This window comes from Cyprinodon tularosa, unplaced genomic scaffold, assembly GCF_016077235.1.
Source record: "Cyprinodon tularosa strain WSP-4 unplaced genomic scaffold, ASM1607723v1 ctg968, whole genome shotgun sequence".
Taxonomy (NCBI): domain Eukaryota; kingdom Metazoa; phylum Chordata; class Actinopteri; order Cyprinodontiformes; family Cyprinodontidae; genus Cyprinodon; species Cyprinodon tularosa.
In genome coordinates this window covers 115,877-187,965 of record NW_024039749.1, presented here as the reverse complement: position 1 = coordinate 187,965, position 72,089 = coordinate 115,877, and the positions used below count along the sequence as shown (strand labels likewise).

General features: G+C 36.2%; 2 protein-coding genes and 2 long non-coding RNA genes across 4 annotated transcripts in view; 2 read left to right on the top strand and 2 right to left on the bottom strand.

Moving 5' to 3' along the window:
• LOC119776924 overlaps positions 1-115 on the top strand; it is a 1,580-nt gene extending 1,465 nt beyond the window's left edge. Inside the window, exon 4 of the long non-coding RNA XR_005279848.1 lies at positions 22-115. This is a non-coding gene — a long non-coding RNA (uncharacterized LOC119776924). The remainder of the gene's footprint in view (positions 1-21) is intronic.
• An 18,316-nt stretch (positions 116-18,431) lies between these two features.
• On the top strand, positions 18,432-25,357 carry LOC119776925 (FAST kinase domain-containing protein 5, mitochondrial). The gene is made up of 2 exons (XM_038275584.1): positions 18,432-18,536; positions 22,422-25,357. The coding sequence occupies exon 2, from the start codon at positions 22,434-22,436 to the stop codon at positions 24,852-24,854; it is 2,421 nt and encodes an 806-aa protein (XP_038131512.1). The 5' UTR covers positions 18,432-18,536; positions 22,422-22,433; the 3' UTR covers positions 24,855-25,357.
• Positions 25,358-63,971: 38,614 nt separating this feature from the next.
• LOC119776921 lies at positions 63,972-67,132 on the bottom strand. Its single transcript, XR_005279846.1, has 2 exons — positions 66,400-67,132; positions 63,972-66,362 (listed from the first exon to the last, which is right to left on the bottom strand). It is a non-coding gene; the product is annotated as an uncharacterized LOC119776921 (long non-coding RNA).
• Positions 67,133-68,498: 1,366 nt separating this feature from the next.
• LOC119776919 (SLIT and NTRK-like protein 5) overlaps positions 68,499-72,089 on the bottom strand; it is a 4,129-nt gene continuing 538 nt past the window's right edge. The window contains exon 2 of the mRNA XM_038275581.1: positions 68,499-71,965. Within this exon, the coding sequence (XP_038131509.1) occupies positions 69,310-71,910 (2,601 nt within the window). The 5' untranslated portion in view covers positions 71,911-71,965 and the 3' untranslated portion in view covers positions 68,499-69,309. The remainder of the gene's footprint in view (positions 71,966-72,089) is intronic.

Below are 72,089 nucleotides of genomic sequence, written 5' to 3'. Positions count from 1 at the left end.
ATCTCTCTGTTTGGTTAACAGACGCTGTTCTTCTGGAGTTTCCGTAGACAAGTGTCTCTGATGTGCGCACGGCCATCAGACGAAAATGTAACAATGAGCAGTTCAGCCAAAAAAAGGAAAATAATGTGTGGTGGGCGTGTTTTTGTATGGTGCGAGGGTTTAGGGGTGCAATAATAAGGAATGTTGTTTTTCATTGTTCAGTATTCCTCTGCGTTCTTTAAAGTTTATTTGTAATGTTTAGGTCTGCTGCCTGAAATTGACATATTTCTACAAAGTGTACTAAAGTACCAATATTTGAAAATGTGTTGTAAGTTTTATAATGAAAATGGTTAACGTCGATATGTAAATGTTTATACATTCTGAGATAGTACAAGTTATATTATTTGTAATGTACTATAATTTGGACATGTTTCAAATACATTAAAGTATATTTTTTCATCTGCACGGAAGTATATCCACAAGTCTTTCAGCATTTAGTATACTGTTAATACATTTGCAAGAATGTGCAAGGTAGAAAGTAGTATAGCAATGTAATGATAAAGTATATTTACTATTAACTGCAAAGTATGCTTTTTTAGTAATTGGAATAAGCCAACAGTATAATTAAGCATATTATTACCACAGTAAGAGTATATTAAAAGTATAAAGCTTATATATTTTTAAGACACTAACAAATCATTTTTAATGTAGTTATAATACAACCATAGTGCACTTTAATTTGACTAATTAAGCATATATTAGTACATATAAACTCATATACTTAAAGTATACAAAATATACTTTAAGTTGTTCCACTTTAGCACATCAAAGTACACTAAATACACTTCAAGTTGAGCTTGTCCACAATTTAATTACAATTAAAATATATTTAGTACAAAATTAGTTGTTCCAAAATAGCATCCTTCAAGTTAACTAATCATAAACACACTTAAAGTATAGTAATGATTAGTGTGCCTTCAAGTACACAAAAGTATGCTAAATTTTAGTACACTTAGCACATTTATTTTTCAGCAGGGCATCTTTAACATCTTCTGTTATATCCTTTATTTAAACAGATGAGAATTTCAGGATAAAAAATAAAATACAGTGGCTTACAAATCATATCAGTATTTTCTTTTATTAACCCTTTTAGAAACCAAAGATATTTATTTTTATCTGATGCCTTCAATGCTAATTTTGAATTTATTTTTAGCTGGATGCTACAAGTATCGTTGGTGTCTGTAGAAAAATCTTTGCATTGCAGTTTACAGGAAAACTGCTATTAAGATAAAGTATGATGCATAAAGTAGTTATGTTTATTGATACCTGCATCACACTCATATTTTATGATTAGGCCTATGACTCAGGGCAAGGACACCATTTTACTGGTAACTGGTCCAATGGTGTTTGAAGTCACTAATTTCAAGCTTACTAAAGAGATAAAATGCAGACGTAATTTCAGTTCTGACTTTTAACTCAGTCTCATAAATATTAACCACACGTCAGCACCAGAAAAAAAAAAGTCACTAGATCAACAAAGTCATAAGGATTCATCCTCGGGGAACTTTTAATGTCTGAAACTCTGTGATAATCCTTGAAGTATTTTCTAGGTAATACCTATATTTGAGTTCTTTAGACTGATACCCACATGTATGAGTACAATCTTCTAAAAGGACTGTAACTCAGAATGTTCATCTTAAGTGTTTTGTTTTAAATAGACTGTATTTGAGTTGGAAAAATGAAGCACAAGTGGATTTCTGAAAGAGTCAGGTCACATTAAACGCAACAACTTTAAGTCACCAGGTGCCCTCATCCTGACAACCCACAATCATGCTGCAATCTATGTCTCATAAAGACATGGGATACCTCAGACATCAGTGTAAATAGAGGTTGTTAGAGCACGAAGGCATGGACTGAAAAGCAGAAATGCATCTGTGAGTTCAGGTCTTCTCTGGATGTTTCCCCATTTATCTTGTCTGTCAAGTAAAGAGGACGTGTAATGAAAGGTGATCACTCCAGTGAACAGCTCTCCATGCCAGCCTACCACACAATGCTAAATAATGGAGTCTGTTCAATGACCACAGGTCTGCAGGAAATTTATTGGATCTTTACATTAAGCTTATGTGTGGCATTGGTAGATCATGTAAGTAACTCATGATGCTAAATTGTCAATATTACAAAAAAAAAATCTACTTTGATCATTTTGCAAGACCAGAAGTGACTTGATTTAATAAAAAGGGAAGAAAATTCTACAGGATAGCTAAATGTTATCTTCCTTAGTTATACATAAATATATAAACATTCCTCAGGTTGTTTAATGTATGTTGAAATTATGCCAATGCCATGTGCTCACAGGGTGCTGGTTAGGATGCCTAATTTTTTTGTTGCCAGCTACCGCCCTCTGCTGGAGGACCATATGACTGCAATCCAATTACTTCGTTCAGATAAAATTCCCAAAAAATTCTACTAACAACTTCCAGAATTATTGATCAGAAATTGTTCTAAAAATATTTCTCAAACATAAATTTAAAAAATGGCTTGAATTGGTATTGGAGCCAATGCCTTCTGTTACACCAAAATAAAATGCAGTACAACCAAGATCATTTAGGGAAAATTTGTAAATAGTTTCCTCCTGTTTGTGCTTAATTTTGCTTGTCAGATGGTGAAAAAACAGCAAAAGAGTGATCGAGGAAAACTGCAAACAGAAAAGATAAGGATTGTAACTTTAGAGTAACAGGTAATAGTTTAGGTGGGAAAACCTGTTGATGGAACCAATGTAGTTAGTCATCAAATCAACTAAATTGACAAACCGTAAATTCAATATGAGGCAACACCTAGTTTTGTAAAAGCCTTGCAGGAAGCACAGGTTTGAAAGATAGCTCTGCTCACGAGATCGACTTGACTTTTTAAGCATGCAAAACACTGGGCATAAAAAAATTAACCACCTTAAACATGAAATATGGCAGGAGGAAACAGTTGTATGGGATAAATTTTATTCAGCAAGAAAACAGAACCTTGATGTAGTTAGATCAAGCTAAATCATACTAAGCTTGTAAGAAATCTTTTGATATTCCAGTAGATAAATGATTTTAAGGTTTCTTTCTTCTCGCATGTAGACAGCTGGAGAAGGCACCACCACCCCTCGCAACCCCACTTTGGGTTGTGTCAGAAAATAGATGGATGTATGTTACCTTCTTCTAAATGCCCAGTCGGTATACAACAGGATCCAAATATTGCTCTTTTAACACTCCAACACAAACTAAGCTTCATTATTATTATTTTAATATTTGTAACTGTAATTCCATCAAAACATGTATTGGTGTCGACTCAGGCGGACAAAACCTGAAGTGCAGTGTTGGATTGAGTGTGAAATACTAAATAAAAAAATCAGTCTGAAGTTATTTAGGAAATCTTATATTAAACATTATTGCAGATTTTAACAGAATGTCTTTACTTTCTTCCAAAGTGTTACGCAATATACATCTTAACCATTTAATAGCAAGTAAAAACATTTTAAATAAGAGTTTTTCCATAGAAACAAAATGGTTTTCAAAACATTTTTATTAATTTAAGAGGATGCTGTTAAACTATCAGTGGTTAGATTTGGTAAGACCTAATATGACATTTAGCAACAACTTAGTCTGGCACAGCTTTCAGCTTAACTCAATTGTTAGTATGATTTGAATTCATACATCTACAACGGAAAGAAAAAAGAAATCAGAAAAGTCAGACGAGCAAATTTAAAACAGAAGCTTTAATGTAAAATCTGGACAAACCTGGTACAATGAGGCCTAAAAGTTACCTGTATTCAAGCTTTGAGCAAAGAGGACAAAAAAAAAAAAAAAAAGACTGCTACATAAAAACATTGAACTTTTTCAAAATGAGATACTACGGCAAAAATATCAAACATTTGAATAAAAACAATTTCTACAATGCATAGTCCATTTTAGGGAAAGAATTCAAATAGCATTTTATAGTTCCTAAGCTAAAAAAAAATATATATATAATAAAATTAGGATTTAAATCTTAATGTATAAAGGAAGTTGGTCGATGATAAATCCTGAACAGACGCAGAACTGTTCCCGTGTCCTCAACAGGCCGGGACAAGTGCAATACCAGTCAAAAACAGAGCACTGCCACCTCTCCCAACCTGCACAGAAAGGGATCCTTTCTCACAAGAATCATTTCAGTTCTATGATCAGTTTTGCATGGATTTGCACAGCATTGTCTTCAAAAGCTGACAGCAAACCAGCAAAACTAACCAGAGACCCACGTGTGTGCAAGTTACCCCTGCAGTCCCCGATCAATGAAGACCAAGTCTAGAAGTACTTTAAGTGCTCACACTGCAGTAGAATTTCATATAACTACCTGCACTATAAGCACTTTAATACTACTGAAACCAGTTTTCATCTTCTAAATAGTGTATTGGAGACTTAGGATCCAGATGAAAACACAGAACACCATCAGTTTTGCATAGATTTGCACAACTCATTTCTTCTTGCAGTGCAACAATGCAAAACTAACAGAGAACTGACAATATAGTGTAGATGAATATATGATAGGTAGATGAGAGTCCCAGCTCCTTATGCATGAAGGAGCACTTAGGGCAGTAGGTGCTAGTCTATTTCACTATCTGCACTAGATGCACCTTAGCATAAGCACTAGAAAAGAACATGAAAGTAAATAGTTTTGCTACCAAGAAAAAAAGGAAAAGTTTTCAATATAGCTCACACAGGATACAACGCCTCACAAATCCTCCATGTTTGCTTAAAATATTGATTCTTGACTCTGAAAAGCAAATGGCAGGCTTTTGCAGCAGGAAAATGAGATCCTGCCAGATGTTCATCGACGAAAGCAGTCGCAGTCCATCCTTTGAAGCCTCAACCCACCTGAGTTTTGGTAAATAAGCCTGCTCCTTTCATTCCCATTATCAGCACAGTGCTGAAAGTGCCTTCACTGCAGTAGATTTCTAGAAAACTACCTGCACTGTAAGCACTTTGACACTACACTGACTTTAAAATGCTCGTATACCGTTTCCTTTGAGGCCAGGCAACAGCTTCTTTAAAAAAAAGATGGGTGCTGGTCAGCAGGTGCAGATCTGTGCAGGGGCCTGCAAAGGTAAACAATAAATATTAAAAGCAGGTCAGCAACTTTTATATTCAGAAGTGAATTCATTGTTCCAGCCAATCTATTTTGCATTGTGCAAGATACAAAAAGCAGAGATGTGCAAAAGGACTTCAATTATCAAAACATAGAGGCTATGTGGTGATGGTACACAAATCCAATTTAAATTTGTCAACAGCAGCAACACATCTGGGTGTTAAATGAGCCAGAAATAAATGTTTCAGCGTGATCATCTGCACAGAGGTGAGGTGGCAGTTCACATTCAACAACATCATCATTTTCCTCTTTAGAAGGACAATTAGAAAAGCTACCAAGCTGTTGCACAGAAACGGGTGGAGAGATACACAGGCGGCCAATTAACACTGGCGTAAATTAGTCCTTTTTTAAAACCGTTCTAAACCATTTATTAACCTGCAGAGCTCATTCTTGGAAAAGCCACACAGGCAACCTTCCAAGGATTATATGTTTAAGCCATTATGAATTAAGAGGCATATTTAGCTGGGAAAACAAATGTATTAATATTGTTAAAATATTTGACAAGAGGAAAACCGATCTGGATGTTTTTCATTGGATAAACCACCAGTGCATGTTGGATGCATGAGCCATGAGCAACTGCAATACGATCATCTGAGCAATAATATTAAACCAGTAAAAGATAAAGAAAATAAGGTTGAATGGAATCATCTAAAAGGTTTTTTTCTCTTGACAGTCTGATGCAAAAGTAATTAGATGCTGTCATCTTAAGAGCTCCAACCTTTAGGGATTAACTATGATTATAGAGCAAAACAAGAAAGTCCCATCCAGATGAGCACTGATTCTTTCCGAATTACTAGTGACGTTATGAGATGAGCAGAGACTTTGAAACACGTTTTGAGTAACGAAGGGAGCGTTTTCGCAAAGCTTCGTTTAGGGGAGGAGGCAAAACCAATGACGTCTGAAGCCTCGCTATGTGACCATACCACATGACCCCTTCGGGTAGTGGTTCAGCTCGCCCTGAATATTCGGCAGGCATATTTAAGCTGCTTCACTACTCAGTCAACATGTGGGAGTTTGTAGGAGATTTGCCGCCAGTTGTTTATATTTGAAGAGTACATTTCCAACCAATCTAGTTGGTTAAAACTATCTTGGTTAGATTAAACAATATAATGATCAAAATCTGAGCATGCCATTTCTTACAGTTTTAACATTACGGATAAGTAGTATAACTTTCTGGCCTGTAGTCTATCGCCAGTGGCTTCAGCTGGGTTATATTGACTTTCAATCTCAAGGCCAAGGATTCAAAACCCACCTTGAACTTATGACAGTTGCTGTAATATATAATAAGTTTTTTGGTTAATATGACCAATTTGTAAACAGTAAAAACATGGCCAAATTAGATTGGTTGGTTTGGCCAAAAGATTGGTTAAACAACTTCCAACCAAATTAACACCAAACACTGTGGAAAAACTTATTTTTGATTAAAAACGACTAAGACCTGTCATTTTGCTCTTCATTGCCCAATTTGCACAAACACTTTCACTGTCTGCTTCAGCTTATTTAACTAAAATGGCAGAAAAAAGTTAACCCTAACTGATTTTGTACACACAAAAAAAATGTTTATACACACCAATCATACACACACAAAAAAACAAAAAACAGATTCCATTCCTAAACGTAGTCATGTACTACACCAGTAGGTGGTGACATGTTTACATGAGGCTTCATGAACTATGGGGATTGCTGAAGCAATTATCCCAGACAGTTCAATGCCTCATGAGGCTTTATCTCACAATCACTACAAATTACATATCAATCCAACCATACAACTTCACAACTGAAGGTTTTAAAAAGAAAAGCTGTTGATATCAATATAGAATGGACATCTGGAAGTAAGGATACAGAGGTGCATTCACACTGAAAACTATGGTTGATTGCAGAGCTGTAACAATGATTATTTTGCTAATTGATTAAGCTTTTGATTATTCTTTCAATTCACAATCCAAGAGCAAAGGGTTTATCAAAGATCTTTTTACAGAATTAAAACAGGTAAAACTAAAACTTTTCTACTTGATAGAGCATATTGACAGTTTTTCTTAAATGCAAATGTATTATTATTTTTTTTTTTTTACAATTTTGGTATAACTGGTCTGAGTGGCTGTCAGCTAAAGGCATGTTTTAGAGTCTATACACCAGTTAAAGATTAACCAATTACTAAATTAGTTGATTATTTCAATAATCAATGTTTCAGCCCTAGGTGATTGGTGGCAACTGATTATCCCTGTATAAAGCAATGTTCTGGAGTACAAAGGACGCATTTCAAATGCATATCTGGCAATGTGAGTAATTCTGCACTTCAGGCGCTAGATGTATCAACAGAGTAATGCGAATCTTTGCAACACTTGGAAAATTTGAACTTCTGTTAATTTGCATCAACCAATTAAAGCCTGGATGTGGTTGAAGTAACTCAGCAGAGACTCTAATACAGCTGGAAGGAATCATCCAAACAAATTAAGTGGCTGGTGTTACTAGCTTAACTATTAGCCGATCTGGTATACCAGGTGAAGCCAGTGCTGATGGAATTTAGCTTTCCACATTAAATAGAGGAGTGGTCTTAAAACTGTACTCACTTTCCTCCATGTTTTAGGTATGTCCCTGCCTCCATACACCTGAAATTAGACATGTGTAATCTGGAAAGGTAAATTAAGATTAAATGTTAGTATAATAACAATGCCTGTAATAATCCTCCCTGTGCTCCTCTGAGATGAAATGTCAACGAAGGTACCCAAGTCCAACCAAAGCTTTTTTTTGTGCTAGAAACTATTATGATGGATTAGACTCGTTCATGCCCTGAAATGCACATGCACCAGTTTGAGGCTGAAAAGGTCAATGGATGCAACACAAGTATACGTCATAGTAATGAAAACAGGTTTTGCAGTTCTTTTGACAGCATTTTTTAGCCTAGTGCGACATTAGCAATGTTCCAGTGTCTTTTGCTGTTAACACCAGAGGTTACTGCCACCTACGGGAGCAAGACGGTCTTTATAACAATTTTGATTGGCATCCTATAGACAGCATTTTCTTCTAATGCAAGGGGATTAACAAAAAAAAAGGTTTCCGACATGTTAAATCTTACATTTTTGTACTATTTTGAAGAGGAACTGCATTTAAAACACCTCAATAGAGCAAAATCCACTAAAGTCTTTAGTGCAAACTATATAACTAATGAGGTTGCAGGTTCTTCAAGTTATGTCAAAGGTTTAATAACTAAATTTATTACAACAAAATCAATTTATGAAGAAATTCAGCTGTTTGAGAATGTTGGTGACTTTAAAAAATGTTTTTCATTTGGTACCAAATGAAAAACAAAACAAATCAGATTATTTAATTGGTAATAATTTAACACATCACAATTCAAAGGAGTTACAGTAGCCCAATATATTCATGCATTAAACATGTCACTAGATTTCCAATAATCTGTTTTATTATTAAAAAATGCAGTCTAATGAAGATTTTCAGACTTAGGCAAACTTTCTCCAACTCTAGAAAATCAGCAGACTGCATTTTTTATTTTAATTTAAAGATTTCAAATACTAATAAAGTCAGGAACAGCAGCACATTGAGAAAGCTGCAAGATTCCTGGTTTGAATTTCAGACTACCAATCTGGTCCCTGACCCCAGAAGGTTCCCTTGGTGGTGCGCTTTGGAACCAAATGCATTCTCTACTCAGCTGCTATTTAATACTACAGAGACCTCTTAATCGCCCCTATATTCAAAACATTAGTCTGTAGGAAGGAGAAATACTTAGACTCCTGCCCAGTGGATGCCAGGATAACATTAATTAGAATATTGAATGTTTTAATGACAAATTGTGTTGATTATTAAATCCAGCCTTCAAAAACTCTTGGGCGCATCCCTTCTCCAACACTCCTAAATCAAACAAACTGCTCATTACAAAAGTCCTGAAGAGCTGATAGGATAACTTTATTTGACCCGGGCAGGTTGGAAGCAATATATTTAAAAGTTACTAAATATTAGCTATTGAAAACTGGACTTAGACACAACAGAACTAAATAGGAGAAAAATATTTTCAGCACCTGTCCTGTTGATCACCAAATAAAGATGGAAAACGAAAATCTGGCTCACAGCTCTATCAAAGTGATGGACACATTACTAATCAACAGATACTCTAACAACCATTTCTGTTTAACTGACAAGTTGTCATTTTAAAGGTCTGACAAATGGAGATATCTTAGGAACTTTTATGGATGGGAACTCTTGAGTTGTTTCAACAACCAAGACATGCATGTTATCTCTCTCTTTGTTACTCCCTCCCCCTCACCTGTTTCCATTTGTCCAGTCTCCCTTTCCTTTTTTAAACATCAAAGACAGGAGGAAGTTTCTGTTAGGAAAGAATAAAGTGTGTCAAAGATAGAGGTGCACTAATCCAATACCTGGATTGTTTAGCAAATATCCAATCCACTGTGTTTTACATGGAACTGTTCTTTTTGCTACTTATTTGTTAATATAAATTAAATGTATATCCATATTCACTTGATACCTTTGTAAAACAATCTTTTAAGTCACCAACTGCATTGCAGTTCCAATTTAACACACTTACAGGTGAAGCAGGCGCTAATAGTTCAAAGAAATTGGAATTAGTGTAGTGGAGGCCTAAGGTTTTATAATTGTATTAAAACGGTGCTGAGAACAAGAAAACAAACTCTGGTATTTGCTGGTTGAATATGGGACCCCAACGTGAACCTGGATTGATGGAGCCTCTCCAACATTCGCGCTCCAGACACATTTCTGTCCCCTCCCCCACGCGCTAACATGGCGCCTACAAGTCCCTACTTTAAGTGTTAAATATATATACCCCCTCTTGAACATTTTGGAAAAACAGAAATAAAACCGCGACGCTAAACGTGTTAGCACAGAAGCTAACCCGGAGAGTGGAAAGTGTTGTAAAGCACAAAACGGCTCGGCGCACAGTATCAGCCCCAACACACAACAAGCTAGTTGTTTCCTACAAGCTTCTTTTAAAAACACCGAGTAAAACTGTTATTCAAAACTAACTGCCATGTTTGATTATACGCAACAACTGGGGGTAAAGAATTACTTCTACTTAAAAGTATTTCAGAAGTGCACACAGCAATTCTTGCTCGCAAATTTGGTAGTTATTTTGTGTTAGCTTAGCTTCCTGCTAAACCGTTTAAATATAGTCTAACGGCGCAGTTAAACAACTAAATGTGACTACGTGTGCTTTAAGTCACAGACTCAGCTAATAGCTGAAAACAGGAATTTTCAAAGTTTAAAGTTTGTATGTGTGACACAGTTTGGTTTAGCAGCTAACAGCATAGCCGCGGCCTGCTGTGGTTCCATGTGCTACTGCTTTGTTCTGCGGGCACTTTTAAATACACAGCACCCCTCAGAAACTACACAATAACACAAAAACTCTGCCATGTATGGGTCTGTAGCCCCAGTACAAGAGTTTAAAATGAGAATATTCAGCTAAATATTTAGTTTTGTCAATACACGCTTGAGAGAGTCGGTTATCCAAGCTATCAAGCTGAAGTAAAGCAGCAGCGACACATGCTTTTCAAATCTCCCTCATTCTACAATCATGGTGGAGAGCTTGGCATGCGCCTCTACATTTACACATGCGATAAATACCGATTTTAAACCACGCTATACTTTACGCGCTCACGAGGCCGGGTCCTATTAAGTATTTCACTTTCTTCATGCATTTCTGGGGGGAAACGATAACAACAGGTTTCCTTCAATAACTCGCGTGGTATTAGAGATCAGCTTCTTTAAAAAAAAAAAAAAAGAAAAAAATCCACCATCTTCACTCACTTATTCTGACTTACCGTGTTATCAGTTTCTTGCAAAGCTGTGAAACTGAGAAGAAATCTAGTCTTCAGCGAAGAGTTAAAAAGAAGCAAAAGTGCAAAGCCATGTGCTACTATTTTGATTTGCTGAGAGTTTGAGAGTCGTAGTAGGATTGCGAAAGTGGCGCGAGTAGAGTCTGGGTTTAACCATGTGGTGAATGAAGGGCGGCTCCCAGTGAGCACAGTCCGGACCCCAACTCACTTCATTAACATAAATCGGCTACTTCCTTTGGCAAATTTTACCGCTTGGGGCTGGGATATTTTTTACATTCATATTTAACAGGTTAAAAAACTAGGAAGAGGATTAGGGCCACTAAAAAAAAGTTAGCTGTTTTTTAAAATGTTTTTTCAGTTTAATATGAGAAAAAATAATTCTGACTTTTTTCTCCAGAATTCCGATTTTTGTTCTCAGAATTCTGACTTTAATCTCAGAATTCTGACTTTAATCTAAGAATTCTGACTTTTAATCTCAGAATTCTGACTGCAATCTCGGACTTCTGACTTTAATCTCAGAATTCTGACTTTAATTTCATAATTCTGACTTTAATCTCAGAATTCTGTCTTTTTTTCTCAGAATTCTGACTTTAATCTAAGAATTCTGGCTTTAATCTCAGAATTCTGACTTTAATCTCAGAATTCTGACTTTAATCTAAGAATTCTGGCTTTAATCTCAGAATTCTGACTTTATTCTCAGAATTCTGGCTTTAATCTAAGAATTCTGGCTTTTTTTCTCAGAATTCTGACTTTAATCTAAGAATTCTGGCTTTAAAGCTACAGTGTGTAATTTTCAGCGACATCTAGCGGTCAGACTACAGACCGCAGCAACATGAACATCTCCCCCCCACCGCTTCTCCCCCCCAACAGTACGGCGAGCGTTACGGGACAAAATTTCTTCTACGACGTCCACATCACCTACCCTCTCAAGTGATGAGGTTTGTTTACATAGATAATTTTACAGATAGTATTTCATTAGTCTGAGTAGGGTATAGATTTCATGTAGACTTAAGATAATAAATATACCCGTTATTTTTTCTACATCGTTGTGACGTCTTGGTGAGCTGCTTTGCATGGTGATATAAACAGACGAAGTAATTGTAGTCATTAGTTTAACAGCGAGATTGTGTTCGCTGGAAGAATATATATCCCCCGTTTACAGAGTCCAAGTCATTTTGGTGGCACGGGGGTTACAACGCGAGGGAGAGGACGAGGGCGAAGGCAGGGAGGCCGTGCAGCTAGGGCCAGGCGAGAGAGGGGAGCCAGCGGGGTGAGAGCAGAGGAGGAAAGGCTTGAAGATCTCCAAAGGAGCCGGAGAGAAGTAACCGAGGTATATATCCAGAAAATTATTTTACAGAAAATTACTGAATCATTACCTGTGAAACGTCAGGGACGTTGCTGAATAAGTATACTGGAGAGTAACAGCATCATCACGCAGCATGTTATTGTTTTAGACAGGTCTGAGCATCCTGTACTCCAAAAACTGCAGTGATATTAGACAATTGTGTGTGTAGGATTAATTACCTGTCCAAGAGAAAACTGGCAACTTGAGCGTCACTTTGAAAACCTTTTTCCTCCATCAGTGACTTCCATCGTGTAAATGCCGTGCCAATGTTGATCCGTGTTTTTTGCCGTTTCTTGTCACGCTTGCGTTTATTCTCGTCGTGTTTCCGCTTCTTAGATGACGGGGGTTCGGTGTCCGCCGCTTTTCGTTGTGATACAGAGTAGGCATGATCCTCCATTCGTCTGATGTTTGGCCACACAGTGCCAAACAGTTTGCAAAGTCACTCACGCCTGCCGCCTTGTTCACCTTTCTTGTTACTGAGGCGCAGTATACCTGCTTCTTCTTCTTCTTTGGTTTCAGGCAGACTAAACGCTTCTCAGGCATAATACTGCCATCTACTGTTCAGTACCGTCTCAGTTAATCTCTCTCAACTTGCCGTAGTTATTTTTGAGCGTCATGGGAGATCTCGCAATCGCTAGTTTGTTGCCTCTGCGCTTGCCGTAGCGCAAAGATGTCAGCCTCCATGGCTGCGAGACCCGCTCCTATGTAATTATAAATAACGAATTCTAAGGCAACGCAAATATTATGGTTAAAAGGCTGAGCTCATAGGTGATGATAAATAACATAGTTATGTATAATATATTAAATTTCTGACTTTATATGCCTGTAATTATTACACACTGTAGCTTTAATCTCAGAATTCTGTCTTTTTTTCTCAGAATTCTGACTTTAATCTAAGAATTCTGGCTTTTAATCTCAGAATTCTGACTTTAATCTCAGAATTCTGACTTTAATCTAAGAATTCTGGCTTTAATCTCAGAATTCTGACTTTATTCTCAGAATTCTGGCTTTTTTTCCCAAGAATTCTGACTTTAATCCCAGAATTCTTTTTTTTTTTTTTTTCAGAATTCTGACTTTTTTTTTTAAGTCTGAATTTAATCTCAGAATTCCGACTTTAATCTTAGAATTCTGGCTTTTAATCTTAGAATTCTGACTTTAATCTTAGAATTCTGACTTCTTTTTTTTCCGATGTCTGACTTTAATCTCAGAATTCTGACATTTCCTCAGAATTGTGACTTTAATCTCAGAATTCTGGCTTTTAATCTCAGAATTCTGGATCTTAATGTAGATGGGCACCACGAAGGAAGAGATGTGGGAGCACTCAGCTTCACTGACAAATATGTTAGTTTTTTGAGAGGGCCAGTGACACATTGGTGGAAAATGACGGAATTAGGCGACTTTTTACGTGCCTGGGGGGTCCCCGGTGATGCCATTTCATTAATGGAAGAGCAGAAGGTGATTAAAACAAGAGAGCTAGTTTAGTCTCTTAAACAGACATGGCTACAGCTTGATACTAACATGTTTGTTAGCTGTCAGAAAACAGTCAAAATTCTGAGATTAAAGTTAGAATTCTGACATTTTTCTCATATACTGAAATTAAATTTAAAAATCAGTTAACTTTTTAAATTTTTTCATTGGCCCTTATCCTCTTCCGTAAAATACATACAAACACACAAATCCATTTTTTTTTTACATCAAAAACAACAAATGGAATACTATATTTAAGAAAAAAGAAGTTGCATTAAAGTTTGCAGATACAGTTTAATGATTACAATTCACCTTTGTCTAACTTAGACAACTTTTATTTTTTAGAACAGCTTTTCAGACATTAAATGGACATTTACAATCCATGGAGTGCAGCAGTGATCAAACTGAAACAGTGTGGGAGAAAAAAACATGGTGCAAAAACACATTTATATGGAAGTTCAGAGCATTAATTCATATGACTTAGACCAGGCATCCCCAAACTCGGTCCTCAAGGCCCACTGTCCTGCAGGTTTTAGAGGTTTCCTTGCTCCAGCACAGCTGATTTTAATTGAAAGCTGATTAACAGGCTTTTGGTCTACTGCAATCATTACAACCAGCTGGGCTGAAGCAGAGAAACCTCTAAAACCTGCAGGACAGGGGGCCTTGAGGACCGAGTTTGGGGATGCGGTTCTGCAAGCAGCCAGAACAGAGAATCAGAGTTTTGCTTTCAGCACATTTAAAAAGTGCCCAAGACTTAAAAACACTTTGATAAAATGGATGCACCCGGTTAAATGTCTTCCCTCAATAAAAGACATTTCATCCCAGCGCTGTGTGTCCCAAGCTGGTAACATCATCAATGTCCCCGAAAAACCCCCACCATGGACTATTCTCCCTGCCGCCCTATGGGAGGAGGCTTCGCAGCATTCAATGCAGGTCATGAAGATTCAGTAACATTTTCTTCCTCACTGCCATCAGACTGCTGACCTGTTGAGAAAACTCTAAATCATGTCACAGACTCTGCATCAAACTGATCATATCAATGTGGGTTTTTTTGGACCATGTCTTTTCTCCCACAATGTTTACATTTGATCACTGCTGCACTTTAAGAAAAGCAAAACAAATGTTGTTTTGTATACACTCTGTGTAAAGAAAAATTACAATAAATGTCTAGTCCATGGAGTCAGGATGGACGTCTCTAGTGAAGCCACACCTAGGTTTGTGCCGGTACTCTGTCATAAGAGAATGCCGGTGCTCCAGGTGGACGTCGCTGAGCCGGAGCTGACAAACTCTAGAACATTGGGCTCTTGGAGTTCAGTTGCCCCAGGCTGGTGGAGAGGACACTGGAGCTCTGGAATCAAAGGCTGACAGCAAAAGAGAAAAGTCTCCTGAAGGACTACACTCAGCGTGTGGAACCTGACAAAAACAACCCCTTCCCAGAAATGTGGTTTAATCATCAGTTTGAGAAGTTCAGCAGACCCCTTCTTAAACCTACTGAAAAGATGAGTCTGAAACAGCTCAAAAGAAAAAAAACTGTATCAGAATTGTGTCAAAGTTTTAACAAGAAAGGGACTTTGTGACAGAGCTCACACTATGTGCACTCAAAGGCTTAGAGGAGACGGTGTGAGTCCAGAATGGAGGGATCTGTAAAGCCCCCCCTGAAGAAGAGAACTGTCAATCTCCAGTTGAGAATAATACACAGTGCCATCGCCTTTTTTCTGTTTTAAATTCAGCTATGTGAAGTCAGTACCCTTTCTGTCCCATCCATGAAACTGTTTCATTTTTTTTGTGAATGTAAGAGATTGAATGTTTGTTTTTTGTATTTTTCTCTTAACAAACATTTTAAAACTTTTGAATGTGTCATTTGGTCTAAGGGAGTTTATTTATGGCGTGGGGTACAAAAAAACAAGTCAAGAGAAATGGAAACTCCTTAATTTTATTTCAGGTGATGCAAAATTGCTCTTCATATTTCAAGAAAAAAGCAATATATAAATCAAAGCAGGTGATGATGCAGTCTCACTCTGGCGCTGAAACATCAGATGCAGACTGCGACTAGAATTCAAATTTCCAAATGCATGAAAGATTTGCAGACCTTGAAAGACTCTTGGTGCTACAAAAATATGAGTTGCAATTGGTGGATGACGAACTGGTTTTTGCACAATTTCTTGTAGATTAAGTCTCTTTGGTTGATTTTAGTTTTTATTAATTGAGGATTTGTGGTCGTTATAAAAAATTGTAAACAAAGTATTTTTGTAAAATCAAACTCTTCTTCTTATTATTATTATTATTATTATTCTTTGAATCTGCTTGTGAGTACCATCAATAAAAAAAATCCCAGGAAGCACTGAAAAAAGAGGACAGTTTGGTTCATCCAGAGCAGCGTATACTATACTATACTATAAAATTACTATCAAAATCTAACTCACCAGGGCCAATATCTAACATTGAATGATGAAAATGTTTGCACTTATTAAATTGTATTATTTACATTCTGTTGGTCAATTAAAATGAATGAAAATGTGATTTTAAGGCACTGATAATCTTAAATTCAATTTAGTTTATTTATATAGCGCCAATTCACAACACATGTCATCTCAAGGCACTTTACAGTTCACCAGATCATACAGTCAAATAGATTTAAAGTTTTCAATTTAGGGAAAACCAGTTGATTGCCTCGACGGCAATCCCTCAGACTAAGCATGCTTGTAGCGACAGGGGAGAGGAAAAACTCCCTTTTAACAGGAAGAAACCCCCAGCAGAACCAGGCTCAGTGTGAGCGGCCATCTGCCGAGGCCGACTTGGGGTCCAAGTAGACAGAAGCAGAGATACAAAAAGGCAACTGTAAAAAGTGGCCCAGTCCAGGAAACACGCAGCCTATGGCAGAGGATGAAGAGAGCACATCCAGCCAGTAACAGCCAGAGAAACAGGACTACACTTAAAAACAGGCAGATCTCCAACATCTATAAACAAAGGTGTTGATAGCAGCAGCACAGCTGATATTTCTCTCCAGGATGGTGTCACAGCCAAACAGGAACAGACGAGGCAACGCTACTATGAGAAAAAGAGAGAGTATAACGTTAGACATTGAAGTAACAGATTCTGCTGAGTGGGAGAATAGAGATAGAATCAAGCAGAATGATTAAATAGGGGTCCCCATGTCCTCCAGAAGTCTAAGCCTTTAGCAGCCTAGCTCACGATAAACTAAGCCACTATAAGCTTTATCAAAAAGAAAAGTATTAAGTCTACCCTTACAAGTGGACACGGTGTCTGCCTCACGGACTAAAACTAGTAGTTGGTTCCACAGGATAGGAGCCTGATAACTAAAAGATCTGCCTCCCATTCTACTTTTAGAAACTCTAGGAACCACTAGTAAACCTGCAGATTTGAAGTCCTCTGTTCAATATATTTGAATTTATTAGTCTTTAAAAAAAAATCTGAGATTGCAAATGAGTTTAAACTTTCAGTAAGGTTAAGACAGCTGAGAACATTCAACTGAACCTTGACTTATAAAAAATACACAAAACCTCCTTAGAATCAGTTAACCTCAAAAGCATATACATTAGTCAAATGGTATTTTTCTGTGATTTAAAATAGAGTACATGTTAAATCATTTAAAAACTTTTTTCTTTTACATTTCACAGTGATCGTCTTAGCCAACTGAAAAGCTAATTAATTTGATGTAAAAAAAATAGAGAAGTGAAATAACTTGTTTGCATATACACACAACATATACTTTGAATTTTGCACCCAAGTCGTTTAAAATCATTGTTTTGTCTTAACTAATAGAATATGTAACACAATCTGATAACATCAAATTACCATAAATCTGATCGGTGTGTTGAGCTCATTATCAATATACCAAATCATAATAATATCAACCGCACATTGAAACATAGCAGCAGTAGCATCATGATTTAAGGTATATTATTTTAAAAATATGTATTGTAAGTGTCAACAAAATAACAAACTGCTCTAAATACCAGTCAGTATTTAAAAAACCTTCATGTTTTTTGTTTTTTTTTAACCTTTCAGTGAATCAGAATAAATAAATATATGCAGTTTACCTTAAAGAAAGAAAGGTTTTAAAATTAAATCAGAAAGTTTTTGAAGAGGGCTGAGGACAACAGTCTAACACATATAGCGCAGCTTTTTGGTTGGCAAGAGGGGGAAGGTGTTCCCTAGTTAAGATTTATTTGCAACTATCAAAGAAGACGGAATACATGATGATTTTTATAATAAACAAGGCAATTTAGACACTGTTAAATTAATCATAAGTAACGTAAATAATAAATATTTAATGATTTATCATATATTTAAAATAATTACGTTTAAACAAAGTTTTCATAATTTACAATTTCTGTAGGAGTATTTTAAGCGATCTCCCCAAAACTTGATTTGGTTTGAGCCTAACCGGTTGCCATAGGTCAAACACTGTTCAGTAGAAGAAGCTTTTCCCCGTATTTTCCTTTCACAATAAAATAAGATAACACAAAAATGAGCTCATTACGATCTTACACCTTTTATCTTTACATGTAATGGGTTGTATTTTGATAACATGAAAAACTATTGACTAAATTCATTAAAGAAAATCATAGACGCTCACAATTTTAGTTGTAGAAGTTTGTTATCTTTTATTTTGAAAGTTAAATGCTTTGATTTCCGGTGTTAGTGGACTCTTCATAAACGGTGTGTCCTCCATGCAATTCTCCACGATGCTTTATCGTGTCTGTCTAACAGACATGGATTAAAGAGTACAAGTTGAGGTAATATAACTTTATCTGAAAATGTATTTTTTCAAATAATGCAAAAGTTTATCGTGTCATGTTCATAGCAGATCAGATAACAGTGTAGTAACAGTCTTCGGTCTATTAAAATGTCCCACTTCAATGTAGAGATATGTTAGTTTAATGATCAACAGAGCAGCTCACCCTAAAAGCAAAAATAAAAATATATATCCAAGCACGATGCTTTTCATACAGGAGTAAACAGACAGTTCTAATTATGTCACTCTCGTTTATTTCTGTTTCAAATTAGGTGGTTAGTTAATCATAGATTGAATACGTTAACAAGTCTGATTACAACTTTGATATTTTTGAAGTAATATCAAGGGATTTTTTTATGGTATTGTCTTGGTTTGATTTTTTTCTTTTCGTTTTATCAATTCTGTCTGCACTACTATACTTCAAATTAAAACCTCACCAAAATGATCGTTCTAATATATCTCTCAAACAAAGATTGTGGTTCTCAGACTGGATGCTTGTTTCAATTAGATCTTGTTTTGTATTGAGGCGATATATGCACTTTCCTACAGTAACACTGCTCCCATTTTTTACATGTTGAAAACTTGAAACATACAAAATTCAAAGTTTTGTTGAAAGTATTCCTTGATTTGGGATTGAATGAAAAACAATTTGCAGGAAACCTTTTGAATAGAAATCCAATTGACATAAACTAACCAATTGTATGGCTGACTGTATTTTGGCTTGTAATCCTGCTGCAAGATAAAACTTCTCCCCAGTCTCAAGTTTTTTCAGTTTTTTAAAGATTATCTTTCAGTATTTCCCATTTTCTTGCTCCATCTATTTTACCATCGATTCTGAACTGCTTCACAGTCCCTACTGAAAGAAAGCATTCCCACAGTTGAATGCTGCCACCACCATGTTTCACTGTGACGTTTACACACAAATCCCTGCTCCATATACAGGTGCTGGTCATAAAATTAGAATATCATGAAAAAGTAGATTGATTTCAGTAATTCCATTTAAAAAGTGAAACTTGTATATTATATTCATACATTACATACAAACTCATATATTTCAGATGTTTATTTTGTTTAATTTTGATGATTACAAATGACAACAAATGAAAATCTCAAATTCATCATATCAGAAAATTAGAATATTACTGAAGACCAATAAAAACAAAGGATTTATAGAAATGTTGGCCAACTGAAAAGTATGAACATGAAAAGTATGAGCATGTACAGCACTCAGTATTTAGTTGGGCCTCCTTTGGCCTGTATTACTGCAGCAATGCGGCGTGGCATGGAGTCGATCAGTCTGTGGCACTGCTCAGGTGTTATGATAGCCCAGGTTGCTCGAATAGTGGCTTTCAGCTCTTCTGAATTGTTGGGTCTGGTGTATTGCATCTTCTTCTTCACAATACCCCATAGATTTTCTATGGGGTTAAGGTCAGGAGAGTTTGCTGGCCAATTAAGGACAGGGATACCATGGTCCTTCAACCAGGTACTGGTAGCTTTGGCACTGTGTGCAGGTGCCAAGTCCTGTTGGAAAATGAAATCTGCATCTCCAAAAAGTTGGTCAGCTGCAGGAAGCATGAAGTGCTCTAAAACTTCCTGGTATGCGGCTGCGTTGACCCTGGACCTCAGAAAACACAATGGACCAACACCAGCAGATGACATGGCACCCCAAACCATCACTGACTGTGGAAACATTACACTGGACTTCAAGCAACGTGGATGAAGTGCCTCTCTTCTTTTCCTCCAGACTCTGGGACCTTGATTTCCAAAGGAAATGCAAAATTTACTTTCATCAGAGAACATGACTTTGGACCACTCACCAGCAGTCCAGTCCTGTTTCTCTTTAGCCCAGGCAAGACGCTTCTGACGCTGTCTGTGGTTCAAGAGTGGCTTGACACAAGGAATGCGACAGCAGAAACCCATGTCTTTCATACGTCTGTGTGTGGTGGTTCTTGAAGCACTCACTCCAGCTGCAGTCCACTCTTTGTGAATCTCCCCCACATTTTTGAAGGGGTTTTGTTTCACAATCCTCTCCAGGGTGCGGTTATCTCTCTTGCTTGTACACTTTTTTCGACCACATCTTTTCCTTCCCTTCGCCTCTCTATTAATGTGCTTGGACACTGAGCTCTGTGAACAGCCAGCCTCTTTAGCGATGACCTTTTGTGTCTTGCCCTCCTTGTGCAAGGTGCCGATGGTCGTCTTTTGGACAACTGTCAAGTCAGCAGTCTTCCCCATGATTGTGTAGCCTATAGAACTAGACTGAAAGACCATTTAAAGGCTTTTGCAGGTGGTTTGAGTTAATTAGCTGATTAGAGTGTGGCACCAGGGGCCATCAATTTTGAACCTTTTCACAATATTCTAATTTTCTGATATGATGAATTTGAGATTTTCATTTGTTGTCATTTGTAATCATCAAAATTAAACAAAATAAACATCTGAAATATATGAGTTTGTATGTAATGTATGAATATAATATACAAGTTTCACTTTTTAAATGGAATTACTGAAATCAATCTACTTTTTCATGATATTCTAATTTTATGACCAGCACCTGTAGTCTAAAAAGGTAATTTTGATCTAATATAATATAATCATCCTACTACAAGTTTGCTGTAAACCAGACTGTTTATTTCTTTCTCTCAACAACTTTGTTTTTGCCAGACTTACTTTATATTGTAATACTATTTATATTTTCCTGACTTATCTCTTATTTTTCAGCAACATCTCAACTTTCTTTGTAAGCCTTAACCTTTTAGCTAGGAAATTAGAGGTTATTATGGACTCAAAAATATATTTATCAGGCCAAAACCATGTTTAGAATATATATATATATATATATATATATATATATATATATATATATATATATATATATATATATGGATCAGAAAGAAATTCTTATATACAACTAAATATTCTATCCAAGCACTTATTTTCATTTTTTCATTGGCGATATATTTTTAATTTTACTCTATAATCCTTTAAGGCTGCAGCTTACGATTATTTTGCTAATTGACTAATCTGTTACTTATTTTTTTTTATATATATTAATTAATATAGCCAAAGGCTCCTTAAAGAAGATTTTTTGCAAAATTAAACCCGGTGACACAGAAACGATTCCTCTTGAGAGGTTCTGAATAGAGCAGATTGATAGACCAAAACCTTTTTTTTTTTGTCTTAAATGTAAAATGTTTAAAATGTAAAAATGTTTTTTACAATTTTGATATTATTCCTGCTCTAAGTTGGTTGCTCTGTTAGCTAAAGGCATATTTTAGAGTCTCTGTTCTCCAGTTAACGATTAATCTATGACTAAATTAGTTAACGATTATTTCAATAATCGATTAATCACAATTAATCTGATTAAATGCCCTGTAATTGTTAGTTAACAGTGTTATCCCTCACCTGTCTGGTCTATTTCTTGGTCTTTATTCTGCTGTTTATTCATCAGTATTATCAAACAAACCTTTGTGGCCTTAACAGAATATATTTGAATGGATATAGGTTGACAAGATGCCGCCAATAATGTCACTCATAAAGATAATTGGTCGCACATAACTTTAATTAGGAGTATCAGACTACAGATGCATTTCACAAATTTAGACAAAAATAGTTAAAGAAAGCATATAACATTTCTCTTTCATTTCACAATCAGCTCTTTATTGTGTTGGTCTCTTATAGGAAATCCTCCAAGAATGTATCGAACATTGCAAAATTTGGCATAGTTCAAAAGACACAGATATTTTTGCAAGGCATTTAATCTGTTTTTGTCTTAAATGCACTAAGTTGCTCGTATCATGCTTAGAAAAAGATGTGCAGCCCATTTCTTGGCTTTTGTTGTTGTGCTCCCAAGTTAATTTCATTCAATTTTGATTTGTTTGTATTGTTTCAGCGTGGCACACAGATGGCAACCCGTGTACTTTGTCGGAAGGTCCGCTCCATCCCCAGCTGGAAAAAAGGCTTCACCCAAGCTCAGGTTATTCATACCAAACCAAAGGAAGAGATAGGTGATCAAGAGGAAAACAAAGTGCCCAAACATCAGGACACTTTTTTCCGAGACGGATACAGACTGCATTACAATCCTTCATCATATCATCAGTTTACTAGCAATTCCTCCAATGCTGGCTCTCAGATTGATAATTATGAAGAGGATCAGTTTTTCAGTGCTCAAGCACCTTCCTTTTGGCAACGTAAAAACCACTACAGTGTGAGTTGCTCACGGCACCTCTCAAGCTCCAAAACCACAATACTTGATTTAGCTTTTAACAAAGCCTCTGAAACCAAGGAGAAGTCTGGAATCTACAACAGGAAGCCGGTGCAGCCAGATGTTAAAGTGGACACACGAGCTTTCCTTAAATGCAGTCATGAGTACTCTTCCCTGTCCCTCGACCTCACTCAGCGACCTCACCCAGTAGAATGGGTTGACGTGCTGCCAGTACTTCAAAAAGTGTCTGTTTTAAAGGGCAGGATGAAGCCGTCTGATGTTTCCCATTTTCTTGTACAGCTCAGCAATTTGCACCCAGACAAGATGCCTTTGTTGAAAAGTGACCAGAGGTTTGTCATGCTTCTCAGATATTCTGTGGAGCATATCCGCTCCTTCTCTGAGCTACAGCTGTTGGAGATATTGCAGTCATTTGTGTGGTTGGAGATACCCTCATCCCACACCATGTTAGAGGTGTATGAAGCTGAATTTTGCCGCCGGACCAAACAGCTGACTTTACATCAATTATTGTTTGCCGCTGACTTGTGGCGCTGCATTGGGAGGCAAGTGCCACTGTTCTTGAAGCGCCTCTATGTCTCTATTCACCTTTATATTGGGCAAGTAGGAGTCCCTGAGCTGGTGCAACTGCTTTATATAATTGGAGAAGGTAGGCACTGTCCAAAAGATTTGGTCCGTCCAATAGAGCAACTTGTCTTGTGTCATTTAGCAAACCTGCATCCTGAAGAGATTGGCACTGTATGCCTTGGACTCTTTAAATCTCAAACCTCTCTTCCAGAGAGTACAGTTACTAGTATTGTTGATAGGGCACTCTCTTTTGTGGCAGAGATGAGTGATTTTGCAATGGTTAATGTGCTGAAATATCTGCGATTCAGTTATCTCTATCACAGGGCCTGGCTAGAAGCTATGGCACAGGAAGTTCCTCGACGAGCCCACAGGATGGGAGTCCAGGGCCTGATGCATGTGACTTTGACCTGTTCAGCTCTTCATTACCGTGATATCAGCATCCTCACTTCTGTTGCTGAAAGAGTTCCTTCTCTAGTGCCATATTGCAGGAGTAAAGACTCAAGTAAACTCCTGTGGGCCTTTGGCACCTTAGGATTTCTTCCAGCTGAGAGTCCAGGTTTTTATCCGAGCCTGACAGATGGGTTGAGGCAGAGGAAAACAGAATTCCATCGATACCCTGAACACCTGCTGACTGGCCTTCTAGGTCTGGCTTTTGTCTCTCAGTTCCCAGAGGACCTTGTTTCATTAGCTCTAAGCCCCGAGTTTATCCACTTAGCACTGAAAAACTCCCAACTAGAGCTCAAAAAAGACTTGTTCACCTTGGATGCAGCTGTGGCTCTGGAGATTCCTCAGTGGAATGGCCCACGGTTGAGTGCCGAACTCAGGGAAGAGGTGGTGGAAATGCTTTGGAAATTTGCACAGTCAGATGTTTGCCTGAAACCAGAAGTTTTGGAAGCAGAATTGTCTCTTCAGGATCTTCTTGGAGGAGAAAAATTTGTACGCAAGAGAATGATCCTGCCCCACACTCGCTCCATAGACCTTGAAGTACATCTGGACTCTAATGGACAGCCAATACCAGTGGATTTACTTTGTCCAAAAATGAGTCTCACAGTGATTCCTTCTCCACAAAGCTGGGAGAAAAGTAACTCTGGAGTACATATCACTGACAAACTTTTAGCGCAGTTGATAAGAGGCAAAAACACCACGGATTCCTTAGCTGCGTCTGTTAAAGTTGCATCCAAACCATGCCAAAGGTTACCACCTGATGAGGGTGGAAGACTGTTTGACTCTGTTCTAGATCTGACCAGTGACATGATAGAAACACTCACCAAGCCCAGCCGTAAAAGATCCAATCAGCAGGATTCAGCTGGTCAAGGGTTCAAAGGCTCTATCAAACTCGCTGTACAAATCTCTAGCAGGAACCACTATTGTATACAGTCGCAGCAGCTGCTTGGTCTTCATGCCATGAAGAGACGACACCTGAAGATGGCAGGATACCGGGTGGTAGAGCTGAGTCATTGGGAGTGGTCTTCAGTGATGAGGAAAAGCAGGGCGGAGAAGCTGGCGTATCTTCACTGCAAAATCTATGACAGTCTGTAACGATTCTAAGACCTCGAGAAGAATCAATTGAACAGTATTGCAAAAATGTTCAAGGCCTCTCTGCATCCTGTAGTATTGAGTATGTGTAAAGCACTGAAAACATTTATTTGGCAAATATTTTACTTCCTGTTTGGAAATATATGGATTTCCAAACAGGATGCAGCACTCATAGAATGCAATGAAATACAATAACACAATTCAAAAAATTCAAACTTGTTTTTCACCTTTAATGTGATATGATAATGTGACAGGAATGAAGTGTAATTGATATTTTATTTGTGAAACAGTATTTAGTCATTTTTGGTTGCAGCTCATTGCAGATTGTCTTGAAATCAATCTTTTTTGAGGGTTTATTGACGGATTTAGTTGGACTCATTGTAAGCCATTCCAAATAATTATTTATTTATTTTTGATATTCCTCTGTTGATTTAAATTTTTGTTTAGGCTTGTTGTTATGCTGAAAAAAAATCTTTATCTTGATCTTTCTATCAAATGGCGAACTGTTTGATCTGTAAAAAACAAAACTGGAACCTTGGTCTATCTCCTGGTTGAAGGTTGCTTTCACTGCTTTATGTATCATATAGATTCGTGTCCCAAAAGTGCACGTTTATTCTCTCAGGATCATATTCCCCAAGAAAAACAAAAAAGAAATTTAAAAATTTTTTTTTTTTATATATATATAAAAAAATCTGTTTTAAAACCCTGCTTCTCAGTCCAGACAGCCTAAACACATGGCCTTTTGTTGTAGCCACTAGTATTACTGCAAGATATGTTATTCCACATTTTTCCAAGTAATGATGATAAATGTTATGGATTTATTTAGTATCCTTCCGCTAACTTCTCTGTGTGTGGGTTTTTTATGATTTACATGCTTTTTTATTTCCATTATTAGCTTAGTTTTGCCAGCTTTGTTATATACCAGCCAAATTGAAATGTTAATCCTCATGGTGACAATATCTAGACTACAAACACACAACATTTAGACATTAAAAATGGCAGAGGTAACGCAATGACTAGTGTATGTGTAACTAAAGGGGCTGGTTTACGTTTTTAAGTTGATGTTCATAATTTGCTGTTGTTTTATAGATGGAACACGGGAGGCGCCTGGTTACATTTCATGAAAATCTATTAGGACATCTGTGTTTTTATGTTAGATTTGAAATCATGAAACAAGTTTTTTTTTTTTTCAGTTGTGCTGTTCAGAATTAATGTCACATTAAAGATGAAAAATATTTTCGAAGGATGTCTTCATCTATAATAGATATTATTTTTCACCACCTAAACCTGTCGGTTGTTGAGGTGTTTATTGCTTTGTATACTCAAAAAAACATTTTGTGATTTCTAATGTGCATTCCAGCTTTGTAGAAAGATCAAAATAAAATATTATTGAATTCCTCAATCTTCCTGTCTGCATGTTGGTCTTAAACAACACTTTGTTTTTTTGTTTTGTTGTACATCTAAACTCAAATGATGATAAATATTGCTGGGAAAATGTTCAGGTTTATATTATTTACAATTTTATTTTAATTGGATGTTTATGATGATTCAAGTATGTGGGGAAAAGTCTTTGATTTGCTTCTAAAGCAATATAAAATGCAAATGAATTTTTAGCTATCTGGTGTACCTGGGTATAATGTGAAAAGTATCATGTGTTGGACAACTCAAGAAAAAATAAAGTACAAAAAGAAAAGGCACATATTGGAAAAAAAAAAGCTATTGCATGCTTATATCTGTAAGATTTAGCTCTGTGCTTTGTTCATATGTAGCCCTACATTCTATAAACTTCTAATGCACACTAACCATTCCCTGAATTGTTTTTTTAACTGTCTTGGCATATTAAGTGACAGATTGGTCACAATTCCATTGACCCTGGAAATACTCCCTTTTTACGCTGCAAAGAACCGATCCTTTCAGATGCAGCTCTCTTGACCTCCCTAAGCTATTCTAAGATGACTTTGATCTTAAGGTTTTGTGCCCATCTATCATTTCTCACCCTATCACATGGAAATATGGTACTATTAAGAAAGTCTTTTGTCGTGCATTATTTTTCAAGATGGTCAAGATGGAAAAAATAATATAAGCACAGATTTCCTGTTGAACTTTAGGAAGATACAACTTTTTTGCCTTTTGAGGTCGTGTAATGCTGCAACTATAGCTGAAAATAGCAGCTGGTATTGATCATTTAATTTTTTTTTTTATCCAGTTTCCCTAACTCATTTTTTGTTATTGTATGAGATCAACACTTTGATGCGATAACCTACAAGTCTGATCGTGCTTTGATCAAAATATGAGAGTTATGATTCACTTGTAGCTTTCAGAGTGAATATTGCTGCTGAAATTATCTGCAGGTGCTAAAACAGATGCTAATTTGTTTTGTTCTCATCTGAAAGCTGTGATAAATCTCAGTTATGGGCACATTTATTTATTTCTTTTAATGTAGACCCTCTCCATTTTTCTTTATGTCACTGTCAGCTTTGCCTTCGGTAATCTTTTATGGCTGCCATTATACTTTGGGAAAGCAAAAGTAGCTTCAAGGTTTTTCTGTCAGGCACAGCGTCTCAAAAAACTAAAAAGAATACATTTTTTAGTCTCTTACTCTTAGGTACAATAGACTACTTTAAAATCGTAAATCACCTGAACTTTCCCACTTAAGAAGCTGAATAGATAACCCCTACTTTTCGCTGTTGACACTTAAATAGTAATATGGAAGGAAAATTGAATGAATAATAAAATAACATTATAGTGAATAAATGAATGATGAATCATTACAAAAAAAGCTTATTTATTTTGAGGAATGAGTCACACACAATGCACCAAAATCAAGAACACACAAGGTCATCAACATCTATTGGCATGTTAATAAAAGTGATTTATTCAGTGAATCATAGCCAGATCCATAAATAAAGAAACATGAAATAGGGGTATACCATCCTAAGTGTAGTCTAGCCTGCCAAAATAACTTTAAGAGTATGCAGAGACTCAACAAGGTCACTAAAGATCTAAACCCTCATCTAAAGTATGAAATATAATCTGCTTCAGTTATGGTTAGTGTTCATGATTCAGTTATAAGATAATTTCTTTGTTTCCTGAAAAAAAAAGTCTTGATGGTCCCCAAGACATCTGGGAAATTATTGCATGAGCTGTGGCAACACAAAAGTGGGACAGTCCTGAAAGAAAAAGACCAGAATAAAGGTAACATGTTAATAACAGTGCAAAGATCTTGGTGGCTTTGTTGCAAATGTCATTATTTATAGAATCATAATTTATTAATCAAATTCTGCTCTCGAGCAATAAATCTGGCTTTCATTTTTTTTTCCCTTTGAGGCTGTTATGTAAAAAATGGATGGATATTAAGAGATTATTATTAAATCTAAACAAAACAAAAGTAATGAATTTTGTCAATCACAAAAGCATCCCTGCATTACAAATTATCATTGACGATGTACAACTTAAAATTGTATTTGAGGATAAGTTCTTTGGTGGTATTATGGATAATACATTTTGAAACCCCAACTTAGGTATACAAAAACAAAAATAGCAAAGAGCCTCTCAGTTATAAAAAAGCTAAGCTGGCTCTTAATCATAACATTCTTCATATATATATATATATATATATATATATATATATATATATATATATATATATATATATATATATATATATATATATATATATATATATATATATATATATATATATATATATATACTCTTTAGTTTTCCCCTATTGCATATACTTTGTTGAAGTGGTAATAACTTCAAATAATACATTTTTGTTTGCGGCAAAAAAGGACATTGTGGATAATTTAAACGGTTGGCTTTTTAGAACATACTCATGCTCTCTTTCCCCAGTCCAATAATTAAAGTTGTAAGACCTTGTAAAATCTTATACACAAACTATGGTATTTAAAGCATTTGATAAACAGCTTCCAAACAATTTGCAAAATTGTTTTAATCTTTAAGATAACATTTATAATTTGAGGGGTTATGGAAATTCCATACTACCTAATGTTTAAACCAATTGTTAAAGTTGTATGACAGCATGTGGGCTGAAATTGTGGAAATGCTAAAGACTTGCTGCAAAAGCCATGGAAAAATACTCACAAATTGAAGGCCTTGTTGTTCTTGGTACCTTGCATTCCTTACCATTGTTCTCATGCGCTATGCTTTACCTGAGGTTTTATTACCATTGTATGTGCTTTCCTTCACTATTGTTGTGCTGCTATTGTTGGTAATTTAGTCCTGACCATTGTGTCTTGTTGCAATCTCAAAAAAAAAAAAAAGAGAAGGGACAACTAATGTGTAACCTATTTATTGTCTGTGCCGATGATCTATTTGAAACCTATACAGGTTGCTCTTGTTTCTGTAGTTTTTTTTTTAATGTTTTTTATTTACTTTTTTCTTTATTTATTATTAGGCAGCCATGATAAAAATTTATGTTAAGTTATAACTGAAGACAGTGGTGGGATTCCCACCTCTATAGTATTGCATATGTACTGGATACTTATTTTTCTTGTAATAAAGAAATGATAATAAAAGAACCGGAACTTGAGGAGATCTGGGGGATTAAATAGATAAGTAGAACTAATAAATTATTGAAAACTTCTGAAAATATGCATAGCCAGCACACACACTTTAAGATAACGGTTAGACAAGACCTTTGTTTTACTTTCCGCAATCAGGAAGCTGAATTTAGTTGCTTTCTTGAGATATACAGTATGTGTTTAATCACTGTCTATATATTTCCTGCAGATCGCAGTCTATGTGTATAAAGGAGCAGCAGAAACGTTTAGTGTAGAAAAAAAAAATCAGCTCGGCATCTGTCCTCATTTTGTGGGAAAGCTTGATAACCCCCAGGAGGTGCAGTGAAAGAGGCTACTTTATCCCTCCTCAATAATGAGGATGAAAGAGGAGCAGAAATTGAAGTTGGCTTAACGTGTCGTGTTTAAAAGTTACCAGAAGAGGGCGATGTTCACTTAGGGAACCTCCCCTTGTGTTTTACATTGTAGCTCAATGACCATGTTGTCCTATATCTGAGCATTTTTGAAGCAGCTGTGCACCACCGCTCTAAAGCTTATCGGTTGATCTACTGTTTTATAAAAGTACAACAACATTCTGAAAGATAATGTTCTCTTTTTTCATGTTAAAAATATATTTACAACTATAATTAACTGCAACTCTTATTGCAGCTAAAACAGAAACATACTCAAGGGCAAAAGGTGGATTCTGATAAGGTTGAAAGAAGTTTGTAAAAAAAAAATGATATTCCTCTTAGATCTGAGGATCTACAAAAGAAAAGTCAGACTGGAGCACTTTCAAGTCAGTGTCTTCCCTCTAGCTACAGATTTCACAGTTCTGGCGGTGCAGAAAGCCAGCTTTTGAAGTTGGCAAGATTTAATTTCTCATTTGACACAATCTATCTTTGAATTCCACTGCAGCTCATCGTATTGTCGACTGTGTTATCTGTCAGAAAAAGATGTTTGTGTTTTAAGGTTGACATTAGAGAAGAGCATTGAAAACAGTCTTTCTGTTGTAAAACAGTAGCTTATAAAAGCAGCTATTATCAAACTTTTTTATTATAGGTATCACCCCAGGAAATTTAAAAAGTTTGTAAGTGCCAGCAATTGAAATACTTTTTATCCACTTTTTTTCATAATTCTTTTCAAAAGAAGAAAACAAAAATCAATCTAAAAATAAGATACTAAATGGGAAATATTACAAAGAAAGTAAATAAATAGATTAATATATTTGATTAAAAAAAATACAATACTATATATACTACATTATTTAATCTAAAAAAAGTACTACATGCAAAATTTCTAATTTTAAAGCTGAAAATACTAAAAGCTGGTAAAATTTATCTTTAATGTAAAAAACTTTAAAGTTTGTCACTACCGTATAGCATGCAATCACTGAGGAGCCTGCCTTATTATACTCCAATAGTGATCAAATGTGGAAAATGCAAAGAACATGTATAGTTATAGTCATACCATTAATTTTTAATCTAATTTTGAGGACTATGAAAGGCCAAACTATGAATGCTTAAACGATGCTCTGCATCAGACACCTGTATGCTGTGTTCTTCATGATGACATTTGTACATTAATGTTTTCTATCAAACCTATCAGCACTAAATAGAACAGCTATTGAAATTACATTTCCTTTTCAATGATGAGATGGTCTCTGAAAGAAGTTGGCTACTCTGCAGTTTACTTTGAAGCAAGAGTATAGGAAGTTGAATAACAAAAAAAAAAAAAAAAAAAAAAAAAAATCAAATTTTGAATTTTGAAATTTCTGAAAAACTTCACCATTCATTGTCATAATTTAGGCAATTCTCTAGAAATGTGTAGGCTATTAAAAGTTGGGATTGTAACATAGCAAAATGTGGAAAAAATGCAAATAATATAAATGTTATTGCAAGGCACACTCTATATCCCATCTTTGTGACAGAGCCACTACAAGCTTTTTACACGAACATCTAAATGATCTGATATGACCAAGGCGGAGTTTAAGTAAACTAATATAAATACAAAGTACCAGTGCTGATTGTACCAAAATTAGACCAAAATGCAAACATTATTTTGAGCAAAAAACAGGGTTAACATGCTCATATTTGCTACTGATTCTTAGCTATTACTGTCTGTAAACAATATGAAAAAAAGGGGAATTATCATTAAGCTTATCATAAGCTTTCTTCATCCAGACATGACCAGTCAATCAGCGGTTAATACAGGAGTCACTTGTCCAGTGAATGCGCTCTCTCAGTAATCCCCACCTTATTTGCATTTCAATTCTCTTCCTTTCTTTGGCCTGAAGCTAATCCACCGCAGCCTGAAAGTCCCTTATAAGCCTGCATCCACAGTTCTGTAGTCATTTCAATATAAGCACCTCAGCTCTGTCTATGGTTATTCATTTAGTTTTTTTTTTGGATAAACAAACAGATTCCAATGTGTATGTCTCAATCCACTTCATCAAAAATAATCTAATATGGCATTGATAGATTGGCTGATGCTCCCGAAATTAAGGGATTGGGTAAGGATGAGGTATTTCCTCATGTTGGACTTGTTTAATTTTCCTGTCAGTGAGGCTGTTTTCTTTCCAAAGTATCCAGCAGTATTGGATGGTGAGTGTGGATAGTTGCCTTTAAGATTCTAATCACACAGGCAGAGCTTAAGCCTCTGCTCAAGGGGAAATGACTGATAGGGAGCCTTCACATTCAGCTCTTGTTTTAGCTAGTACTGATAGACTCGAAGGAAACTTAACTTCAGGCTCTATGTCTCAGTTTAGAATTTGTCAGGGGATAAACAGCTTTGCCTCAGGAGCTGAATGGCTTTGTGCTGAACTGGATTATTGCTGTATCATTTGTCCCTTTAAAAAACCATAGAGAATTTTTATTTTTTTTTATTTTTACTGCTGTTCACAAGTAATAATAATAATAATAAAAAAACGTTACTCCAGCGACGTGTTAGCCAATTGCGGTGCCTTCAAAAGTATCATTACACATTTGTGTTTTTGCTGTTGTTTTTATTTATATCATGTTAATACAATAGACTTCAACACATTTTAGTATATTTTTGTGATATAATAAAAAAAATAGAGTGAATAATTATGAGGTTTAAGAAAAATAATACATTAAAGTTTATTTAAAAGGAGGAAGTGTGGCATACATTATTTTTTATTTGATTCCCTTAAACAAAATCAAATGCAATCAACTGCCTTTTAATAAAAACTGATAAGTAAATAGAATCCACCTTTGAGTAAATAAAACCATATATCTACCGTTACATGGTTTTCTATCAAAAAAGGACAAACTGAGAGCATAAATCAGAGAACAGTTAAGAGGCTGGTAGTTACTCGGTTTCAGAGGTTTCAGAAGTTTCAGAGATCCACTGTTCAGATGGTAGAATTTGTTTAAAAAAGTGTTTTGCCTTGTACCCCAAAGATTTGTCCTTTCCTTTGAAAGTGATGCAAACAAATCCCCTGGGAAAACAGAAAACAACTGGAAAAATGTGCTCTGATCAGATGAAACTGCAATATAACTGCTTGACACATACAAAACACTAATAAGAATGAAAACACAGCACTTTACATAACTCTCAACACATGATCTCAACTATGAAACATGGTGGTTATAGCATTGGGTTGTAGGGATCCTTCTCTTCAGCAGGAGCAAAAAAGCTTGCCATAGTCAGAACATTGGAGAAAACTTTAGAGCAATATTGGAAGAGACCCTATTAGAGGCTAGATTGGCTTTGACACTTGCTTAAGGTTTGACTTTTGGCAGCAAATGGTCTTCAGCAAGCAGCCAGAGCTAGAATTGAGTTTCAAAATTCAGACCTATATCTGAAAGTGGATCTATAGAAAGGATATAGTATTGATTGGTGTTGTGCAATTTAGCTTGGCTTGAAATATTTTCTCAAGACAAATGAGCAAAAACTTTAGTCTCTTCCCAAAGCTGTTAGATATGCACATCCTACAACAGACCTGCTCCTCTAATTGTCCTAAAAGGTAGCTGTTAAGTTCTTGGAAGCTACTTAAAGTGCGACCAACTGTTTTAGCACAAGTGAATTTGTAGTAAATAATTAATTACAGTGTAATTTTAGCTCTACTTCATAACTGTATTCAGATGTATAGAATTCTGCTAAAACTTATCCAAGCTTAAAATTGTAATATACCAAAAAGTAAAAGAATTGAAGAGCTATGAGTACTTGTTCAGAAAAGAAAATATTTTGCTTCTCTTGTGTAATGAATGCAGTTTAACATCATCACTTGATCCATAAAGAGATCCATTATGGCTTGAAGTGGTATTAAGGAGGCCATAGAAACAGCTTGGTACTACAGTTCAAGAGTTCAGCAGAAATAAGCATTTGCAAAGAGTAAGCTACAAAAACCAAAAGCATATGTTGTTGTAATTAGATTGTGCCCTCAATCACGCAACAGGGACTATTTTTAGCAAGCTGGTAATAGACAAACATGCTGAGAGAAACAGCTCGGTGTTTTCATTCTAATTAGAATTATGTGTCTTTTTCTCTGTGTGAGATATCTGCAAAATGACACTTGTGCAGGTGGCAGTGTTGCATAACGACAATGCTGTCCCTGTACACTCATCACTTGGTTCCACAGATCATTACAACTCGGAACAGGACTGATGGAACATGGAGAAACACAGTGACACTGAACACCACTGTCACTGCACTGCAGTCTGCTGTGGCTTTCTGTCAAGGGTCATGCCTTTACAACAATGCCTAATCATGGACATTCTGCATGGCAGATCAAAAGGGATTTCAAGGTCAGTTCAGGTTTGTTACACAGAGAGCCCTGCACAATGTAAAGTCTTTTATGCTCAGCTAAATCTCATAAATCTTGGAGTATTGTCTCTGGTAATGTAATGGTGGGGGAGCAGATGGAATTAGCTTTGCTATGAAATTCAAATCTGCGTCCCACACACACATGACTCAATGAAAAGTGCAGATTTTAGGCATAATGTGTGAAGCTGATGTAAGACAAATTGGTGGCTGTCATTTTGATGACGAGTTAGCTAGACGCACAGGTGATGCCAGTCCCTATATGCACACAAAGACACCCACACACATGAATTTCTTTCTATAATTGTGTGGACTATGCATTCACTTCCATAATGGCTAAATCCTTACCCTAAATCTAACCATTACCAACTCATATGTAACCTAAGTTCAATCCACATCTTAGACCTAAATTTAACTCATAACCTGTTTTCTGTCCACTTTTATTTGTAAGGATATGACAAAATGTTGTAGTGACCAAAAATATCTACACAGTAGTGGCTTTGTTAAGTCTGGTATACATATTTTGGAGATATTTAAATCTGAGCAAAATCTTCCTTTAAGATGCATGAGACTGTCATACAACGACAAATGGTTTTCATTCACAGGCTTCTTCAGCGCCGCTGCAATACTGAGGAGACTCTTTAAAAAGCATGGATAACAACAGCCAATTTCTATTTAGGATTTATAGAATCATTTTAAATTAAACTTAATTTGGATTTGGATCATTTAAACGGACACTTAAAGGATCAACACATGGTTACAGAAAACAGTAATACAGTCATTGCTTTTTCCCTTTAAACTAGTCTATAAAATAAACTAATCAATGCTGCTCTCTGCCAAAATTTTATATAACAAAAAGATTGTCACTATAAATGAAATCTAATTCCATAGCTGATTATATATATATATATATATATCGAATATCAAATGGTCATAAGTATTCAGCCCCCCTGTGACATATTCAAATCAAATGCTGTCCATTTCTTCTTATCCTCAGATGGGTGTGCTCCTTCATTGGACTCCAGCTGTGTTTAATTAAAGTGATTGGACTTGATTAGGAGAGGCACACACTTGTCTATATAGGAATTTACAGCTCACAGTGCATGTCATTGCAAACAAAAATCATGAGGTCGATGGAACTGCCCAAGGAGCTCAGAGACAGAATTGTGGCAAGGCACAGATCTGGCAAGGTTATAAAAGAATTTCTGCAGCACTCAAGGTTCCTAAGAGCACAGTGGCCTCTATAATTATTAAATGGAAGAAGTTTGGTCAACTATCACTGCAGCACTCCACCAGTCGGGGCATTATGGCAGTGTGGCCCCACGGAAGCCTCTTCTCCCTGCAAGACATGAAAGCCAGCATAGTTTTCCAAAAAAAAGACACGAGGGACTCCCAGACTATGAGGAAGAAGATTCTCTCGTCTGATGAGACCAAGATTGAATTTTTTGGAGTTAATTCTAAGCCGTATGTGTGGATAAAACCAGGCACTGCTCAATACAATCCCAACAGTGAAACATTGAGGTGCCAGCATCCACAAACACCCACCATCCAACCTGATGGAACTGGAGAGGATCTGCAAGGAAAAATGTAAAAGGATCAGCAAATCTAGGTGTGAAACACTTGTTGCATCATTTCCAAGAAGACTCGTGGCTGTACTAGCTCAAAAGGGTGCTTCTGCTCAGTACTGAGTGAAAAATTCAAAGGGGTGTGAATACTTTCCGTATCCACTTTTTAAAATAAAAAATCCTAATTTTTAAACATCTATACGTTTATAAGCTTGCCCAATCAATTACATCAGCATTAATAAATCCAGACCATCCCACTGACTTTCCACACCCGCCCCTCTACATGTTTGCATGTGAATGCTGTCAAATGACACAGATTAAAAGAATGTTTTTGACTTAGCTAACCTTGTCTATTTAGAAGATGTTAAGTTGTGCCGGTTGAATCATGCGCTTTGATTAATACAGATTTACAAAAGAGCACATTATTTACATTTCACATATAGGCTAATTTGTAAAAAAAAAAAAAAAGCATGGAAATGACCTAAAATTCAAAGTTTAAGGCTTGAGATTTGACTTCAGAGTTACCTTTCTTGACTCAACTCTGACTTACTTGACTCAGCACTTGAGGATAAAGACTTGAAAATTACTTGTGACCTGTAAAACAATGACTTGGTCCAAACAATAATATAAACTGATATATAGATATATTTCTACAAATACTTATTGTGATTTCATGTCAAGTGACTTGCAATGATTTTGCTGTGAGATGGTGCTGTATACATAAACTGAATTGATGTGATCTGTGTACTGCATTATTACTTCAGTCTCCAGCTTTTATTTACAGTAAAATATAGGTCAGAGCGTCCCAACGAAATAGCCTAAATTTTTCTTCATTAAATGATGAGGAGAGTTATACGTTAATTGTGTGGCAGAGATTACTGCACGGAGCCAAAATTAAACCTGTCCGAATAAGATTAAGCTTTTACAAATCATCCTCCTCCTAATGTAAATTTATATTTCAGTAATTATACCCTCTAACCCTTGCAGACAATTTTGAAGAGATGTGTTAACAAATGTGTTGTGTTTAATTATATCATGTTGAACAGTGAGGGATCAGGTATTCAAATGTGAAAGAGGGGTAATTATAGAGCAGGACAAACACACATACACACACAGACAAGCATGCACGCTGGGACAGATGATTAGAGAGGAATCTAAAATGATAACTGCAGTGTTCCAATGCTTATCTATTTATAAGTAACTAATGTCACAGTGCATGCACATTGCCATAAAATTGTCCACTACTGACTGCATTTTGGTGGCATAAATATACTGATATTGCATAATTAGAAAAAAAGGCATCCTCTGGCAGATTTAGTTTACATCGGATGTATACTAAAGCTGTAGATGAAATTTCAGTTGCTGCATTTGTCTAACTATAAAACCATAATTTTATTTTATTTCAAACGGGTTGGTTGCTTTTAAAAACGACGAAGCTATGTCATAACTAGGAGATTTTCCAAGAACCAAAGACAAATGTCAAGTGTAAAAAGATGCTTTAGGCTCTAGAGACTTTTAAAAATAGAAGCATTTTTTGGTTGCCAAGAAATGTGCTCTTAGAAAATTGCCCTTTCAAATCTGTCCAGTGTTGCACAGATATGTTCTCTGGGAGACGAAAGAGAAAATTATACTGCTTCTCTTCGTCCTGTGTAGGTGCTCCAAGGAAAGCCTGTGATTGTTGCTTAATGGCTCTCTTTGCATGAAAATCCAAAGCAACTGACCTCATTCTGAAAGACTGGTGAATATGGGAATTTCTGATCAGATAAGGTTCTAAATAATTTGGGCTTTTGTGGTTTAATGCTTATCATCCTATCACTGATTAGGCAGCATTTCTGCTTAAATCCAGAGTTCTTAATTATATGTGCGATGCTGTCTTCCAGGGACACTCTGTCTCCTCGATGTGGTAAATCCATTCGTGGAGATTGGATGCTGTCAACCTGAAAGTGCAATCTGCTGAAGTGTAGTCAGACTAGGATGCGTATAACTTTGAGAAAAGTTATCTCTTTCTTTTACTCTGTCCTCTGACGACCGCCCCCCCAAAACAGACACACATATGCATATAAGATATAATTACGCTACATAAAATCATCAATCCCTGTGCATATTTTAACATTATAATTCCAGCTCGTCTGTTAATGTTTTAGGTGTTTATTGAGCATTTGTGAACAAACAGGATCATGCCGATCAAGAAACACCATATTACTTTATTTCTTGAGCAGTACATTTAATTTGCAAACATTGCCCCACCTTAAGATTTCAGCTAACACAGTTCAAGTCCTAGTGAGATAACTGCACCTCACAACACAAAGTGTTGAATGGGATAACAGGAAAGACTGAACAAGCCAAAGAACAAGCAGTGAAATGCAGTGAAAAAATGAACAAAAACATTATGGAGCTTTGTCAAACCATGTAACAGTGTAAGCTGATGTAAAAGCAAACGTATCACAGTGTTTCCAGATTTGTCTTTGTTCAGGGCATGCTGTTTTCTGTAAGAACTGAAAACTTTATAGCCTGTAACTGGGACAATTATTGTGCATCCAAAAAAAGATGAAAAAGATTCCAAAAGCAGCTCCCTCTCTCTCTCTCAGTTTCACCATATAATTGGCAAACAGATTCACATCATGTCTGCATAGGCACTACATTTGGGCCAGCAAATGAAACAGCAAATTTACTCTTTTTATAACCTTGATTTTAACCCCAGCAGGTGGGATCTTCCTTTTAAAACATACCTTTCGATAGATTGGTTTCCAAAATTGGGTTTCTTATAGGTGACAATAGTTTAAATCTACTGCTCATTTGATCTACAAAGGTTTTATTAATATCTAGAAGAGTAATAATGTCATGATCTTTTACTACAGCAGTTGTTTTAGTCTGCTTTTTTACATCTGACAATGTATAAAAAATATTACTGAGAATTAAAGTTAGAATGTAATTGTTTCTACAACCTTTCCTTTTCAACATTATTAATAGCTGTTACAAAGGATGAGATATTTTTGACCAAAACTATTTTAGCTAATACTTTTTTATATATCAGTAAAATGCATAGCTTTGTTTTCACTCAGGGAATTACTTGCCCTGAATAGCAACACAAATGTAAAGCATAAATGTAGCATCCAATCGGCAAATCAGCCTTCACTCTGTAGATCATAGAATCAGAGTCTGAGTTATCTCCCCATTGATGAGATTCCACCAACAGCTGTGCATGCTGCATTAAGTTACAGCTGGCTCATATGTCGAAATATCAAAATGGACAAAGTTATTTCAAACATGTTTTTTTTTCTCAAATATGTCCACGGTCTGTTTAAAAATGTCAAAACCGAAACTGACTTTTTCCAAATTGTGGTACTTATACTTCTTCACCACCTGCTCTTCTCCCATGATATTAATAGTATTTAATTTGTTCCTATTTGTTCAGAAATCAAAAATCAACTCCCTTGTTTTAGTGACATTCAGGATCACAACTGTTTGCACTGATATACTCATAAAACAACAAGAACCAATCTCCAGGCATTTCCATAATTCCTGGATTTATTAGGTTTCTCTTCATTACTAACATGCAAAACCAAAAAAAAAAAAAATGATATTAAAAATATTCTTCGTTTATTGCTAAAAGAGGGATTTTTAATTTTTTTTTATTTTTATTGATTAAAACATATGGTCATCTTAATAAACTGTAAATATAAATCCGGAATGTCATGATCTTGGCACTGATGACTTGATTATTAGTTCATTAATTTCCCTCTGGGATTATTAAGGTATTTCTGATTCTGATTTCTTTCACCTGCTTAGCTCCTCCCTGCTTAGCTCCGCCCAGTTTTGCTCTCATCTGATTCTCCTGTTCAAGCTCCTATTTAAGCTGCCTGTTTCCAGCCGTCAGTGCCAGATTATTCGAGCAAAGTGTGAGAGTTCTCTAGGGTACCCTACTATGTTTTCATTACCTAATCCTGACCTGTTTCTGCTTCTGGACTCCTGAGTTTGGTTTGCCTCTGTTCCGGTCTGGTTCGGCCTGTTCCTGTTTTTGGAATGCTGTTTGGATTCTGCCTATTAAAGACCTTTAGCAAACATTGATTTTGGTATACTGTTACCGCCTGGTTCTTGCCGGTCCCTGTTTCTAGTTCCTGTACAGAGATCACTTACTTTTTCTACAATTATGAGTTCTAAAGAAAAAGCTAGCTAAATAGTCAATATGTGACTGCAGTAACAGAATGCAAAATTGATTAAAGACTGAACATCATCAGCATCATTCTAATCTAAATTCCTGTCTGGTTGGTGAGACTTAAAAGGTTTTTTTTTAGTTTGTTTAAGAAAAGTACCTTTAAACAACAAAAGGAGTTGACAGTGATTTATTCAGGCTTTATATTTTCCAGAATTGTTTCTTTTTTCATTTTAAAAAGCTTATGACTCCCTGGTGGCATATGCCATCTTCTAGAGTGTAGTTGAAGCAGAACCTCATCTAAAGTTAAGTGGAAATTGGTTAGATAAGCTTATCAGAAAGGGGAGCTCTATTCTAGGATGCCCCCTGGATCCAATGCGGTGAGAGAAGAACTCAAGCAAAAATGACAACACTATTGGACAATGACTCCCATCCAATGCATGATGCTGTTGCTGCACTGGATACCTCTTACAGTGACAGACTGCTGTGTCCAAATTCATAAAAGTGTGTTCTAGCAGGTCCTCGCTCCCGGCAGCTGTTAAGATTTATAATCATTACATTTCACAGAAAACTCATTAAGTGTTTACAGTACTCCTATTATTTGCACAGTTTTTCAATGTATTGCTAACAGGCTGCTGTTGGTTTACTGTATACAAATGTGAGTACACATTTTGTGCATTTTTTTATTATTACCCTTCTTACGGCACATTTCTTTGAATCTAAAGATGCTGTTTTTATGTTTGAAAAGTATTTTTTTCCCTAATGCTTTGAATTTACCTCTAGTTTACAGTTTTGAATTCTATTTGCTTCTGTTTTTTTCCTTGGAGTGACTGTTAATGCTTCCATTTTGCTCTCACTTCGCTGCTGGAGCACTTTTTTGCACTGAGGGAGGGTAGATGGATAAAACATTGTCCACATTGCAATGTATTTTCCACCACTAGATATTAGATGCTGCAGGGAACATCTTAAATTCAATCAGCCACAGCTGATTTATATCAAAGTTTGATAATAAAGAACCAATCTGTTGGTTTGTTATTTCAAAATAGAGCTATATTAATCCATCAAATTCAAGGAGTCAGAGATGTATCTTTTCATTATCTTGTAGAGCGTCGATTAGATGGACCTGTTGGTCTTGATTTAAAGACGCAGGGTTTCAACCAACAAACTTGCACCCCTCAAGGCATGATTTTTTTCCTTTTCACAAACAGCTCCTGATTTACCATTTAAATGCTAAAGCTTTCAAATGTGAATGTTTTTTTCCAAGATGGCATATAATGTATTCACCACAATCTATAGATATAAAACAGTCCTGCTGATTACAATGCTCAAAGAATACAAGTACCAATATACTTTAATGTTATATTCTGTGCAGAAGGGAATGATGTAATATTGCTGGTTAAATTAGAAAAGAAAAAAATTGTTTTATTTGAAGTATGGAGAAGGTTTCTCATTACCATTTACAAATAAGCTTACATCTAATTTTTCTCTTTCAGGTTTTGCATTGTATTCCATTTCACCTTTCTAATTTAGTCTCAGTATTTTATTTGTGCCCGTTTCCTAATAACCCAGCAGCCTGGAGCTTGTACAGTACAAAATGTGCCAACTGCTACTGTCATAACAGATGCTGAATGAACAAAAGCTTACCTTGAGTAAAGATCCTAATCTACTCCTGTCCTTATCACAGTACCCCACCTCAAAATAGTAGTATATCTCAAGGTGAAAAGCCATTTAAGATTTGACTGTTTTCCCAGAGTGGGTATTACTTGCCTTCATCTGGTATCTGCAGAAAGAATTTAATCAGAAGTGATGGCTGTAAAAATATAAAAAATAAAGACTCTTTAAGATATGATTTTTAAGAGTTCAACATAACTGACATTTGATTTAATGCCCTAAGCAATTTACAGAGGAGAAAGACATTTTTTGTTGGCACCAATAAGCATCTGGAATAATTATGGAAAGATATTTTATTTTACGTCTAATTTTGACAGAACATGTAGAATTGGCATATTTTCTACAATAGACTTGACTTTCAAGGTAAGTTCACCAGTTTTTTTCAAGGTTCGGTGGAGGTTGGTTGAGGACCCAATTACAGAGATGAATAGGCATATATTTACTGATGCGTCGCCGCATGTTTCGAGCTCCAACAGCAAGACCTCTGTGTCGGTGCATGTTTCGTTACAAGAAAGTCATATGACCGATACAGGAGCTGTTGACACGCTAAACTATGTTTATAAGCGCATCTGTCAACACAACGCATCTGCAAAATAAATTCTCTGATATTTTCCAGTTTATCATCAAATGAATCTAGAAATATGTAGCAGCCTCAAGGCAAAAGAAAGGTTACAGCTGATTTCGATTGTTTTCATTTTCTTGTTATGTCATCCTGTTCTTCTCCGTTATCACTCAACTTATTGACTCTTGGTTTGCTGTTCTCACTGTAGTTATTTTATATAAATAAATCCTAGTCCACAAACATCCTTATTCACATGTTCACTTACATTTTTCTGTTATATGTTCACATTTATGGATTGCATCTAAAAATAACAAACATATTTTCACTTTGAAAAAATAAATGAAATAATGCATTGCAGCAAATAATGGCCTAAATCATATCATAGGTTGTCAATTTATTTTTATAATTTATTTAAAGCTACAGTGTGTAATAATTACAGGGATATACAGTCAGAAATGTAATATATTATACATAACTATATTATTTATCATCATCTATGAGCTCATTCTCTTAACCTTAATATTTGCGTTGCCTTAGAATTCGTTATTTATAATTACATAGGAGCGGGTCTCGCAGCCATGGAGGCAGACATCTTTGCGCTACGGCAGCGCATAGCCAACAAACTAGCGATTGTGAGATCGCCCATTACGCTCGAAAGTAACTACGGCAAGTTGAGAGAGATGAACTGAGACGGTACTGAACAATAGATGGCAGTATTAAAATTAGCTATGTAAACAAACCTCATCACTTGAGAAGGTAGGTGATGCGGACGTCGTGGAAGACATTAGTCCCGTAACGCTCGCCGTACTGTTGGGGGGGAGAAGCGGTGGGGGGGAGATGTTCATGTTGCTGCGGTCTGCATTCTGACCGCTAGATGTCGCTGAAAATTACACACTGTAGCTTTAACACCTTTTGGGATTAATAAAGTATTTTTGATTTTAATTGAATCAAATCAGTGTCAGTTTAGTCTGTAAAAGAGGCTGCCTGTAGTGATTTTAAATGTCCAGCAGGTTTCAGTATTCAGTGACATAGTATCGAAACAGTATCAATACAGTTTGGTAATGTGTCGAAACGCTTCATGACGCCTCATGAAACCATCACTACAGAGATGTGTTCTTGCAGATTTAATTTAAATTCTGATGGCAACAGAAGCATAAACCCAAGAACAAAATGAAGAAATCAAAATCTAGGAGACACCAGGGAGAAAAACACACACAGGGAGCAAGGCAAAAAAGAAAAATCAGCACTGATGAACTGCAGAGGAGGATAATATATAGGAGACAGAACCAAGAGTGGAGTAATCAGTTAATTGGGAGCAGGTGTGGACAGAAACAGCTAGAAAGGAGCCAAGGGGGAAAGGAAACTGGCACTAGAGGGCAACAGAGAGTATCACAAAAACACAACAATGCCAGAAAACAACCACAAAGACACAAATATGCATTTAAACTAAAAATAAACCTAAATAAAGGACAGAACCCAGGCAGTTTTCAGTTGGGTAAAGGTCAGGTTTTTCCAGTATTTTATTATCAACTAACATTATCTGTTTTTAAAACCAGTTTTATATGTGCCTGGGATCATTGTTATATTGGAACAGCAACTGAACAATTCTTTTCATGTTTTCCTTACTTCATGATTCCATCCATGGTGCAATGTGCTAGAACCATTGACAGAAAAACTTATCATCAAGATGATGCTTTCACTATCATGCGTGAAAGTAAAACATCTCTTAGTCTAAGTAAATACTTAACTTGCTTGTCATTGTGGACAATGATGGTTTTATAGCCTTGGGGTTTCCTAAGATGTTCCTGATAATCCTCACCAATTTCATTTGATATATGTATAAGAATCCCAGACAACCATTAAAAGTGACTTTTGAAATAATAAATCAGGCATTGTTAATAATCTGAAAAAGGCTGCATCCTCAACGCAATAACATTTAGAGACTGTACTGAAAAGTAGTGTCTGAGGCAGAAAAGCAATTGCAAAAAAAAAAGGGTATCTACTTCGGTTACCTTAAAAGATTAAAACGTTCATGCTGATTATTAATGTCTCTACCTCTGAGTGGAGCTAAACAGCTCTCTCCTTTTTTCCTAAGTAGTTTTGTATCACATATTGAAATTTTGGATCAGAATATTTCAGAGATGCTCCTATAAAAGTCTGCAACAGCTCAGGTATTTTCAAATATTCAGGAAACCTCATACATTATTAACCGACATTGTGAAATCTAAAATAGTGTCTTTAAATAATTGATTTGAAAGTCTTCATAGACTTATATTATAAATAAAAGTGGCCAGTAATTGATTTCAGTGATTGATTTAGTTTAAAGGCTTTTAATGTATTATACAAGCTGGTTTCAGAACAGGGATAACATTCTGTTTTTTTTTTTATCGTTTTTTTTATCAGGAGGTGATATAAAAGACAGATTTTGAATTTTTCAGCAGCGTTCTGCCGCGTCAAAGTGTATTGAAATACCCCTTTCAAGGTTTCTAGAAATATAGCATCTTATTTCACATGTAGCTTTGTTGCAACATGGCAAAGCATAATTGCACTATTTTGCTATCCCACAGCCTAAGTGGGTAACTTTCAGACAGTAATTACAGAGATCAAATGTCCCATGTCAGAAAAAAAATCTCTCTTTCAAATAAGCTTTTGTAACTTTATTAAAAAACTAAATTGTGATCCACCCCCTCTGGTTTTATCATAAAAATCCTGGAGTATTAACAAGGCGTTGTTGGATATGTTTTTCTAAATAAGTGTACCCAGGCTTTTCAGTCGTGGCTGATTGTGCAAATTAAGATGCAGCTGTGTCCAACATCCATTAGGGATGGAGATGTTCTTTTCTTTGTTTGGAAACATCATTATGTTTACCTCAGCTGTCTGTGTATGGTTAATGCACCCCCAGCCCCAAGTTCTTGAGTAAAATATATGCAAGTGTCGACATGTTTAAAAAAAAATGTAGACTGTAGTACATTTTTAATAAACACAAGAGAAAATAGCAGCGGAGATTGTTACGCACTGAAATGCCTTTTTTAGTCAATATTTGATTAAATACATTTTTGTCTGTCATGCTATCGTGTGAACACACACCCTGTGAGTTAAGACAATAGATTTAAGAGTCATTCCAGCTTGATCATTATTAATCAGTAAACAAAAGTGTATCATCTCCTCTTAAACAATTAGATTAACTAAAATTTAAATAAAAAAAATTTATTAAAAATTCTTAAATTAGCAAGGAAACTCAACGAAAGCTTAATAGCTCTTATGTACACAAATAAGAAAAAAACACAAAACAACCAGTAGTAGAAATGCTTTTCTTTTGCTTTGTTTGGAAGGAGAAGACTGCTTTAAAGAAAGAAAGAAAGAAAGAAAGAAAGAAAGAAAGAAAGAAAGAAAGAAAGAAAGAAAGAAAAAAAAAGATGCTTCTATTGTGGTCATTTTGACTGCATGGAAAAAAGACTCTTCATAAGTTTGGATCAAAGTTTGAAGAGTGTCACCTCTTGCTAGTAGGCTGGATGATATCTGCCCTGTGTGGTTTGGGTCGGAGTTAAAGAACTGCTTTTGTTAGAAGTACTGGAGATCAATACCACAAATCTGCCCCCTTTGAATGGCCATTTTTCATCAGGCAGGTTAACAAGCTCTTTTTATTAACAGCTAGAACTATAAGAGAAAAAATGCAATTTATCCTAACCTATCGTCCTCACTAAGTCAATATAAAAACAGACATTTACAAAGCCCTTGTACAAAGAACATTCCCACTATTAACTTAACTTACGTTGTTTGAAAATGTAAAAACACTGAAGTGGTTTCCTTTAACCCCCTTTTCAGGCTTGTTCTAGAGGTGACCCTTACCCAGTACCGGATATAAATGACTGAATTACCTGCTCAGTATGTCATCCACTCGAGCACAAGCCTTTTAATGAACCGTGCACTTCAAATAACCCAACAAGGCATTTATTAAAAGCACAAATTCCTTTGTGCTCACACTTGGCTGAGTGTGAGGTTAACAGAACCTTGCATACTTCCATGAATCACTTGTAGTGTGTTAATTTTTAATCCCACACATCTGCGTGAATCTCATTTATTATCACACCTTTTCAGATCCCACATATTTTATGCTTCAGTTTGTTAGATGTAGTCTCACTTTGTTCTTCTGTTCTTCTAAAAGCTCTTGATACTAATGCTTTTATCTTATTTGTCTTATGCTCATTTTATTTACAATTATTTTGCTGATGCTAATATAAAACAACAGTTTCCTTCAGGTGATTGATTAAAGCAACCCTGTGTATCTTTTAGCTATTAGAGAAACTATACCAGTACTATCCAGGCTTAGTGTCCCTGGAGGTAACTGGCAGCACAAAGTCTCCCTGTGTGTTTTTAAATGTCATAGCAGCTCCTTTTGGACCAGGGGACTGTAAGTCAATGAGTTACTTGTAAACACAAAGCCATATTCACCTCTCTAGAATAAATACTACATCAGAGAACCAAACAAATGTGTGTGATCTTATAGGTGTCATATTTGTTTTGCTGCCTAACAAATACTTTTAGTTTAGTTAGCTCCTGTGTTTAAGGGGAACTTAGACTGTTGTAATTCAGCGCTCTGGTTCACATGACTCATTCAGTGACTAATCCGGCCTTTTCAGGTAGGCCAGTTTTTTGGAAGGGGAGACAACACAGTAAGGCCCCGTCCACACAAAGTCAAAACGAACACGAAACGCTAATATTTTCCAGAACGTTTGTCGTAAAGACGGAGACGTAAAATAAATGTGATCGACCACACAAATGCATGAAAACGCTGCAAAATGTATGCCAGGCCTGTAACTGGCGCTGTGGTGCCAAAGCAAAAATAGGCGAAAACAGGCAACGAAATGTTGGAAATGCTCAGTAATATTTATACATGGTTGCCCTGCGGGTCCATTTTCGTGGTTCAGTCAAATTCAGGTGCTGAACTATGTCGTCGATATTGCTCTGTTCTTCCTGGAGATATTCCAGAAGAAGAAGATTCTGTTGTAAGCCCGACAGCAGGGTGAGTAGCATGAGCAGCAACCATTCAACACAGTACGGCGCCATTGTTGTTGTGATACTGTGTCGCACATGCGTGTTTAGAGGCGACGCTATGACGCATGCGTGTAAGAAAAAAAATGCGGTTAGAGCTAAAGATGGAACCGCGTAAATGGCGTTTCAAAATCTTCCCACTCTGAAGGCTTAATAAAAAAAAAGATTGTTTACAGATCCCCGAAACGCCGGCTTCGTATGGATGAGAGGCTGGTTTGGTGAAAAATTTGTGCGTTTAGGCCAGGGTTTGACTTCGTGTGGACGGGGCCTCAATCAATATACACCAAGTGCTGTATATTGACCTGAAGAACAATCTTTATTTTTATAGACTATAATCTATATTTTAAAATTCAGCAAATACTTGTTTTGAAGTAGCTTTCATATCTACGTGAAGATAGCAGTAATGAAATTCTAGACACCGGAAAATATGTCCCCTGATAGTCTGAAGATATATATTTTTTATCTTTTACATATTATTTATGCATACCAGGTCAGAGCACGTGTCTGCAGATTAGTAATACATACCTTATTTATTTATTTTACAAAAGCTCTAGAAAGAACCTGGAAATGAAGACAAATGTAGGGCCTATGATCATCAGAGCACTCCAAACCAGGGTTTCTTAATCCTTGTCCTCAGGGCCCAATGTCCTTCAGGTTTTAGATGTGCCTCTACTCGAACACACCTGATTCTGTTTGGTCTGCTCCTTTCTGGCTGTGTGTGTGTATGTTGGTTTGTGTCATGCTCCTTCCTAGATGCAACTAAAGCTCGTCTGGCAGCAGACTTAAAAGAGAGCAGATTCCCTGAAGAAGGCACCAGCAGATTATTGATCTCCGAGTGGTAAACAAGCCTGAACCTCTCTAGAAAGCATTCCTTGTTTTTGTCATGTAACTCAACATCTTCTCCAGAATTCTTCCATGCCTTTTGGAATCGACTTCTAGCTTTGCCTTGTTCCAGTCAAACTCCGGATCCTACAGTGTTTTTCCTTCCGTTCAGGCATCCTAACCGTTCTGCTCTTAAGCCAGCCAAGATTACTCAGAGCTGCCAAGTTCCTTGCCAAGAAAACCTGTCTATCCTCCAACGCTCTGACAGTACCGCCTCATCCCTCTGGATCTTATCTCTTTATAATCAAAAGTAAGCCAACTAAACCATAGAATATTCATATTTATTACATTACATTATATAATCAAGTGAAAAAAACAGCTGCTAAATGATTATTATTACCTTAGCAGGAATTTTAACCTACCTTTACAGCTTCTGCACTGAGAACTAAATTAGATACATTTTAACATCACACTAGGGACAACTTTCTTGAGGTTTTTTTTTCTCTTAATTTATATGCCTGTTTGTTAAACAATCAATTAATGGTCATGTCTGACCAAAATAAAACACATGACTGATTTGAAAATAAAAGGTTAAGATTTCTGACAGAATATGGCACATTGCAAGGATGTTATTTGTATTTTTTTTATATTATGACACCTTTCAAGCATTTCTAAAGACTTGTTCTTTATATTTTCATAATACTAAACAATCCTTGTCAAAATTGCTGAAGCTTTTTAGAATTTTGTTGGACACATTTGACACCAATCAAGGGAAATCTGGGAGATCTTGGCAGCCAGTCAATAATAGCTTGTCAATTATCCAGTCAGCAATGAACAACTACAGTGCTGTCTTACATAAATTAGTATTAGCTTCATTAATGATGCCAGGTCTGACACATTCTGGAGAGAGGTTGTCTGACTCTTTTTGCTTGTTAGAAGCTGTGGCAGCACAAGCATGACCAGATGAAAAAACTTGAAAGAAGCAGTTTGATGTGCTTTCTACTGGCCCACAGTACACAGCCCTCAGCAAATAATGCTTCTCGGTGTGGTTAATGAAGATAGATATGTATGGTCAAATACATTTACTGCTGAGGCAATGGCTTAGCAGTCTTTGAAGTGGTGCTTTTTGAATGCTAATGTTTTTCCTGACCTATTTGCTTCTTTACATTATGGAAATTACTGATGGCTTCGGTGCCCATTGAGGCTGCGAGCATGCTGGTGCAGCACAACAACAATATAATTAACACAGGAAAATATTCATAAACTTTCTCACAAGAACCAATACATTAGAAGCAGTACTGCATCTGCATTTTTTAAAATATATTTGACCAGTTGTGGAACATTACTATTAAAGTCAGAATCTTATTATGTTAAAACAGATAAAACTCTTGGTGAAGACATTTGTTTGACAGCTTGAATATGGAAGAACTCCCTTGGGTCCAGAAGACTTTCCCCAATACCCCCACCTTGCCATCTGTCTGAATCCATTGTAGCTTGTTAGAAATCCCACAAGGATACTCAGGGGGAAGAAAGACAGAAACACAGAAAAGTGCTTTTAGGAACCGCAGCACAACCTTAGCTTGTCACGAGTGCTGAGGATAACTCCAGGATCTTTCTTTGCCTTGAACTGCACACCGTTCGAAAACTTTTTCAAGTTTAACTTTTCTACTTTTTGAGTTGCATTCAACTTTTTTTTTTTTTTTTTTTTGCTTTTCATCTTTGAGGGTTTAAGATTCACTTGCTCATACAAAATAAGATGTGCAAGCAACCCTAAAACTGTACCAGCTGTTAACTTATAGTACAGCTTAGATGTAATTGCAATTTGTGGAAACAAGTAATTATTATTGATTAATAACATATGTACAAGATGAGCAAGGGCAGTGGCAGTTTTACCTTGTAAATACAAGATAAATTATTACAACAAGGACTTTATTTGTTGACATATTAAAAACAATCAGTTAGCTTGATCATTTGTTAAAATATGTAGTATTGCCTTTCTAGTTAAGTAATGATTTATTGTAACTACCCTTGTTTTTACCTCCACACCCATAAAATCGTAAAAGTTCTTAAAAAGAGCCAAGTCCAGCAACACTAAGTAGCCGAAAACACCTAAAAAAAATAGTTCATCACCAATGGTAGTTCTGAAGGGCCAGGATTCGCTGTAACTGAAGGAAGCACGAGGGAACCATGAATTGGCCTTAGCATGAAAATTCTTAAGGTGAATTAGTCTGTGATCTTTGGCTCCAGCCAACTTGAATTACAGTATATATTAGGGAAATATGCACAAAACTGATCTACCTCTGCATGAATGAAAAATAATTGAAATTGGAAGCAAAAGAAAGATTCTGAAAGGCTGGAAATATTTCCTCTTTTTAACAAATTAAATTTGTTGCATGTTTGGTTTTCTGTACTCTGCAGCTTTAACTGATCCTATTTATTCTAAAGTTTATACACACACTGTTGATTAACTTATTGATACCGCTGGTAGAAACATAGATAATTGCTTTAAATAATATTTATTGCATTTGTTTTCTGCATATAAAAAGGAATAATAAAATATTAAAAATAAAATAAAGAGTAGCTAATCCCCAACTCAGTTTTGTTTTGGAGATAAACTATAAATACAACCTTAAGGATGCTATCTGTATGTTGCTGTAATTATTTTGATGTTTTCTGTGTGAATTTTTTTAATTTAGCAATATTTGGTGTAATACAGGGGCTAATGCTGTTGAATTTTCCTATTGGTTAAAATGATATACGTCTATATAGCTTGGTACATGTCTACATCAAAGCCCTGGCTTTGGGAATAATAGTAATATTGATTTACCTCAGAACTTGAAACTGAGAAGTCAGAGTCTGGTTATCCCTGAGGTGATGACATTCTAGTTTCCTGCTTGTCTTTCCTTTTTTTAGTTGCCTGCATGTGAACACTCCAGTATCTTTTACAACCATAACAATGGTAAAAACTAGTGGTGGAATAGATTATTTTTTATACTAGATTACAGTAATTGGAATTAATCTAGATAAAAATGGCTTATTTGTCAAAGGCATTCATTATATGTGTGTGCTAACTAAATGATATGGTTCGTATCATATGAAATTCTAGCTCTAGAGATGAATTAGGCTAAATAAATACCACGGAAGCTACATTTTCAAAAAGCGTCCTACTTTACCAACATTCACCCAGCGATCACGAAGAAGCAAATATTATGTTGTGGTAAAATAAAATTTAAAATTACATTATATAGCCTACCTAAAGCAAACTTCTTATCTTTTGCAGCTTTCTCCATGGGATGCTGGTCATGTTTTCTTCTCTTGATAGTTTCTAAGATGGGTCACCTGTGGCCACCTGGAGAACAAGCTGAAGTGCATCATCTTCATCCACACTAATGGGCTGACACCTGGTAGCAAGCTCCTGAGCCACGAGATTGGTTAGCATGGCTGATAGAGCTGTGCTGACGGGCTTGCCTCGGTTGCTCTCAAACATTGTATCTGCGTCAAGGGATGCTTTGCATTTAGGTTGTACTTGAGACCTGAAGAACTCCTACTGTAAACTAATTCCGCATTGCACAAGGTGCAAACAGCTTTAGTCTTATCGTGGTTTCCGTTTGGAAGCTTCTTAAAAATAAATATTTCTTGACGCAAACCCAGTAGCTTTTTAGCAGCATCCATGTCAGCACATCCTGTTCAATGTGGTTATTTCACTGTAGGCCTATACATGTTGGAAACCTGATTCATTCTCGCCCCCACATAAACATCCACTCTAAAATATCAAGGTGAAATCATCATAGCTTCCTTAAAATAGACCCATAAGATGTCTGGCGTTAATGCAGCACATTAAGCCCGATACCCGTCCACCACTAGTAAAATCACTTCTCTACATGGTATTCTGGTAAAACTTTAATGTACAATAAAGTCTTACTTAGAGACATGCAACCATGACAAGTCAGGAGTTGGAATTATAAGCATAACCACCTTTGGTGCATAGCTTTTTCCAGGTCAGATTTATCTATCCTGCCAGTCAACTTAATATTTATTGTTTAGCTTCCAGTCAAACAGATCAGTTGACTTTGTGGCATCTTCAAGGAGGTTCTCACCAACCATGACTCTCAATTTATTAACTGGGTTTGGAGCAGAAATCTTTTTCTGCCCTTGGCACCAAGGTGTCCCTTAGCTCTGCTTTTCATCTTTAGGCCAATAATGAAACAGATGGATGAACCAAGAGCTTGAAGCCACCCTCTGATTCCTCAGTTCATGCAATCTGTCATTCTGGAGTCTTCAACAGCCATTGGTTGAATACACTACCAATATGATGTTTCTTCAGCAGCAGATATCATAGGTTTTGAATTATCTTGGTTATCAATCTCAGGTTTTCCCATAAAGGGACATCTATCTCTTCTCCATCTCTTCTCCATCCAAGACCACATCTGACCTGTAAGAACACTGTAGCAGCTTTAAATTGCACCTGCAAGCAGAATTGTCACCTGGCAGGCTGAAAACAGACTCCTGCACCACAGTATTTCCCAAGACAAGATGACTGGCTTTCATTCAGGTACATCCAGTTGAAATCCCATTCCAAGAAGTTGTCCCCCAGCTTCAATGGGTTCTATAAGACGATCTCTGTCATTAGTCCCTTTTGTGTCCACCTTGACCTTTTCCATAGTCTCAAGATCATTCTGTGTTTCACTTCTTGCTCATTAAGCCTTTTCTCAACAGTCTTCCTTGGCTTCCTTCTAAATCATGTCTTCCTTACAGCAATCAAGCATTCAATTGAAACTAAATATTGAATGTCTGTAGTCATGGTCTGTAGTCATAGTCTGTAGTCTGGAGTCATGGTTCATGTACAATGTGGATTAGTAAGGATATTGTCTGAACCCACTTTCTTGAATCCCTAGGTCCTTCATCATGGATGATGCACCTACTCTCTGTCGACTCTCCAACACTCAGAAGAAATCTTTTACCCACACCTGTGAGCAATTTCCTCCTGTATGAAACCAACCACCAACTACTGGAAACCAGCTACTGAAACAGGATGTCAGGCACCAGCCCCCTCTGAAAATCCTAATCCGATCCACTGGATTCGGTCCCACCAGTTCATTCAAGTTCCTCTTTCGGTTCTCTGCTTCAAACTAACTGCAATATCCTTCTCAGAGAATTGCCACCAAGACCTCAGAGTCCCTTGGGTAAATCACACCAGACGCCTGTTTCACGAAGCAGGTTTAATGAAAACTCTAAGTTTGCTAACTATTAAATAAGCAACTCTGAGTTTTCTGTTTCACAAAGAGAGGTCACTTAACCTTTATCTGTTACTGAAGTAACATTCTACCTGGAGCAAACCAGATCAGGTGCGGTTTTTTCTCAAAGACTGCTGAAAGTTGTGTGTCCTCTGTCACCGCCCTCCTTAAAGCCAATTATGCCTATCCTATGTGTGTTTATTATAGATATGAACAATGTTATTTTCAACTTTGATAAGGAAGAAATGTATTTCAAATATCAGAAATAGATATTTAGTCATGTGGATAAATGTCAAACGGGCCACTTAAAATTTGTCAAAATTTTTAGGTATCTGAAACTTAATTCTTACTTGTACAATTTTGTTTTTCTGACAATCTGAAATTCAGTTTCTGCTAGCAAAAAAAAAAAAAATAAATAAAACAAAATTCAGAAAATATGTTATTACAGTTCCAACTAGGAATATGGTTTTGACTAGGAAGAATCCTATTTACAATCCACATATTAGAATAGATCAATATGTGGATGTGCCATAGTTTTCTCCAAATGAATAAGGATTAGATTGAGACAACAATCTTCGGAACAAAGGAAAAGAGATCCAGTGTTAGATCACAGCTTTAACTACTACAGCTAGAAACCAGGGAAATTTTCTTGGTGTCATTATAAACTCAGATCTGAACCTTCAGAGGTACATTAAGGCAGTTTATAGGTTAGCCTTTTATCACATGAAGAACATTTCCAGGATTAAAGGACTAATGTCCAGGCAGGATCTAGAAAAACTGATTTGTGCGTTTATCTTTAGTTGGATCGATTACTGCAATAGTGTCTTCATAGATTTGCCAAACATATCAGCCCAGTTCTGAAGTCCTTACACTGGCTCCCTGTTGCTGAGAGATGAATCAGCACCTCGATACATAGCAGATTTGTTGTCAGTGTATCAACCTCCCAGAAACTGAGGTCTTTTTTAAGTCTACTCTAATCACCCAGAACTAGAACCAAACATGGAGAAGCAGCATTTAGTCCCTTCGCTCCACTCATCAAACTACAAGACTATAAACGTGCTGAAAGCCTGAGTTCTTTTAAGTCAAATTTTAAAACCCATTTTTTTAGAACTCCCTTTGACTGTTAAAGCTGAGCTTTCTTTAATTCAAGTTTGCTTTTACCATGTTTTTTTTTTTTCCTCATTTGCTTTTATTCTGCTTTTATTTTTCTTGTATTTTAATGGAGCCTAGGCGGAAGTTCAACTGAAGAAACTAATTGCTCTCCTACATCCACCTGCGACAAAGCTAATCAGCTTTAAACAACACCTCCACGAAAGCCAATCGGCATCCAAAGTTCATCTTAAAAGGCCTCTGATCTGCACTTGTCTGCTCCTGTGCGCAGGCGGTGGATGCGCTGTTTGACTTCATTTAGATGACACCGTTTCAATCCACCTCCAGCCCCTCCTCCACCATCATAGCTAAAGCTTCATCAGAGTGTCAACTGGTCTGGCAGAAGACCACCATGTTGAGCCTGGTTCTGCCAGAGGTTTCTTCCCAACGAGGATTATTTCTTTCCCACTGTCGCTTCATGCTTACTCATCATGGACAGGTTCTCTCAACCTGTGTTATTCAATTGGACTTCCATCTTCCAGGTCCCTCAGTGAAGCTCTAGTATCAGCTCACTCAATCCACTGGATCTCCCCATATATCTCAGCATACCGTCTCGCTAAAGCCGGGCGTACACTGCGATTTTCCAGTCGTGCGAGAATCTTTCGACTTTCAGCTTGATCGTGCGTCGTGAGTCGTGTAGTGTAAAGGGGGTTACGAGGGGCGATCAGCCTCTCACGATCACCTCCCAATCAGGAATCATGTGGTCGGACCATGCGCAAACAAGGATTCTTCTTTTTCTTCTTCCTCTCAGATGTAAACAAAGCAGTGTGGCAGGGGTGCAATGAGTGAAATGGAGTTTTGTCTGTAAAATTGACAGACCGTAATAGCCACATTTGCTCAGCCATGTCTTTTTTTCAAATACGTCATCGCCTTTTCTTTTTAGGGCTTTCAGCACAAAATTGCACAAATTGCCAAGGCATTGCGATTCACTGTAGTGTGCTTAATATTCCCCTTTGATTTGTTTGGCTTCTGGATAGACAAGTCAGAGCAGCTCCATCTCACTGCGGAGCTGAGTCCGACATGGTTTTTAGTCATGCGGTGTGAGCAGGTAGATCACATGAGAGCGTCGTGCTGCACATACATCGTGAGCTTTGAACTCACGCTGTACGACTATACCCTGCAGTAGGGGTGGAACGGTTCACAAAATCGACGGTTCGTTACGGTTCACGGTTTCGTGGTCCCGGTTTTCGGTTTGGTTCGGTTTATGTTTATTGTTACACCGAAAAATCAAAAAAATTTATAAAAATTATAAAAAATTAATGAATTAAAAAAAAATGAAATTAATGAAAAAAAAAAAGAAATGTATGAATTGTAATTATTTTTAATGATTCGCGGAAACCATGGATCATTTCCGCATGTTTTGCTGCTTTGAATTTAATCATCTCGCGCATGCTCTCTACGATCTCCAAGGAACTCAGAGCGGAGCGGACAGGAGCCACAGAGGAGGCTGTAGGCTTTGCTTTGCGCAGGCGGTCTGGAGCGCAGCGGAGTGCTGATGGAGTATGTGGGAATTTGGGGTTAGCATGATATGTTGCTCATGTTGCTGTTAGCATAAACAAAACGTGTTGCACAATGCTTGCACACTGTTGCACTTTTATCCACAACTTTCTTTCCGCCGTCATCGTAGGTCACTCTAAATGCAAAGTGGTCCCATACAGCAGACCTATAAAGTGCTGCTGGCGCGTCTTCCAACTCCTGTTCTTTCCCACTCGCCATACCCACACAATTCTCCACAACAACTGATTTTTTTCTGCTACACCCGGCTAAGCTGCTTCACTTCTTCTTCTTGTTTACTGCTGGTGGTTGGCTTTGGTCACAGTACCGCCACCTTCTGCTCTGGAGTGTAAATGCTTCGCCTATGAGTAAAAGGAGCAGCGTATGAACCGAACGCAACGCATGCGAACCGAACCGAGACAGTCGAACCGAACAGTTCGGACAGTTTTCATAAACCGTTCCATCCCTACCCTGCAATTTAGTTGTACAGTGTGAGCAGTAGCTGCTTGCAACGACTGAAAAAAATCGTTGTACGCCCGGCTTAACCAGCAGTCTACAGACTGACCAACTTCATCTATCTCCACTCCACCACCAGTTTCAGGCCTAGGGGAAACAGCCCTATTCTTTGCTCCGGTTTATGCATATCTATCAAAATTAAGCTCTATGTTTCCTGCCGAGGTCTGAGCGCCAAAGACCAAGTAATTGTATCAATAAATTCTTCCTAATTGTTTTTTCTCTTAGTGTGAGTTTTTTTTAGATTGAACTGTTTAATGAATGTAAAGCACTCTGAATTGTCCTTAAATGTGCCTTGCCTATTTTAATTGACTACAAATGGAACAAAAGAGAGGGGAGTGTGTTTGTAAAAACTGCTTTGTGAAGTGGACCTCTGATCTCATTTAATTTACCTAAATAAAATATTTTTTTTCAGCAGTTTCTGCTTGTGTGTTTGCATGTAGGTGAAACAGATACCCCGAATTGTGTCAGTATAACATGCAGATGATGATGATCATGTAGACCGGTGACATAAATAGTTATCTATGAATAAAAAAAAAAAAAAAAAGAAAAAAAATAGATGACCAGATACACAGCAATAATAGATGCATGTTTAGCTCATTACTATATGTATTCATGAAGGTAAACACCCTAAAAAGTTTACAGACACTGCTCCATATGTTCTAAATAATAAATTCAATTTACAGCTGGTTTGTAAATCCAATTTGCGCACACTATCAGCTTTCAACAATTAGTCCTTCAGTGCCTTAGAGCAAAAGTTAGTTGTAAAGTAAAATCAATGTTTTAATAACATGTGGGTACCAAAACTGTGGTGCCAGGGATTTTATAGCAAAAAACTATTACTTTATATGGCATTTCATTTGGCAATTGATTTAAAGGGTTAGATTTCTCCTAAATATTCATTATAAATGATGTTGTTTTAGAAGAAATTATATTTCATTTAAGTCCTACTAATCTGCACAATTGGGGCTAATAAATGTGGTAGCAGTTTATTACAGAAAATGGAAAAAAAAACAACACCTAGCTTGTATTTAATTTCAGTTTATAAAAGCCTTTTTAAGAAATAGGATACAACTTACTAATAAAATTGGTTATTAATACACATTTTTTTCATGTTTTTGAGATATCTTTATGATTTTTCCCCTGCCTTGTGTTCTACCTATTGTGCAGCCCTTTTGACAACCCTTTGTCGCCTTTTAAAATACAAATAAACATGGTATGGTATTAATTCTGCAATCTTGTGTTTCTTTGTGCTTTATCTTCCAAGGGACCATTAAGCTGATGTGTCTAATTATGGATTCAGTGCTAGTCCATTAGACAAAATGCAGGGCTGAGGCATTTAAAACTAGAACGATTGAATCCAGTTAGCTGCATTTTTTTTTCCATGTAATTTCAATCTGTTAGTACACAAAAAACGCCATGATCAAATCAGATTTACTAATATACATGAGGACAAATAATACATTAGAACATTTATACCCTACTGGTTAACTACCTCCATTCCAGGTGTCAGTTTGAGTTTGTAAGATGGTCTGGAAATAGAAGAGGGAAGGGAAACAGTCGAGCAGTAAAGTGAATTTAAATTCAGGCTGCCATAGTACAAGGGCAATGTGCAACAGTCCACTCACACATCAGAGCACTTCATTCACAGCCAAGTCAGATTTATCACGCTGCGTTACATTATGAAACTTTAAAATAGGCCATCCTTTGTTTTGCTCTAGCTGTAAAGAGTATTTTTATGTATACATTTCTAAGCTTACCCAAAGTTCTGTATAAGTGTGAGATAACAGGGGTTTTGTAGAAGAGATGAAATAATCTTAATTTTGAGAATATTGTTTGGGCTTAGCTGCTTCTCATTCTGGGATTTGCTTCTTTTCCTTTCTATCTGGCTCTTCTATCCCTCGAGTGAATGAGGAAACAAACACAGAGCCCATTCAGGTCACATCTTTTTCAACACAGCAGGAAACACCGTTCATGCTGGTGTGCTGCATTTTCAAATAAACATACCTTGAGGCAAATAAAATAATTACATTAAGCAAAAGCAACACATCTTCTATCTATCCTGCCCCCACTTGTTTTTCTTGTTTTTAATTGCTCTTTGATAAGATCATCTTTCAGTGGAAGTCGTTTTTATTACACATCAGGCTGAGACACATCAATGCCCTTGATGTGATGAGGAGCAACAACAAGAAAGGACTGATAAGAGGTATAATACGAGATAAGCAGCTCTGCAGGGCTGCATGAGAATGACACAGTATGCTAATGATTGAGGAGGGAAAAACACTTTAAATCAGGGAGTAGTGGTTACCTATTCACAATAATGAGTGTAAAAGTTGTTTTATTTATAGCTTAAACCAAATATTTACATGAGTGACATGTTTTTGCTAGCAAATTTTATAAGGCTAAACCTTTATCTGTCTAAAGTCAGTTAACATTGAAATTATATTTATTTGCCAAATGTGATATACTGTATAATAAAAATTTAAAATTTTAAATTATTTTTCTTTTTTTGAATTGATCAGGAAATAGATTTTGCATCATAAGAAAGAACAAATTTTGGCGAAAAAAGCCACCTAATAACTCCTGAAAAAAATCCTTGTGCCAGCCAAACAGAAATTAGTTTAATACCAACATCAGATAGAAATATAGATTATTCCAAGTGTCAACAGTAAAGAGATCTCAACCTGGAGTGGTACTTTGTCAGTGTTGAATTTCAGTAGAACTGCATCAGCAGGTAGTTCTAGGCTGGAGAGGCCTGTCCCTCAAATTAGGGTGCTGAGGATGAGGCCCGAGGCGGGAGTCAATTCTGGAGTTTTGGAGCAGAGTGGGAGAAAGCTCTCCTTCCCATGGTGGCAAGGGGGGCAGGAAGCTCAGCAAGGTGGATGGAAGTGGAAGATCTAAGGGTACTGGAGATGGTAGCAATCCAAAAAATGTTATCAAGTGACAAAAGATAGACAGTAAAAAGTGGGGGTCCCAGGACTTAGCCCTGATACACAGCAGTTATGATGGGGGATTGATCTGAGTAGAAAGACTTTACTTGGATTAACGGAGTACAACCAGAGAAACAGAACCAGTGTACAGCGGCGTGAGTGATGTCAATTGAAGATAGTCTATTGAAAAGGATGGGGTGAGAAACCTGGGGAGGTAATTCATGATTTTTTAGGGAAAGCAATTTAAGTACTTATGACCTTATGAACTCTGAGGAAGGTGGTCCTGGTTTCTAAACTGTAAAAACATTTAAGTAAAATGCCAGCAGCTCTGATGGGCAGAATTTTACTGTAGAAAACATAGTTGAAATGTACAGGGCATTGCCATATGATATTTGGCAATTGTGAGTTTAGTAGTAGAGAGATATCATTTTTTACTGTAAATTACAGTGAATCCATATATTTACTTTCAGAATTGTATTAATAATTTAGTTGATCATCTGCTGGCAATTTTCTTTTTTTGAGACAACTAACTTGCAGTTACCAGTCATTTCAAAATAAGGTTAGGTGATGGCCTAAAAAGTTTTGCTGTTCTTTACTTGTTTTAACAGTTCAGGAATGTGAAATTATGATATAGTTATATTATAAATATATCTAAAGTTATACCTATTGCTTATTTTAAATGTAAAGGACCAGAACACATAGTGAAGCTTTGTAAATAGCACACTTAAGGCAGGATCTACATAGATTCTAAATAAAAGTTTAAACTACAAGTGCAATATTTTTTTAATATGAGCGAAAAATGGCTGTGTTGCCAGTGACCTACAAAGATTACCAGCCAACTGTAGAGATGTGAAAATGGTAGGAATCTTGCAGGTCTAAAAAACACCATCCTTACTATGAAGGAAAGTGGTGGCAGGATCATTAAATGTGGGTGCTGGGCTGCAGAAGACACCGATGCGCTTCCTAAAAGAGATGCAATTATGAGGCATCAACATTTAATAGAATTATTAAAGCAATATCCGGAGACATCAGCCTGAAGTGGGTCTTCTGAAGTTGATAATGACCCAAAGCCATTTGGTCACAAATGGGGGTATAAATGACAGCAAAGTCAATGCTCTGGAGTGGCCATCATAAAACTTTACTATTTATCCCATCAAATCATCAATGAGACATTTATTAAACCTCACTCAGTTATAAACATGTTATCCTTTAGAATAGGAGATAATATCAGTAAACTGGATTGAAGAAATAAGTGTAAACTACTTTATTTCATTGGAGTAGAAATATTTTATTATTTTGTCATGCAGAAAAAAAGAGCTGTCTCATGGGACCAGAGCTGTTGGGTAAATATGTTTACTTTGCAGAAACCTTTCACAAGAAAAAAGGAACGTTTGTTTAGGGTTATGAAGGTGATTAGACAGGTAGAGAAGTAATTCATAATAAAACTGAAAGTTGACTAATATTGATATAGTAAAGTCAAAGACCACCCACAACAAATAGGTTTTTAATCTTGATTTAAAACAACATGGGGTTAAACTACTTCTGTAGTTTTCTGGGAGATTATTCCAGATTAGAGGAGTGTAAGAACAAAAATCTTGATCTCAAGGGAAAACTTAAAAAATTTAAGATATGTTTGACTTTCATCTGACCGTTCAAATCTCAATCAGAAGGCTAATCGCCCCTCATTAACCCCTGTATACTACTTAATGCAGGACACACAATGAGGCTAAAATTCTGCCTGATCCAAAAAAAATCTTGCACTAAATGAAAAATAATCCAAAAACAGCAAAAATTATACAATGTATACCCGCCTTTAAGCAAGAACACCTGAGTGTTGTTTCATAGACTGACGTCTATTATGCATTGTAACCTTCAATATGGTGTATGTTTTGAGTGATTTATTTAATTGTTGTTGTGCTGTTGTATCCATCCATCTATCCATACATATATTTTCTGACACGTTTCATCCCAAGTGGGGTTGCGAGGTGTGCTGGTGCTCATCTCCAACTTTCTATGGGCAAGAGGTGGGGTACACCCTGGACAGGTCACCAGTCCATCACAGGGGCTCTTGTATTGTTATTGTTATTTTTGCATTTCACCCATTGTTTAATAGCTTAAACATATAATCTGATAATAGACACACAGTGATTCATAAACTGTTTCATATTGACAAATACATGTATTTACACAGAATATTCTTTTTTATTCCAAAACGTTCCCAATCATGGCCGATTATAATTTTTTTTTCTGCCAAAATTTAGGATTACTGGGGTAATTTTCTTGATATAAACAACAAATCTCAGACATTATTATAAAGACTTTGTTACTCTGAGCTATGAAAGCTTCTTATAAACACCAATTCACCTTCTTCACAATATGGCATATTTTTCTGCCAGTTGCTAAAGCTTTTCTTTTTTCTTCTTGATGTGAAATATCCTTTTCGTGTTCAGTATGAGCGCTATAAATGTGAGGATGATGGGGGATTTTTTCACTTTTTTAGGTTGGCAGCCATAAGCCTGGATCAGCCTTCATAAATATTAACAGGCTCTACACAGACTGTTTTCAGTGGCTGCAAATACTCTTAAAGATATTTAGTAGTTCTGAATCCCTAAAGCCCCAGCCCAAAAATATGTAATTTATTTCATAAATCATCCTTATCCAGTGGACGTCACAGTGTCATACATGATTTAACAAGAAAACTGCACAAAGATAAATGGAAGTTTATGTCTAAAATATAACGCATCAATTATTACTGAAGGCCATCAGTTTTGGAAAGCTTTTAAATCAAAAATATTTGAAAGATGAATGGTTAAAATGATGTTATTTCCATGTTGTTTACTGAAGTCCTTGAGACAAGCATGAATGCACATTGAGTCAATAATTTATGCGCTAAGACACACACATTTAAACACACACTTACACAGAGAAAAGTGAAAGGGAGAGAAACACAGGATTGCTGTTCAGGGAAAAAGAAGACTGAGAAATCTTCAGGGACAGACACACAGTCTGAGACTAACAACTGCAAACCACGCACAGATTTTTACAGATATTTTTTTTCTCGCTTCACAAAGGCAGAAATGTCAAGGAGGTTTGAATCATCTACATTTCTAACATTTTGCCCGGCCAATAGAAGCTAGTGTTTGTCCTTTGGTTAGTGCTTACAGTCATATGCCATCTTCACACTGCCTGACACATCTCTTCAAGCTTACATAATGTAGATCTGCCCTAATTTCCCTCTCCCTGGCAAAGCTGGGCTCTTGAAGCATCAAAGCAACATTATACCATCAATCTGAACGAAAAAAAATGAATGAGTATGTAAGGTCTCACAAAAAATACAAGTATTAACACCAACACACATACACACACATTTTTGTGTGTATTTGGTTGATTTATTTATTGTTGTTTTGTCAAAATTTTCTGAAATTGTTTGAAATAAATTCCATTTTATTCATTTAGGGAAAAAAAACACTCTTGCTAACACATCGTCACCCAAAATTATAGGCTGGGCAAGCAGAGAATTAATCAGTCAAGCAGCTGATTGACCCATTGTAAATCCATGGAAACTGCAAAGATGAGTTCAAGGACCGAATTTGCAACTAGGGCAATATAAGTCATTTATTTACTTAACAGTTCTTGAAAAAGAAGTATATGCATAAAAAAGCCAAATAAGTTGTTTGTTGTTTACTACAACCATTGTGGTACACAACAAACCTGTGGAAGATAATTCTATCTATCTATCTATCTATCTATCTATCTATCTATCTATCTATCTATCTATCTATCTATCTATCTATCTATCTATCTATCTATCTATCTATCTATCTATCTATCTATCTATCTATCTATCTATCTATCTATCTATCTATCTATCTATCTATCTATCTATCTATCTATCTATCTATCTATCTATCTATCTATCTATCTATCTATCTATCTATCTATCTATCTATCTATCTATCTATCTATCTATCTATCTATCTATCTATCTATCTATCTATCTATCTATCTATCTATCTATCTATCTATCTATCTATCTATCTATCTATCTATCTATCTATCTATCTATCTATCTATCTATCTATCTATCTATCTATCTATCTATCTATCTATCTATCTATCTATCTATCTATCTATAAATTGCATATATCTGTACAGGAAATGTTTTAAATTTCACGTTGAAACTGCATCTTTAACACTTGATTTTTTATTTTATTTTGTGTATCATGTACTGTAATTGGATATTTCTTTAGGCAAGTATAAACTTAGGACTCTTAATTGTCTACAAGCACACCACACAGCAAAATAAGGTCAGATCTTTTACATTATATTGAATTTTCTTTCTTGTTTGCTAACGGATGGTGTATTAAATGAAAACAGTTTTGCAAATGGCTTTCCAATCTTCTTTGTGAGGTTTCTGAAATAACCTCATTGACTGTTGAAGCTCACAGTCAGTCTCTGTATTAACATGCATCGCTGCCTTCTTTATTACTTCTTTTTGTTTAACTGTGGAAAAGAGGGTGTCTTGAATATTTTAATAGAATTTTCAGTTATGGAATGTTCATAAAATCGCTGAGGGGGTTGTTTAACAATAGAAATCTGTCCTCCCTGTGCACTATGACATATCAAACAAAACATGGTTTTGAAGATTGAAGGAAGACAACTGCAGCTCAAATGAATGCATATCTTTTATTCATTAGCTAACTACTAAATAAAACGGCACACTGTAGCTATACTTATCCCACATATTCCTAGTTGCTCTGTGTTTTTTCCAAATAGAAAAAACAAGGGTTTTTTTGCCTTTAAAAGTGGAACAACTTTGCACTGAAAAAATGCTGATAAAGTGTTCTATTTACAAATTAGGCTGACACCGAAACATCATTATTATATATATAAAAACAAAACAAAAAAAGCAAACACAGGCAAACAGAGGAGCTGTAATAGGAATCAGAAAATATCCAAATATCCTCTCTTCATTTAAACGTTGGCACATATTCACACACAGAAACATTTTATTCTAGCACAATTGGCTTCTTATTATTATACATAGTCTTAATTGGAACCACAAAACAATTGCATATTGTCAGTTATAACAACATGGTGAATAAAAAAAAACTTAAAAAACTGCTGCTATATACAGCAATCACATTTTCTGACACTGCTGCTTTGTAAAAAAATTAAGTAACCTTAATGTAAATAAAAATTAGGGATGTCCTAATCACAAAGTTTTGTCCCTGGTAGTAATGGATCCAATACTTTTAAAAACAGGCATTTGCAAATACTAAGTCAGAGTACATATTTATTTGGTAGTGAACATTCAGCTACAATCTTAAGTAAAGTCATATTTCGCTAGTGTTAACAAAATGTTCATGCTGAACAAGGTGCTAGGCTAATGTTGATGTATAATTACTTGTTAAATTTCAGCCACCGAAGCTTCAAAAAAGCAATTTGTTTTTGGTTTTTTTATAAACTAAGACAACTTTGGATTGTGAAAGGACTGATGTTAAAGAAAATAGGATTGATTTTGTCATGTTTTGAACCGTATTACATGCATGTAATAAACAAGATTGTTTTTGATAAATAAAGTAATGTGCAACGTCTACTTAACAGTTTTCAAGCCATAAAAACAAAAATAAGATGGGATTTTGAAAATAGGGACTGCATTGGAACTGCACTACAGGATGGCAGTGAGGCTCAGAAAATCACAGCATAACACCAACAGGTATCAGCAATTCAATTTAGTCCCAAAATTCAATTCTGGCAATGAAAACAAAAAACCTTAAAAGCTTCTAATCAGGATACAGAAACGTTACCTGGGATCGGATCAGGACATCCCTCTTTTAAAATTTAAAAGGCGCTATAGGAAGCAAAACTTTGAGATGTACATTTTTTGCTTTTTGCTGCTTTAAAATGTGTAGGTTATAGCACACAGTGAGAAATTATACAATCAACCAAAACCTAGTAACTCTCTACAACAAGAATGTTGTATTTCTACTAGTATACTGTGTTTTTCCACTTTTATAGTATTATAGAGGTGTTCTTAGAGGAAATTAAAAAATGGGTCAGATGGGGTACATGTTATGTATTAACTTTGGATATTTTAGCACAGTTGTTTTAACCCTACATAAGAAATTCTATGAGATGTGATAAAGGCAACAAATTAATTATTTCTCATTGCTTAGCGTCATGCTGCAAAGTAAAACTTGTCATGCAGATAGGATAGATAGAACCTCTCCTTTGTTTGGCTGAGTTATGACAACATGTTGAGTGCATTTGAAAACTAACTTTACAGTATATTTAACTCTCAGGGAAAGTCATATTTCCCGGCTCACCCTAGTTCCCCAGATGATAAAGATAGATTATGACTGAACAATGTGCTCAGTTTCCTTTGAAGCCTTTTGCATAGAGGTGACTTTATTGTATTAACATGGAGTTTTTCTATCTTTTTCTTTTTTTTAACTGCTATTAGCTGATGTTTATACATGGTTTATATCTCTCACAATAGAGAGGTTACTTTCTGAATTAATAGTAAATTTGCTATAATTTGAGAGAGATCCTCTCAGCCAAACAGGCGGAATTGTAACTGAGAGTAAAGCAGATTGTCTGAGTGTGATCTATATCTATGCATAGTATAAGCTTTTGTAATAATACATAACCCTTCTTTATGCATTTATCAGACCAAATCTATGGCTATAAACACGATACTGTATTGTGCATTTACAAAAGTGACATCATCTTTGATCAGCAGAATCATAAGTGCATTTTCTTAAATCCTGTTAATAAAGAAAAAAACAAAACAAATAACAGATATAAAAGAAGAATCTAAACGTTCATACTTTGCTAATATAAAAATAGGTATACAACATATGTTCACCTGGGCCAGAGGCCTGAATAGAATGAATATTGAAACAGCATAAAATAGACCCAATTCCAACCAACATACCAGTGTCTGGTTTTGCAAAAGAAATAACTTATATAACAATTACACATGTACATTGATGCATCAATATTCTGCATCCTCTTATGCCTTGCAGGGGCACAGGCAGTAGTCAGGGTACAACCTGTGCAGGTCACAAATCACAACCTGTGATTTTTGACCTGGGCAGGTCACAAATCAATCAATCAATGAGAGCACACAACCATGAACACACATGTATAGAGAGAGCAGTTTTAAGTAGTCAATTGTTCTCATTTGTGCACTTTTGGTTTTAGGAAGAGAGCATCTACTCATGCACAGGTAGAACCTGTCAACTCCAGAGAAAAATCCTGGCAGACATTTAAATATGTGAGTTTTTTACTGCGAGAGAACAGTTAAAGCAACAAATATAATCTTTTAGAATGCTATATTTTAGAAAAAGAGAGAGTAAATGAGTAAAATTGAAGAAGGGGCTCATATATGAGGTTTGTGGTATTAATTAAATCTTAATAGACTAATTAACAAAAAATCAAGTACTAACAATACATAGTTGGGTTACACATTTAGTATTGACCATATAATAAGATTTCAGTCTGCTGATTGTGACTAAGCATGAAATAGAGCTGCTAAACCATAAAGCACTTTTTCAGTGCATATTTAGGCTTAATTTAGATGAGCAAATTATACTCTATCATAGAAAGGACAGTGGTGTTTAATCAGCTGATTGCAGCAGAGATAACCTTAAATTATGTTCTAATAAGTGAGTAAATTATAAATGATCCATACTAACAATAGAGTCTTTTTAGGAAATTAAAGGTTCTGCAAAGTGCATTATTTATGCACCAGGTTTGAATATGAGTAGCAAAAACCACACGCGAAGCTTAAAATATCAGTTCTGCAAGAGAGATGGCAGTCCAGAAACACAGAATGTTTTTTGCGCTTAAAAAACATTTTTAGAACCAAACTTGGTAAAAAAAATTGTATTAGCTTTTTCTTATGAACATACGCACAATTGAATTCCATTCTATGTATTCACATAATACCAAATAGTTTTAAATCTCCTCTTAAGATTCTTGGTACAAAGGTCAAATTTATACGTAGAATTATAGAAAATAAATTACTGGAAATACAATTTGATTAAAATTAAGGGGTATTTACTTAACAATTAGGTTGTTGCGATTCTTTTTAAAAAATGATTCCAACAAAACACTATAGCTGCAATTATTTCTATTTATACGGCCATGGTCTGACTGAGCCAGTAGTTCCATAAGAGGAGGGGGAGGGTGGGTGAGGGGTTCCCTTGGGTGGGCCCAGTGTAGTTTCAAAGGAGGGCCTAATTAAATTAATGACCCATCTTGAGAGATGTTCTTTTTAAGATGTATTGCAATGTTACACACTAAAATACATAGTTAAAATTGAAATGATTATACTTTAAAGGTGGTCATTTTCTAATTTGAAGGAGATTACAGTTTATTGAATTACATTATTTAACTTACTTTAGTTTGCTTTTCTTTGTTCAACTGTGAATATTTTTTGTGTACCAAAAGGTGGGTCCAGCAAGAAAAGTTTGGAAACCACTGTATGTAACCACTGCACATATACAAACCAAATACAGGAGTGTGTATGAAATAATAAAAAGGTTTTTCTTTGCATGTTACTGTTTTCAAATGTCCAGTTATTGGTTTGTTGTTGAAATCACAAAATGTAAAAAAAAAATGGATATACATCAATGTGTAAATAGGCAAAAGCCAAAAGAAACACATATTGAACTGCTAATTTTCTTTCGTTACTTTTTTTTAAAGGCAAAAAATATCAACCTAATCTTAAAGATTTGCTGATTGACACATGAGAAGTTGTCACAGAGGGGGTTAATACCGGCAGGTGTAAACAAGCAGCAAACAGCCCAAATCACCACAAATGGAAAACACACTCCAGATAAATGATTTGAACTCTGCAAAACAAAATTGAAAACAAAAAAAGAAAGAAATTAAAAACCTTAAAAGTAAAAGTAAATGCTGTTATTACGTAATGTATAAACTGTAAAACAAAGCAACATTTAAATAGTGCAGTGGCAAAAATGTTTAAATCATAGAAAGAAGAAAGATAAAAAAGGAACAATAAATTGCATTTACCAACTACAGCAGCAAGTAAAAAACAACAACAAAACAATAAGATATTTCCTTTACAAAAATACTCTGATAAAAAGGAATGAACCACCAAGTCAGTTAGACCAGACTCTAAGCAAAGATAAGTGTGCATACGTATATCAGCTGTGTTCAGGTTTTTTTTTTTTGTAATGTAAAATGTAATGCTTGAAAAGATGTTAACCAAAAGGTAGCTTTTCTTACTTTCTTCCAACTTTATTCTAATCATGACATTAATGTTTTAACTTGTCTGCTGTGTGTTTGCACAATAGTCCCACTCTACAAATAAGGCTAGTGTAATATTATCATTATATATATCATAATTTACATTCTCCCATGTTTCTATTAGAATGGAGACTTTCACTGCACTCATAACTCATGCTTTTGGTTAAAGAAACAAAGCAAATGCAGATATCCATTAATAATTAATCATGTTACAAATAGATTGAATGAAAGCTAGACTTGAATGCATGCTTCTCATATCAAGAAGCAGGAAAACACGTAGAATGGGCTGCCTTTTAAAGAAAACCTGTTCTGCCAAATAATATAAAGTTATTTGGGGGTCAGGAACATATTGTCTGCGTGGTTTATTACGACTCATAAACTGCAGCCAATTTGAGATTTAAAGCTGATTCCTAAATCATTATTAATGATACTGTTGCAGGGTAAAATCTGTGGTAGGGTAAGTCATAAGAGCTCTGAATATATAGTTTCATGCTTGTATTTGCACACTCAAACCAAACTGCAAAACCACACAGGAATGGAGTGTTAAGTGATGCTTCAAAATTAATTATGTTCTCCTTGCATCACTCGCTTCATAAAGCATATTTCTCGGAAACACAATAAATGTCTTTGCAAAGTAGTTTCTGAGTTTACAAAATAGTCTTTTTTAATTTCACTTAGTATATCACACAAATGTGGCAACTGAACATGTGGAGGACCAATGTCTCAAAACTGTGTGAATGTAGTTCGTTTTTCGAGAACCTCAAGGTAATCTGGATCAAGATGAAGCTTTGCTTTCAGTTCCCAGTACTCGCTTCTGTTGGGTTCTACATAAACAGAGCTTGGTGCTGTGCAATACAGTATTGTCTGTTGTATGCTCTCTGGGTGCACATATTGGTTTCTTGCATCAAAGTCTGATGTATACTGATTTGATGAGTGTGCTCCATGCCTGCAAAGTAAAGCATTGTTATAGCGTTGGTTCTTGTCAGGCTCGGGTACATCTCTATAGTAGCATACATCGTCTTGGTAAGGGGTGGAGGGCTTCTTGAGAGGCTCTGGAGTCGTGGCGCTGTACTCAGAGCTTATTACAGTACTGCCTGCCTCTTCATCTAAGTTACCCAGAAAGGCGCTGCTTAACTCGTCAAAGTCCTTAAATCCATCTACTGATTTGTTGTCCATAGGGGTTTGTGCAGCAGTTCTGCATGTGGCTTCTGTGGGAGGTGGGATATACTCATAGACATGACCAGCTGATGTTCTTATTTTAGGAATAGATCCCTTTTTGTAAAGGCCATACTCCATGTTGAGGGAGCTAATGCAGGCATTCATTGATTCATTCTGCTCATTTTGATTCTTCTGGTGTCTTTTTTTTGTAGCCTTAAACAGTCCTGCTGCCACAAACACAGACACAATAAATAATAGAAGAAGGGCAAGAATCATTACAGACAAAGGGATGGTGCTGAACTGAGTGTTGGAGTCTAAGGATGTTTCTATAGTGATAGTGCTCCCTGGAAATGATTCCTCTGAGGGAGGAATCATAGAAGCAAGTATATCAGAATTATTAGGGCAGAAATTAGTTGTCTTAATGTATCTCATATCTTCTCCAGCCAACTTCTTGGGGGAGCCACAGATAACGTTATTTAAAACTGTCCCTATGCTGAGCTGCTCCAACCACATCTTCAAGTCAAGTATACTGCAAGAGCAGTCCCAGGGATTTTCATACAAATCAACTTGAACAAGAGCTGTGAGTTGATCAAGTACACCCCTGACTGGAAGATAACGCAAGTGGTTGTTACGGAGATTTAGTCTTGCTAATGTCAAGCCGTTAAAGGTACCCTCTGGCAATGTTTTTAGGAGATTATTGTTTAAAAAAAGAAGCTGAAGTTTTGGCATATGCTGAAAAGTGTCAGCATTTACTTCTTTAATGACATTGTATTCTAAATATAAGAACTGTAGGCTCTCTAGTCCATAAAACATATCAGCTCTAAGATGGTCAATCAAATTCCCATTAAGGTATAGTCGTCTCAGATATGTCAAATCACCAAAAGCTCTATCATCTACCCGAGCTATCCTATTGTTACCGAGATGAAGCAGATCTAATCCGGTTGCCTCAGTAAAATCTGACCGATGCACCACTGGGATATAATTTCCTGTGAGATACATCTTTTTGGGGTTGTATGGTTTGGGACTAAGATCAGAGATCTGTTCAATCTTTCTCTCCTGGCAGTTCACATTCAGCCCAAGATCTGATATCTGGAGATTGCAGGTGCAGGCAGCTGGACAGTCTAAAGGCACTGGAGATTTGGTTTGATAAGAAACAATTTGACCATAATTCTGTGGCTTATTTGATGGGACTCGAGCGGTGGGTTTTGATTTTAATTTGGCAGACTGACGAGGTCCCTTGGTTGGTCTTGATGAGGATCTTGCAATGCCAGATGCAGTGAAGTAGGCACCAAGAGCTGGGGTCGTCCTGTAGTTTGAATCTACTCCCAAATGCGGAGGTGGCGGCATCTCATACTCAGCAATGGCTCTCCTCGGGCATAGCTCTTGTTTTGAAACTTCATCAAGGTCTCTACCATGAAGCCGAAAGGGGAACTCACAAACCACATCCCCAATTAAAGCTGTGTATGAAATGCTTTCCAGCCAGGTCTTAAGAGCGATTAACTCACAAGAGCAGTTCCATGGATTTTCTTCCAGCTGTAACTCCACAACGCTGTTCATGTGCTCCAGTAGACCCGTATAGGGCAGCACTTTGAGCTGATTCCCTCTCAGGTCTAAATGAGTTAATGGTACAAATTGAAATATGTTTACAGGCAGACTAGATATCAAATTGTCATTCAGAATCAAGACCTCCAGATGTTGAAGTCTGTTGAAGGCATTTTGCTCCACATGGGTGATGTAATTATAATCAAGCTGTAAATATTCTAGACTTTCAAGGCCATAGAAAAATTCTTCCTTCAAGGCATCAATTTTGTTATTGTTGAGATGTAATCGTTTTAATCCCCTCAGTCCATTAAAAGCCCCTGCTTTAATTTCTGATATTTTATTATTTCCAAGATGTAATATTGTTAGACCTGTGTAGTCAGCAAAATCATTAGTTAAAAGTTTTGTTAGAAGATTCCCAGTAAGGAGCAGTTGATAATGAGAGAAGGGTAGTGGGCTTATATTTGAAAGTCTTGCAATTCCTCTGCTTTCACAGCTTGCTGTAAGCATCCCTTCTCTTTCCTCACAGGCACACAGCTCTTGACAGATTTCCCCATAATGGTCAGACATCTCAACAATGCCCACTGAAGTTGCACCGAGCAAAACATATGAAATCCAAAGCTGCATTTTCCTGCAAATCGTGGCCAGGCTTGCAGTCCCTCTAAGGTATCCTCACTGTCATCTAGAATAAAAAAAGAAAAAAAAATATACACTGTAATGCAAATGTGGCAGCAACCCTTACATTAGAAAGCTCGTGAGTCAAGATTTGCTCCTATAAAGAGGTAACTTATGTTTGAACTGAAAGC

What these genes read in the sequence shown, in the direction of transcription:
- LOC119776925 (XM_038275584.1), top strand. Translation starts at nt 22,434, where the DNA reads ATGGCAACCCGTGTACTTTGTCGGAAGGTCCGCTCCATCCCCAGCTGG.